This window comes from Stigmatopora argus, chromosome 16 (assembly GCF_051989625.1).
Source record: "Stigmatopora argus isolate UIUO_Sarg chromosome 16, RoL_Sarg_1.0, whole genome shotgun sequence".
NCBI classification, from domain to species: Eukaryota; Metazoa; Chordata; class Actinopteri; order Syngnathiformes; family Syngnathidae; genus Stigmatopora; species Stigmatopora argus.
In genome coordinates, this window is record NC_135402.1 from 10,536,408 (window position 1) to 10,597,765 (window position 61,358).

Genomic DNA, 61,358 nt, shown 5'->3' on the forward strand with positions numbered 1-61,358 from the left:
GAAAGCAACACCTGATCTGGAAAGGCCTCAGGCAGCTGGGATAGGCTCCAGCACCCCAATGAGGATAAAGCGGTTCAGAAAATGAATGACTTCTTGCACTTTAGATTCATTAGAAACAATCTGACTCCTGACTCAGAAAACTTTTACGCAATGATCACATTTCATGCCTTACTCCCTTACAAGTTGGTCATCGGCCTGCAAGACAACACTAAAACAAATTGAAACCATTCATAAGCAAGATCTGAAAGTATTGGACAAAAAAAACAAAAAGGCACCATCACTGCCCGACAATACAGTTAACTATTCCTGAGGCCATCTTGGTTTACAAAATCTTCCATTACAAAGCTCCTCCTCCACTTTAAGAATTTGTAAAAAAAAAAAAAAAAAAATCCAACATATCAACAAGAGCTGGTTCTAGAGGTGACTGTGTAGTTCCCTTTCATCCAAACCATCTTCTTTGTTCATGCCTCACATAACTGGAACTCAATACCAAATACCATACGTGAAATGGTATGGTTTTAAAAACTAAAACATAATGAATATAAAACACTTTTTTTGCCTTTTTTCCCCTGAAAATAAAAAAAAACCCTTGACGTTTCCCCAAATGCTGAATCGGGGCAACTGTGGCAGCATTAGCATCCTAACAGAAGCTCTTTTAAATGAGTTGTGAAATGTACAAACCAGATTAACGAAAAACCAATGACCATGCATTCACATATGAGTTATTAATATCCCTCTCTGCACAATTGTCATCACAGCACCACCTAGACCTTTGTTATTTGTGTCGGTCTTCTTGTTTCTATGCTGCTTCCTTGACGTTGGTCCTGTGTTTCCTTAATGATTTTATCTTGTGTTTTCACATCAACCTTCCCAAGGCACTAACGATGGAAATTAGCCTTTGGCTATAATCTTGCATTTTTACATCTTCATTAATATGATTTTTCCCTTTCTTAAATTAATCAAACTCCGCTTTTCACCATTCAACTGTGGACACCCTATATTGTTGCCAGCCAATCGCAGGGGAATGAGATGACCAATGATTTACACTCATAATCATTCAATTTAGCGTTCAATTAGCCCTGCATGCATGTTTTTAGGATGGAGGAAACTTGTGTACCTGAAGAAAACCCGCACAGGCATGAGGATATCATGCAAAGTCCACACAGGAAGGCGGTAATCCACGATCTCAGAACTGTGAGTCAGACTGTGCTAACCACCTGACCATCTTAATCAATAATTAATTTATTAAACTTTGAACTGGGGGTTTTCCACACACTGATTTGAGATGTCTCCAATCCAGGAAGTTAAGTCTTTCAAATAATAGCTTTTAAGTGGAAGAAAATAGGACAGTTTTGCAACACAGGGTGCATTTTTCTGTCACACTTCCCTTTCAGTTTTAGCACAATGGGTCGTATGCATCATGGATCTAGGTTTGGCAGCAGGCAAAGTTCAAAAGGGCTACACCTTCCAATAATTTTTTTTTAAAGAGGCATGCTCTCGGGACAGCCAGAAGGACGGTGACCATCTCTCGGCTCACTACAAGGTCAGTGTAATGAAAGAAATGATGTTTGTGCGTCCTAATTGAACTTGTGTAAAATGAGAGATGTGTAACTTCCTCACCGAAACGGCAAGAGACTTCAGTGGCACTGCCAACATAAATCTTGCACCACATCCTGTTGAATTTCTCAAACTAGACATCCTCTAGTTGTGACGGTGTTTTTTGTGATAATAATCAGGGTCCGGTCTAAGAGAACGGAAACCCTGTTGAAATGATAAAACGTCAACCCTGGGAAAAATTATTCATACTATTAATTCAAATTTATATTGGTTGCGGAGCTTTGCGCAGAATGCACACACACTCATGCCTACGGGAAAATAGTTTAAAAGTGTGCATGTCCAATCATGCTGAGAGAAAACTCAATATTTAGAGCTTACAGAGGGGCAGCAGAGGACCTGGCACTTTTCTCGCTTTTCAACGTCAAATGTGCTCTCTTGTGTCGTTTTTTTCATCTCCTCAATGATGTTGCTGCTGCTGCAAGTGTGTGTAGGCTCTCGTGATTCTATGCTGTAAGTTATATTTTCTTTTTTTCTTGTATTTGGCAGGGTTCTTTATTATTATTATTATTTTTTGCTCTGCTCACTATATTTTCTTATAGTTTAATGTTTGTTAAATGACAGCTTTGACTTTCTTCTACTATTCGTATTCCATTAAAAATGTTGTGTTAGAATTTGTTTAGCATTCAAACTGATTTTCAGGATTCAAGTGATATTTCTAATGGTATGACTACTTTTTTTACATTATGTCTTTTTTGACATAATAGCATTATTCATGTGACATTATAACTGAAATAAATATGAAATTATAGATTTTTTTCTCTTGGAATGTTGCAACTTTTCTTTGAAAAAAAAAATAAATAAATAAGGATTGCTTTAAACTTCTATAATTTAGTACAACATTGATTGACTTCTAATATACTGACTTACATTAGTGTTTGGCAAAAGTGTGCTTTTGTTGAAAAAAATATGACAGTGAGCGTCTTAAACTATTTTGCAATATCATGTTTTTTACGATCATGGGTGGATTTTCATGATTCGATTGATATTTCTAATGGTATGACTACATTTTTTTTTCCATTATGACTTTTTTTGTAATATGCCTTTTGTCATATTAGCTTTATTCATGTAACATTATGACTGAAATAAATATCAAATGATAGATTTTTTTTCTTGGAATGTTGCAACTTTTCTTTGAAAAAAATAATAAATAAATAAGGACTGCTATAAACTTCTATAAATTAGTACAACATTGACTACTGACTTACATTAGTGTTTTGCACTGCCGGTATGATTGTGAGTGCGGATGGTCGTTTGTCTCTCTGTGTAGCCTGCGACAGGGTCGCGACCAGTCTAGAGTGTAATCTGCCTTTCGCCCAAAGACATCTGTGTTAGGCTCTAGCAACCCCCGCAACCCTTTCGAGGACGGGCGGTATGGAAGATGAATGAATGTTCTAAAAAATAATTCCTAGCATTCAGAATGATCATGCCATGTTCCCCCATTTTGCATTGCGTAAACACAAGAACTTCTGGTTTCCAGAATACGGTCTCCATATCTATCTTGCCAGCTCGCACAGATAAGTCAAATTACATCAAAATATGTTAATCAGATAAAACATCCCCACAGGCCACCCAACAAAGTAAACACGGATTTAAAGAGGCCCAGCCCAGACTACAATCTCCAACTGTTCGTTGTCACGGAGTTCTGACGGTGTTTTTTTGTTGAGTTTTGGATAAAACAGCTGCTTCTGTTTTGATCGTTATGCATCCCAAAAATTACCAATGCGAATGAACAGAAGTGGTCAGTGAGGAGAACAATGAACAGTTGGTCGAGGGGCATAAAAACAAACTTTCTAGAGTTAATGGAACACTCGGCGACACAGGAGGAATATAGCGAGAAGGCGGACGAGCAGGAAGCAGTGAGAATTCCAACAGCAAAAAATAAAGAAAAGCTGGAGAAATTTCACAAACTTTCTGTGTACGTAGAAAAAAAACAAATCTAGAAAAAGTGTTTACGAGTCGTCGTTTGTCTGTTGCTTTATGGAAACATTATCAAAAGTCGCCAATGGCAATCGTCTTTGGATCGTTTTTTTTCTTTCAAAACGTCCATCAACCAGCACTGCTGAAGGGTAGGTTAAATCCAAACAGGTAAGTGCGAAATAACATGTTTACTGCAGTCAGGTAATAAATTTATTTCCTTCAAATTGGTTTCACTCTTTCTGTGCCTGCTCCTGAAGATATTGGTCAGCTGTTTTACAGACCCAACAGTAAGAACCAGTAGCGACTAATAAAACGGGTGAAAAATTAAATTCCCAAGAAATCATAAAACGTTAATGTTTGTTGTTGATTAATGTTGTTAATGATGTTGTTTGAATTCTTAATGTTGCGTTTATGAGATGTGTGTTCATGTGTTTGTGTGTTCGCTCTCTCTTTCTGTTGCCTACCGTTAGCTTCCTCTTGTATCCCATTTTAAGATGTTAATACATCATTTTCTGGTAATTTTCTCTCATGTTTGAGTGTTTCTCACAACTTTCATACAAAATTGGGACAGTTTGACCAAATTTAAAGGGTTTAAATGGTAGTTTTGTGAGAACCGTGGAACGAATTAGAGAATTTACCAAATTTTCTTGCATATTGACCGCCTCCGCGTATAAGCCGTACTCTTAAAATTGCCTTAAAATTGTTGAATTTCACGATTTCTCATATAATTAACAATTATGATTAACAATTTTCACCTCCATATTCATGGTTTTAATAGGGTGTTGCTTGCACATGGACAAATTCAAAAAGGAAGTCACATGAGCAGTACAACCAGGAAGTGTGTCTGAGTCTCTGGATGCAATAATAGCAGAGATGGACACGTATGTTGTTAGGGTAACAAAAAATGTAACTAAAAGCCAATTTAGGTGTTCCATTAAATACTTTTGTGTATTGTCTTCATACAATGTTTTGAGTTATTTGTGTAATTTGTTCCTTTTCTTTCTATATATTTCATAATGTAAACCGTGTAGTGCAATTTTGATCTTGAAAATTACATAAAGACATGAAAGAGTGGTCATGACAACTGGACATGAAAGAGACCAACACAGCGGGCTGTTTGGAAGAACGTGCATTGTTCAACTTGTAACAATTGAAAAAGGAAGCGTCCAACAATTTGATTAAGGCTTAGCAGTTCCTATTTCAAATCAGAAAGCACACGGTAAGAAAATTGCTGTCTATTTGTTTATGAGAGATTCCTTTGTTGTAAATAACAATACTGGGCTGTAATATTTATGACGTTTCTGTTTTTCACGGTGTTGTTGTGGTTTGATGCTTGGAGAAAATTAAAACATCACTCCCGTCATACATAAATCGATGCCTGGTTTAATTCTGACCAGGACAAGAGCGTTAGGGGCAGCTAAACTAATTATTAAATGAATTGGCGAGGTATCGGATATGTACTATCTGCAGAAGGTACCGACCTTGTGGACTCCTCTGGTGCAAATATATATGATCGGGACAACTCTAATTATAGTAGCTTTGTGATGATAAAACAGTAAAGTTTTTTCTTTTTTTCAGAAGGGTAACCAAACCAAAATGGGTCACTTAATGAAGAAGTGTGTCCTCCTCCTTATTCTTGGTCTTTTACCATTGACTTTTCTTCATGGTTGGCTCACCAGATTCATCTTTGAAAGCAAGCCGCTCAAGCCTGGAACAATTTTGATGTGGCACCGACCGTTTAGCTCATCTTATGACTTGAGTGGCGATCCGTGCCCGGGCCACCACAACCGAACGCCACTCTGCATCGTCACGGAAGACAAGTCTTTGTTACCTCAGGCGGATGTGGTGGTATTCCACAATCGCGAGATCGCCAATGGGGGTGTCAAACTCCCTCTATCCCTACCCAGACCACTGGGCCAGAGGTGGGCCTGGCTGTCTTTGGAGTCCCCTGCTAACAATGGAGATCTGAGGAAATTTGCCAATATTTTCAACTTGACCATAAACTACAGGAGAGATGCTGATATCCGGACAACCTACGGAGAACGGGTAGCGAAAGAGATAGAAGAACAAGGGCCGGTACAAAATGTCACCCATCAAAAAACTTTCTTGGCTTGTTGGGTAGTCAGCAACTACAATCCGTCCCACAGGAGAAGCCAAGTATACAAAGAACTCAAAGCCATCATTCCAGTGAACGTCTTCGGAAAATGGACAAAAAATCCCCTCAGCTCAGAAGCACTGTTGCCCACAATTTCTCGCTGCTACTTCTACTTGGCGTTCGAAAACTCTGAATTTAAAGATTACATCACAGAAAAGCTGTGGAAGAATGCTTACATGTCCGGGGCAGTTCCTGTCGTCCTTGGAGCGTCGATAAAGGATTACGAGGCCGTAGCACCGCCTCACTCTTTCATCCACGTTGACCAATTTGCATCTGTAAAAGAGCTGGCTGAGTATTTGGTGGAACTAGCAGGAGACCAAAAACGATATGATGAGTATTTTCAGTGGAAGGCGAAGTGGAATGTGAAACTGAGGAATAATTGGCTAGACGGTCTGTGTAAACTCTGCTCCCTCTACGACCATTTACCTACTAATAAGGTTTACGGTGATCTGGAGGCTTGGCAACGTGACACAGGGGCAGCGTAAGGCCCATCATCTGCCTATGTCGAGGTCTCTCTTATATTTAATCACTGTATTCTACAATTGTTTTTTTTTTCTTGTAATTGTTATGCCTTGTTGGATTTTTTCACATTTGTGCGTTAATCTAGCATTACATTATTTACACAGTTTTGCCTGTCACCCACACGCAAATGCAGATTTTGGACAATAAAAAAATAACTGGATATTTTTGTTTTCTTAATAGTTGAAACATCACTGCCCGCCACAAAATTTGTTTCTTTGTGACACGTGTTTACGTCCAATTGACCAATGAAGAGCTGTAACAACAAAATGGGAATCTAAAAAATCAAGGCTTTGTTGTCCTGGCCAAAAGTGCACCAGTAAGAAATCCTCTTTTTAGTATTTTCAGACAGCAAATTATTTTTTGGGTCACATGGCATCAACGTGAGTGACAATAGAGCAGACCTGGACAATTACTTCCACAAAGGTACGCAGTGGGTGCAGGTTTTCATTCCAACCCATAAGAGGAAACCTTTTCACCAATCCGGTATCCTAGAAGTGCAATCAGTGGATTGCAGTCAGGTGCTTCTTGTTTCAGCAGAAATCTCATTGGTCAAAATGTCTGCGCTGGATCGGTTGGAACAAAAACCTGCACCCACAGCGGCCCTCAAGAATCGGTTTGGGGACCCCTGCAATAGAGAGTGAGTGATCATGCTTCACTGCCAGCATATAAGCCGTACCCTTCGGTCAGTCATTTTTTTAGTTATAAATATGGCTTATATGCGAGAAAATATGGTAATTCGGGTGTCAAAACTCGTGATTGTGAGACATGAAATGACCAAAAAACAAAATCCAAAAAAAAAGGCAGGGGATCCAAAAACACAAAGGCAAACAAGAGGTGGGCGTAACAAACCAACTTACTGGGAACATGGGTATGACAGGGGCATGGCAACCCACGTATGACATCGACAACACAACAACAAATACAAAAACCTGGGGATCTTAAATATTACACAGACGTAGGTTAACAAGAGGATGTGTAACAGGTGGGTGACACAAGAGGGAGCCCATTGGTAGACACATAATAACGAGCCCAAAACAAGTGAGATGAATGGGCAATCAAACTGAAACGAAGTATAAGAGGGCCTTGCTTTTAATGAACGCTTTGCTCGCTTTTAATTATGTGCAAATTATTATAATTCTTGTACTATAAAGTTTTGTTTAGTCTAAATGAAAAGATGCCAGGGTGCCTCGGAGTACACGCGTCCAAGTCAAGACTGACTCAAGGACCTGCAGTGAGCACTCCAAATTGTGCCATGTGCTCCCCAACACGGGCACACCAACTGATGCTTCGGTCCTTATCTGTTTTGACTTATAGTAATGATTGTGAATATGTTTTGATTTATGAATGTAGATTTGCGACATGAACTAGGCTATTGATTCCTTTGAGACGTCGGGCAGTGGTCCTCAACGTTCGTCCTCCTTGAATGTAAAAATGCAGAAAGTTGTCTATTGTATTTATTTAAGCGTGTTGTTGTGAATGTCTAATTGGGGATATAAATGTATTATGTAAAACGTTAATCAGCCACATTTTTTGGAAAGTTAATTCCTACTGTTTATTGCAAGCAGGGGACTATGGGATGTTGCTAAAGCAATATAACACGAGGTAATTTAATGTCAATATCCTGGGTGGGTTATAGCAAGAATTTTTTATTAATCTCATTTTAGTAACTGTCATTGCAAAGGGTTTAATGTAATTTATTCAATATTAAAGATCATAAATCCTTTGTGTGTCAGTGTGGTGAAAACAAGTTCAGATGAGCAACGGTTAATAAAATTGTGAGATGAAAAAAATACATTTTTGTGTAATTTTTTTTTAGCTACACCCAGGCAATGCTATTGGTCATACAATAAAATAAGGCAACAAAAGGACAGTTTACCTTAATTTTACCTTGGTGTTTCCTCTCATCATGATGTCACCACATCTTTCCCCGTCTCCATATTTTTAATAGCTTATTTATATATATATATATATATATATATATATATATATATATATATATATATATATATATATATATATATACTGAAGCATACACTCTAAAAGATACTTTATATAGACTGTATAATTTATGTAAATAAAAAATAATACTTCATCAAATTTCCTTCTGTATGTAAATAATAGTTTGGCATAGATAGGGTCATTTGTGCAAATGCAGCAGTGTTTGCAGGCTGCAGATAAGATGTCTTGCATTTATGCAACATGAGCAAATTTTGATGAAATGTGATAAGACATTTGCAACATGACCAGTTACACTCAAAGACCAGGAGTGGAAGAAATTTGGGGCCAAGGGCATGGGTCCGTTAGAATAAGAGGACAACACACAAAGCATCATTCATATAATTAAATTGAATATATATATATATATATATATATATATATATATATATATATATATATATATATATATATATATATATATATATATATATATTCAATTTAATTATATGAATATATATATATATATATATATATATATATATATATATATATATATATATATATATATATATATATATATTATATATATATTATATAAATCAAACTGTGTATATGACGTTTTCAGAGTTCCTTTTACTTAAAAGAAAACATTATATGGTGATTGCTGAGGACAATAGATTTTTAATGTTTGTTTCTGGATATCCTAATCAGTAAAACATTTCCTATACAATCTTCTCCAAATTTAGAAATGCTTGATAAAATTAAAGAAAAAGTGAGAAAAGTTCAGGGTTGTTGTAGTATGGATTCTAGGCATTTAAGAGAACAGTCACCACAAGTTCTTCCTTTTTGCATTGCGTAAACCCAAGAACTTGTAGTTTCAAGAAAGTCGTCCTGTGCGTAATCAGTTATACGCCCCTTTCTTACTCAGTGAGTTTCATATTTTGCAAAGGGAATCAGATAAATATGGCATAGACTCGCACATGTGTCGAACCGATTCCGCCGAGGGCCGCAGTGGGTCCTGGTCTTTGTTCCAACCGATCCAGTGCCGACATTTTAACCAATCAGGTGTCTTCTAAAATAAGCAGCACCTGACTTTAATTAACTGATTACACTTGCAAAAGGTATCCTCTTGTTGACTTGGAATGAAAACTTGCACTCACTGAGGCCCTTTGAGGACCGGTTTGACACTCCTGGCACATAGAAAGCAACACATTACTGGAAAGGCTTCAGGCCGGGCATCAGCTGGGAAGGCTCCAGCACCCTAATGAGGATAAAGCGGTTCAGAAAATGAATCAATTGTCCAACTTTAGATTCATTAGAAACAATCTGACTCCTGACTCAACATCACATCACATGTCTTACTCCCTAACAAGTTGGTCATCGGCTTGTAAGAGAACACTAAAACCAATTGAAACCATTCATAAGCAAGATCTGAAAGTATTAGACAAAAGACAAAAAGGTACCATCACTGTCAGACAACACAAACACAAACACGCTGATTTGGATGGGAGTTAAATCCAGGAAGTTAAGTCTTTCAAATAATATTACTGCTAGCTTTTAAGCGAAAGAAAACAGACCAGTTTTATCATTGGTCGTAAGCATCATGGATCTGGGTTTGCCCTCAGGCATAAATTAAAGATGCCACACCTTCCAATACTTTTTTTTCCCAAGAGGCATGCCAGAATAGCTATAGCCAGAAGGACGGTAAACATCTCCCGGCTCACCACAAGGTCAGTGCAATGAAAGAAATTATGTTTGTGCGTCCTAATTGAACTTGTGTAAAATTGACTTTCTTCTACTATTCTTATTCCATTAAAAATGTTGTGTTAGAATTTTTTTAGCATTCAAACTGATTTTCAGGATTCGAGTGATATTTCTAATGGTATGACTACTTTTTTTTTCCATTATGTCTTTTTTGTCATAATAGCATTATTCATGTGACAATATGACGGAAATAAATATCAAATGATAGATTTTTTTTCTCTTGGAATGTTGCAACTTTTCTTTGAAAAAAAAAAAAGAATGAATAAGGATTGCTATAAACTTCTATAATTTAGTACAACATTGATTGACTTCTAATATATTGTTGGGAATTTTCTTTCTAAATTATATTAAAGTTAAGTTAGTAATCTGACTCCAATTTGTGACCTTACCCAACTGCCACTCAGCCAACAATTTGCGCGCTCGTTCTGCAATAGAAAGGTATCAGGAAGCCGACATTTTCACACACGAGTTGATTTATTCCTAACACACAAATCTAATACATACACCTGGGTCTCGGGTCCCTCTATCACAGCTCTATACGCCTCTGTTGTCACCAGCCAACGTACTCCTCATCCGAGTTTTCCAGCAATTAGTTATACTACACAATATGCAAATGGCAAAGCAAGTAGGGCATCCTGGCATTATTCTATTGGCTATGTGTACGCTGCAGTTAACTTTAGGGTTTGTTCTGAAAACATTCCATTCTTGCACATACGCTCAGCACTCATCAATCTCATACTCTCATACACAGAATGTAGCAATCATCTAATGAACTACTTTAAACTCTTATGTGCCTTTAATACTGACTTACATTAGTGTTTGGCAAAAGTGTGCTTTTGTTGAAAAAAATAGGACAGTGAGCGTCTTAAACTATTTTGCAATACGCATCATGTTTTGTAACGATCGCAGGTTAGGTGGGGGTGGCGTCGGTGCATGAACGACGTCCACGACAGCAAAACAAACAAACAAACAAAAAATCAACTCCTAAGCAGAAGTGTAATTATTTATTCTTATTATAATAACTTTTCTCATTTCAAGTAGGAGGGCGAGATTGAAAATGTTAATATTTATTCCTCTGACGGACCGGCACCAGGTGGCTCGTGGACCGTGGTTGGGGAATCCTAACCCTAATCACTGACCTACAGTTGTGGTCAAAAATTTACATCCACTTGTGAAGAACATAATGTCATAGCTCTCTTGAGTTTCCAGTTACAGTGGTACCTCGTCACACGACCGCTCGTCATACAAAATTCTCGTCTTACGACGGAAATTTCGATCGAATAATTCGCCCGTCATGCGATCGAAATTTCGTGATGCGACCAAGCTTTTTTGCATATCTTTCGTGTACGTATAACAATATCTACGAGCACTGAACGATTAATTCAGACGAGTTTTTCCTCCTACGCATCGACCAGGAAACGCACAACGCGCATGCGCGGGCAAAAAGAGGGCTTGTTTGAATTCTTAATGTTGCGTTTATGAGATTTGTGTTCATGTGTTTGTGTGTTCTGCTCTCTCTTTCTGTTGCCTACCGTTAGCTTCCTCTTATATCCCATTTTAAGACGTTAATACATCATTTTCTGGTAATTTTCTCTCATGTTTGAGTGTTTCTCACATCTTTCATACAAAATTGGGAAAGTTTGACCAAATTTAAAGGTTTTAATTGGTAGTTTTGTGAGAACCATGGAATGAATTAGAGAATTTACCGAATTTTCTCGCATATTGACCGCCTCCGCGTATAAGCCGTACTCTTAAAATTGCCTTAAAATTGTTGAATTTCACTTTCTCATATAAGACGCCCCCTGATTCACAATTTTCACCTCCATATTCATGGTTTTAATAGGGTGTTGCTTGCACGTGGACAAATTCAAAAAGGAAGTTTAATTCTGACCAGGAGAAGAGCGTTAGGGGCAGCTAAACTAATTATTAAATGAATTGGCGAGGTATCGGATATGTACTGTCTGCAGAAGGTACCCACCTTGTGGACTTCCTGTGTGTGGCTCCAGTTTTTTACCTAGGTCTACAATGTCTTGTGTGTCTTGTGTCTGTCTTGCTACTGCAACCAAGAATTTTCCCGAATACGGGATCAAATAAAATTCTAATCTAATCTAATCTAGTCCTCATCTCGAACTCGGGTGCAAATATATATGATCGGGACAACTCTAATTATAGTACCTTTGTGATGATAAAACAGTAAAGTTTTTTCTTTTTTTCAGAAGGGTAACCAAACCAAAATGGGTCACTTAATGAAGAAGTGCGTTCTCCTCCTTATGATTGGTCTTTTACCACTGACTTTTCTTCATGGTTGGCTCACCAGATTCATCTTTGAAAGCAAGTCACCCAAGCCTGTAACAATTTTGATGTGGCACCGACCGTTTAGCGTATCTTATGACTTGAGTGGCGATCCGTGCCCGGGCCACCACAACCGAACGCCACTCTGCATCGTCACGGAAGACAAGTCTTTGTTACCTCAGGCGGATGTGGTGGTATTCCACAATCGCGAGATCGCCAATGGGAAGGTCAAACTCCCTCTATCCCATCCCAGACCACTGGGCCAGAGGTGGGCCTGGCTGTCTTTGGAGTCCCCTGCTAACAATGGAGATCTGAGGAAATTTGCCAATATTTTCAACTTGACCATAAACTACAGGAGAGATGCTGATATCCGGACAACCTACGGAGAACGGGTAGCGAAAGAGATAGAAGAACAAGGGCTGGTACAAAATGTCACCCAGCAAAAAACTTTCTTGGCTTGTTGGGTAGTCAGCAACTACAATCCGTCCCAGAGGAGAAGCCAAGTATACAAAGAACTCAAAGCCATCATTCCAGTGAACGTCTTCGGAAAATGGACAAAAAAAACCCTCAACTCAGAAGCACTCTTGCCCACAATTTCTCGCTGCTACTTCTACTTGGCGTTCGAAAACTCCGAATTTAAAGATTACATCACAGAAAAGCTGTGGAACAATGCTTACATGTCCGGGGCAGTTCCTGTCGTCCTTGGAGCGTCGGTAAAGGATTACGAGGCCGTAGCACCGCCTCACTCTTTCATCCACGTTGACCAATTTGCATCTGTAAAAGAGCTGGCTGAGTATTTGGTGAAACTAGCAGGAGACCAAAAACGATATGATGAGTATTTTCAGTGGAAGGCGAAGTGGAATGTGAAACTCAGGCATAATTGGCTAGACGGTCTGTGTGAACTCTGCTCCCTCTACGACCATTTACCTACTAATAAGGTTTACGGTGATCTGGAGGCTTGGCAACGCCACACAGGGGCAGCGTAAGGCCCATCATCTGCCTATGTCGAGGTCTCTCTTATATTTAATCACTATTCTCCAATTGTTTTTTTACTTGTAATTGTTGTGCCTTGTTGGATTTTTTCACATTTGTGCCTTAATCTAGCATTACATTATTTTCACAGTTTTGCCTGTCACCCACACGCATCATCTGCATACCTGTCAACCTCTGCCGATAACTGCCCTTATAAATCATTGATTCCCCTTACAAACCCCCAAAAAACCTTACAAACACCGTACGAGTCGTACGGTGTTTGTAAGTTTTTTTGGGGGTTTGTAAGGGGAATCATAATCATTTATAAGGGCAGTTATCGGCAGAGGTTGACAGGTATGCATCTAGCAATGTCAAATGGTAGTGAATGGGTTAACAATGTATGAAAAGAAGGAACCACCAACACTATTACTGACACAAATTGAATCAAAATGAAACTGACGCAGACAAATGGCAATGTGAACCTTTACCTAGCAGCTGGTGGAAAACAATTCAAATTACAGTTTAAATTCATTAAAAAATTGAAATAAATTGACTTGTTACAATTGATGGTGAGTTCAAATGCTGTTAGATACATTCTGAATTAGTGACCCCTTTACAATGTGATAGAATGCTTTATATCAAGTAGTTGGGATTGGATAAGACATATTTCAAAAAGTAGCAATTTTAACTCAATGGCTGCCTTTGACGGTGGTGGATGTCCAATCCATTTGAACTGGAAGGGGAACTGGGCAGCTCGGGGTTCAATTGGATTGGACGGCAATGAGATTTGCACACCACATGTTGGACAACTTTTAAAAAATGATGCAGTTTTCATTTGTTCAATAGGCATCAAAACACAAACAGAATGAGAAATATAAATGTTGACACTTGGCTGTTGCTCGAAAAATAGTCAAGTATTGGATAGGAACAGACCTTCACCTGAGATGTTTGAAAATGTGCAATAAAAGCAGAGAAATTTAGCAGCAAAGATCATTTTGTGATCCATTATAATATTGCATTCAATATCCTGGGGAAAAAAACAGCAAGATGTTAAATAGCCATTAAAGATGGTGATGTGTAGAAACAATTATTTTTAAAAAACGCAAAAAGGCACTTTCTACAAAATGAAAATATTGCTTTCATCACGATGGCTTTCCCCAAGAGTCTTTCTTTTCCCTCCACCAAAACACCGGAATTAGATAATTACAACAACTCAACCACATTTCCCCTCATTTACTGTCAACTGACTTTTCTCAACCCCCCGTAAGAAAAATTTACTGTCAACTGACTTTTCTCAACCCCCCTAAAGAAAATATATAAAAACATTCATTCACAGGACAAATAATCTAACGCCCCCCCTTGCGTCAAATGCACTTTGATAATCCGGCCTACTGGATAACATAAAAAGTAATTAGGAAAAATACTTCCTGAGGTGATGGCACGGAGTAATCAGTTGCACAGACTAACACCTACGGGGGAAAACCTTCAACTGTCCCGCAATAGGTGGAGGTAGTTCCGGTTTGGACAAATCGTTTCGTCTGTGGGTTCTGCTGCCTCTATCCTGTCATGTGACCGACCAGTCCGGGGTGCAGCGCTTGCTTCAGGACGTCGGGGCGATGAAGCGGCGGCATGTAAAGCGGCGGTGGGGCTCCAGGGTAGGCGGCCTGTGGAGGGAAGACCTGGCCGGGTATGGGGGACGCGGCCATGTTGAGGGGCGAAGGGCTCTGCTCGTAGTACTGGCCGTCACACTCTTCGTCCATCGGCAGAGCCAGGCGCTTTCCCTTCTGTCTCCGGTTGCAGAACCACACACGGACAACCTGTGTAAGGCAGAGTTAGGTTAGCACAGAAAGCATGTTTCACGACTAATGTACGGTGGCTGAAAGGTATCAAGCAATTTACACACTATTTACTCGAATATAAGCAGCCCCCACGTATAAGCCATACCCTTAAAATTGTTGAATTTTACGATTTCTCACGTATAAGCCGCCCCCTGATTCACAATTTTCACCTCCATATTCATGGTTTTAGTATGGAGTACACGTGTTACTTTGAAGGGGAAAATCTTCAGAAAAATCATCACACGTGGTATTTCTGAGATACTGTATGAATCAAAAGCATATTAGGGTCAATTTCATAAGGAATTCATTCATTCACTAATGGTTGTTTTCTTACTGCACAACAGAAAATAACCAACAAATAGTAAATGTTACTTTGCCGGCATCTACTGGTGAAAAAGAGTATAGCAAGTCTTGTGCGCATAAGCTTGATTCAGTCATTTTTTTAGTTGCAAATACGGCTTATATGCGAGAAAATACAGTAGTCCAGATGTTTTGTAAACAGAAAAAAAGCATGAATGTCAAGGGAGTCACGACATGAACCCCTTTTACCCACAACACGGATGATTAGACTCCAGGGGTGACCAAGTCCGGTCCTTGAGAGCCCCTATCCAGTCTATTTTCTATATCTCCCTCCACTAGCAAACCTGAATCAAATGATCAACTCATCAGCAAGCTTGTCCAGAAGCTTCATACCGATCCCGATTATTTGATTCAGGCGTGTTGGTGGAGGGAGACATGGAAAACGGACTGGATAGGGACTCTCGAGGACTGGACTTGGCCACCCCTGGGCTAGACTATGTTAAATAGACGAATAGACTACATTCCACAGAAGTACACATTCGGACTACAACTACTGCACGAAGCAATGTAGTATATTAAAGTGTAAATAAGTGAGCAAATTACTGTAACTTAGCAGTTTGAAACGCTGCAGACATTTTAGTTTAATTGTTCTATTCAAGAACAAATAAAATACCTACAATTCAATGCAACATATAAACATTAAAACTCCTGCCCCCTATACGCTTTCCAGTAGGTGGCGGTATGTGCCTAATAGTTGCTTGCGGTCTGCCACTAATTAGAAGAAAAGACCCAACCAATGGCCTGACATTGTATGTTATGACGAATTGTTGGTATATTATTGGTTCTCGGATTTTAAAAAGCGTGCAGAGCTAGAATACATAAATTAAGGAAATTAGCACAAAATTTGACTATATTGCTTTGTTCGCCAGCATTCAGGACGGGAAGTCATAGGCCTAATGTCTACTTCTATGGAATTTAGTCCACGTCTGGGCCGTTCGTTTGCAATCAATCGTGCTATGGGCAGTTCCGGTTCGTATTGAGCGAATTAGCATTTGCGTTGTGGCAATTTGCATTCGTGCTTTTTTTGTTTTTGCAAAGCGTTTGGATTATGCACCTCACCTGGCAGTTCTCAGCCACCGTACTTACGGCGTCAGTGGAAGGAAAAACCATGCTGCATATAATGCAAAAAAAAAAAGAATAAAATAATCGTACGCTTGCAGAAGGTGTCAAATTTAACCTTTTGGTTCAGTTGAGCACATCTGAAAACATCACAAACAGCATCGGTCCCCCATTGTCATCCATAGACGGTCAGGTAATCCACAGAAAGCATTTGGGGTCGTCTGCTGAGTGATCGTTTTGCATAATGATGATTCATTTACCTCAGTGAGAACAAAAGGCTCAGAAATTCAACTCCACCAAGGGTGAACGGCCCATCAGTGTAGCCGCGTAATCCTAATAAAAACAGCCCCTGCATTTTGTCATCTCTACATTCTTAATTGGTTTGCCGGACTAAAGAGATAACAATAAATTAATCATAGAACCTCAGTTGGTTGCAGATATTTCTCTGTCGCTTAAAGACAGTAGCAACCCATTTCAACCACAAAATCCAAATTCTGTGAATTTACTCTGGTAAACTTAACTGTAAGGCATACCTGTCAACCTCTGCCGATAACTGCCCTTATAAATGATTATGATTCCCCTTACAAACCCCCCAAAAACCTTACAAACACCGTACGACTCGTACGGTGTTTGTAAGGTTTTTTGGGGGTTTGTAAGGGGAATCATAATCATTTATAAGGGCAGTTATCGGCAGAGGTTGACAGGTATGGTAAGGTCCAATAGAAAATTGACTTTTGAGACGTGCAAATGCAATTAAAATTTCTGTGAACCTGAAAGATTTAAAAACTGGGATAAATATAGACGTGTGGGGCAATAATGCAAATAATATTTGTACATACGCTTCCATTTGTTGTGACCTACATCATGAAAAGTCAAAATACCAGTGTGTAAAGTTTAGAAGGGAAAACCGCTAACTTACATCTCTCTCTAGGCCCAAATCGTCTGAAATGTGCGTGATCTCTTGAGTGTTGGGTTTAGGACACTTGACAAAGTAAGACTCCAAAGCCGAGCGAACCGCTCCTTCAAGGCTGGTCCTCCGCTTCCTCTTCCTGGTGTCCACGAATACTCGTTCGATCTTGTACATCTAAACGAGAGCACCAACACTTTATCTGCACTGTTACCTGTAAGGCCTTGAGTCAAGGTCAAGGTTCATAAGGCTTTACAGGCAGTCACAAAGGCAGCCAGGGGTTTCGGTCGAGGCTCTCAGCAGGACGTTGCCCCACTGTGAACCCCCCGCCGGAGATGTGTTCGTCTGTTGTCTTGTAAAGTAGACGACAGATGTCGAAAGAGGACTCACATCCTGGGGATTTTCCGACGTTTCGGCCTCATTCAGCCATCTTTGGAGGAGGGGCTTCAGTTTGCACATGTTCTTGAAGCTCAACTGGAGCGCCTCAAAGCGGCAAATGGTCGTCTGGCTAAACATCTTACCTGCAGGCATCACACCCCCCCCCAAAAAAAAACATGACATCACTTGAGCAGTGTACAGGAATAGCAAGAAATTGTGTTGAATGAAAGTGTTTTCCTTCCTTCAATACGAGAGTATATTACATGTCCTGTGGCGACATGCTGCCTCACACAGGTCAAACTTGATGGACATTTTGGGCTTGTGGGAGATTCAAAATTGGAAGTGGAGACCACCTTGGTCTGACAAGTGATTAAAAAAAGGGAAACTTTTTTTGTATGGCTCTGAAAACTGCAATTAGGCTAACACTTTAAATATTGTATGTTGTATTTAGTTCATTAGATGGAGGACAAGATGGTTTGAAGGCATTTTTGTTTTGTTTTTTACTTTTTTTAAAGTAATTTATAATTTCATAAATTCATCAATATTTTTATAAATTTACACATTTTGGGGAGAAAACACAAGAATTATTTTTTATGAACAATTTTTCTCGAATTCATTAGCTAACTGGTGTTAACATTTTTGGGTTTTAGAGTTTCGACTTACCATAAAGGTTACCTAATGCAAGGCCAACGTCAGCTTGAGTGAAACCCAGAGTGATGCGTTTGTGTTTAAGTTCTTTAGCGAACTGCTCCAATTCTTCAGTAGAAAGGTTTTCCTAAAGCAAAAATATTGAAATGAGGCTTTTAGTGGCGTGGAATATGCTATTTTCAACGGAAAGTTTACCTCTTCCGAGTCACTGCAGCCGCCGCTGGACGAGCCGCTGCTCCGCGTAGACGAGGCCGGATTCTGGCCTTGAGGCCCCGGGGCGGACTGGCCGGGATTGGCGCCGAAGAAGGCGTTCGCCGGAACGCCGTTGCTGGGCGGCGAGGGCGACATGGACGGCGACGAAGCGGAAGACGTCGACGGATTCTGGTTACTACTCCCCCCGCTGCCGGGCGGCGTCAGGTGGCTGATACCAGGCCAAAAGGACGGGTTCCAGGGGTTGGTGTAAAAGACGCCGGGCATGGCGGCCGAAGCCGGCGGGTACGGCTGTTGCTGCTTCCCCTCGCTCGGGTACTCGTCCCCGGTGTCTTTCTCCGTCTTGATACCGCTGAGTTTGATTTGCTCGCGGCTCTCGGCGATGGGGGGGCTGAGGTTGGACGGCTGCATGGCCGCGACCACGCCGGGTGCCTGCCCGATGTACTCGGGCGCCGCGAAGGCGTACCAGTGTTTGGGCTGGCCGAAATCCCCGGCCTGGAGCTCGGAACCTCGGTACTCACCGCCGCCCACCGGGAAGGGGAAAAAGCCCTGAGCGGCGGAGGAAGGCAGTGCCCCGTAAGGGGGCTGTTTGTAGAGCAAGCTGGCTTCTGGCAAGGGGAGTTGGTGGAAGCTAGGCGGACCTCCGAGGCCCTCTTGGCCCAACATCTGCGTGCAAGCCCGGCTGAAATCATACGGGCGGCTTTGATACTCCGAACCCGGACTTTGGGGTCGTTCGGACATCTTGGCACTGGAGACACACACACACACAAAAAAGAGACGACAGCCTCCTCCCGAAAAACTCTCAGTCAAAACTAAAGTCCAAGAGAGCCGCCGAACAGGTGACTCGGGTCAACATAACCACGCGAGGAAAGGCTGCAAATTAGTCCATGAAGGCCCGGTTGTCGGCGCACCGGTTGAGGGTTCCACTTGAACGATGGGAGTGTGCTTAGTGAGCTTCGGGGTGGGCTTCAAACGTTGCGCCAATGTCGGACATCATTAGCCTCCTCTCTCATTGGCTGACGCACACAATTATGCAGGGTTGAAGGTGAAGTTGTCAATGACCTTGGTAACTCCTCCGCAACCCTATCAACAACAAAAAAAGTGGGCGTGGTTTCACTTCATCCTCTACGGCAGGGATAGGGAACCAATGGCTCAGGAGCCACATGTGGCTCTTTCGATGGGTGGATCTGGCTCTTTGCCAACCTGTGAGCTAAAATATGGAAATCGCTGTTGACAGAACCGAGATATTACATTTAGAACTGCTTTAATCTTCTTCTTTTTTTGCAGTAGACTCTTCTGGAATGCATCCTCTCATTGATTCGCAACAGCATAAGAATCTTTTAAAAAATATTCATTTTTTTCCACTTTAAAAGTGGTGAAATTACAAAAAAAAATTGAAAAGGCACTCGTTTGCATGTATGTATTTTGGCTTTTAAATTCGTAGTGTAGCTCACAAGGAATAACATTGGAAAATATGAATTGTTTGTGGCTCTCTTCGTCAAAAAGGTTCCCGACCCCTGCTCTACGGGGCAAGTGAGTATTTTTGCTAATTAAAAAAAGAGACATCAATGACCCCTCTAAGACACATTGTGGACGTCACAATTTTCTGTCATCTAAGTATTTGCTATCCAAGTGTGGCCTTCAAAACCCAAAATGTACTCCACGCGTCTCAAGTATTATTCTCATCTCATTTTCTGAACCAATCTATCCTCATTAGGGTCGCAGGGGGTGCTGGAGCCTATCCCAGCTGACTCCGGGCCAGAGGCGGGGGACACCCTGAATTGGTGGCCAGCCGATCGCAGGGCACAAGGAGACGGACGACCAAGCACACTCACACCCACACCTAGGGGCAATTTAGATTGTCCAATTAGCCTACCATGCATGTTTTTGTAATGTGGGAGGAAACCCACGCAACCCCAAAGAGAACATGTATTTTAATGTTTTTATGGATGAATAATGTGATAAAATGTTAATACATAATAAAAACAGAAATAAACTCGTGAGGGTTTTATTCTGCTGGTATATTTCATCCATTGTCTGCCATTGACAAGAATAGACCTTCAATTCATTTAAACTCGGACGACTGGCTATGAATTCTAATGTGAGAATTGACGCAACTAGATGTCCATTCCATTTTGAAATGGATATTCAACAGCGACTCTCTCTTAAGCTCTCCGTCAATGGCAGACAGTTAGTTGAATGAGTGCCCTATCAAGGGTTAAGTAGCAGCGACTCCAAATACTCCACTTAAAAAAAAAAAATTAAAGCCACATCTAAACATCTAAATTCATTCACAAATGTATTGTAATGATTGTTAAGACAATTTGTCTTTGCACAAGACTGCTTTGATATTGGAATCTAGCCTTGCAGTTATCTATCTTAAGAAAATATATTGCTTTTATTGTAATTCTGAATCATTTAGTATATTAAAATAGCTATTTTTCAAAGGCATTTCAGTGTTTCTGTAACACTGTGTTCATTTTTTACGCGGTGTAAATGTGTGTATACAGAATATATATATATATATATATATATATATATATATATATATATATATATATATAATATTAATATTTATATATAATATATATATATATATATATATATATATATATATATATATGTATATATATATACAACATACAGATTTTGAATTATTAAACACTCATATTCTAATTTTAGTTACCCACCTCAGTGTTATTTATTAAAATACAAACATCAAAAAGAGTTGTTGATAAATACAACTCCAACATAAAACAATATAAGACAACATCAATTAGTTGCCAGTTTAAAAGTATTGAGAAATAAATGAATAAATACATAATTAATCAAAGGCGTGAATATGAGATTTGTCATGCAGCAAGGAATTAAAAGTACTGAATAACTGAAAAGTTATTCAACATGTTGATTTCTATTTCAGGTGCTTTTTAACCATCATTTATTTCCGATTTATTTGTTTGATTTGATTTTTTTACATGCCAATTTGCACCATGTTTCCTCACCTTATGTTGTCACCCTGGGTATCTTTTGCACACTCAAATTCGTGTTCTTGCAGCAGAAACATCCACGATTAGGTCGGGTCAGGCGGGCGCCCCCCACCGAGAGACCCTAGCGCGTCGTTGGCCGCAGATTGCGGCAGGAAGACGCGCCGCGGGGTGGGAGAGGGGGAAGGGGGGCGCCATTGTACCGGCCCGGCCCCGGGGGCACCCTGTGGATTGCAGATCCCGAGTTGCGATGGTCGGCCATTAGCTCCTTTTCACATTGAAACAATACGTCTCGGCCCTTTGATTTCAAACCTACCCCCACCCATCACCCCCCCACACCAATATGAAACAAACACCAGTCAGGCTGGAGTTTCACTCTGCAGGTCTGGAGAGATGCTCAGTCTACAAGTCTGCTGTGTGGCCCAAGTCAAACACACTCATGCACACCCACGCACACACTCACACAAACACACACACACAAACTCACACAAACACACACAAACACACACTCACTCACGCACCCACCCAAACACTCACTCACTCACTCACTCACTCACTCACTCACTCACGCACCCACACACACACACGCACAAACACACACGCACAAACACACACACAAACACACACACGCACAAACACACACACACACACACACACACTTACCTACTCACGCACCCCCCCCCCACACACACGCACAAACACACGCGAACCCACGCACACACACACGCACACTCAAACACTCACGCACCACCCACCCACACACACATGCCCACACAACCACACACACAACTACACACACACACACACACCACCCACACAAACACACCCGCACACACACAACCACCCACACACACAAACACCCACCCACACACACATCCACCCACACACACACACACACAACCACCCACACACACACGCCCACACAACCACCCACACAACTACACACACACACACCACCCACACACACACACAAACACCCACACACATGCCCACACAACTACACACACACACACAAACTTTCTCATACACGTCCATATATTTTGGAGATTCTGCCATCATATTTTGCTATATGACTTTTCTCACTCCGCTTCTTCAAACATTCAGAAATGATGAACCCATTCGGTAGTATTAAGGGTGATAAACAACCAAGCTCATTTAAATCCACAACAGAAAAATTAAAAGCACATGATTGGATTTCTACGGAAGCTTATTGCATTCGCCTTAAAAATAAAGCAAAAGGCGCTGGCCAGTTTTTTAAATTCATTTATTTTTGGGGGTGTTTTTTGAAAACTCCATTTCTCAAATAAATATATTTTCTGGGGTTGTTTTTTGAATTATAATTGTTTTTCCCTTCTTCGTTTTTCAAATTATTTATTTTCTCGGATTGTATCTCAAATTTATTTTTTTCTTCTTTTTTTCCAAATTATTATTATTATTATTTAAATTAATTAATTTAGAAAACACTTTTCAAATAAATATATTTTCTGGGGTTGTTTTTTGAATTATATTTTTTTCTTCTTTTTTTCCAAATTATTATTATTATTATTTAAATTAATTAATTTAGAAAACACTTTTCAAATAAATTTATTTTCTGGGGTTGTTTTTTGAATTATAATTTTTTTCCTTCGTTTTTCAAATGAATTTCTATTCCTCGGTTTGTTTTTTGAATTTATTTTGTTTTTCCAATTAATTAATTTATTTCTGAATTAATTATTTCAGAAAACACTGTTTTTCAAATTAATGTATTTTTGGGGTTGTTTTTTGAATTAATATTTTTTAAATTCATTTTTTTTCTCACCCTGGATACCAGCTGGAAAAAAAATATTTAAAAAATAAACAAGTTGCAGATATCAAGATGCCAAAACGGCCAGGGCTTTAAAAAAATGCATCTTCAATGCAACTGAAAAACTTAAAAAGGATTTGAAAACGAGAACAGAGAATTGTGCAACCAAATTGTAGTTGTTTGTACATTTCCTCCCAAAAAGGTTCCAAAAAAAATTCATAAGTCTCTTTAAAAATTTAGCTTGGCCAATAGTGATGAAACTTTTTAAAATCCACTATGCAGTAGAGTACTCCGTTAGTTATGAAGTATGCCGATAGTAAATACTGTATGTACAAGTAAAAGTAAAACATCTCTGGATTAAAAAAAAAAAGTCAACATGCAATGTTCAAGCCCTAAAATATGAACAATTTGTGTATTTTCCATACACATGAAACTCTCTAAAAATATTTCCATAGCATTCATTGGGAAACTTAAATTCAAGCTGAAAGTCGCCTTTTTTTCTCAGTTTAAAATGACACGTCGTATTATTTCTATTGACGGTGTGAAAAAGTGTAGGGGAAAAGGTTTGGTGGTGGGGAGAGAGGAGACGTGCTCAATAGCTTAAGACATCAAACCTGAGCACGGAGGCATTGTCCTGCAATGGTCCATGGACTTGGCTGGCTGATTGTTATGCAAAAGACTAGAGAGCCAGACCGGCCTTCCACAGAGCACACACACCACTGGGCCGCTCGCTCCGAAGGTGGCGGAGGTGCTGCTGGGGCTTTCGAATACACTTGATGTAAAAGCTACTTCTTCATGCCTGAGTTAAAAGAGAATTAATTTCATCTGGAATTCAGCCACATTTACAACAGCATGAAATGATGCATACAGTGAAATCTTGTTACTATGCCACTCTCGCTATTATGCCACTTTTGCTCGGTCCCGACAAAATTCAATACAAAATAAATTTACTATGCCACCCCCTAATCTCGCTACTACGCCATTATTGTGTTGTATTTTGGAATTCATGTATTTTTCAAATGTAGGCCACAAGGTCAGCTCAGAAACGCAAGAGAATTGAAGAAATGAGGCATTGAATTTAAGATTCTCAGCAATTCTTGTCACCTATTTATTCTAATAAGCCCAATTCAAAGATTTTGTGTTATAAACATCATACCTAATCTGCATAGGAGTCCAAAGGCAGCACTACTTTCTTAATTGTGTGGACTGACCTAGCATAACACGCAGAGGTGATCTGGTGTTAAGCATAGGTCAAATGAAAAACTATCTTTATAGATTAAATAGTGCTCACTTTCGGTCATACAGTACATTCCGTTCCTCTTTTTCCTTTTTGTGATCCCATTGTGGGTGATTGAAATCAATTTGGACTGAGCTGATGGATAATATGAGAAAATAAAGCCATTTTTCTTTGACAATAAGAGCGCTTTTAAAAACCTTTGTTACTATACCACTCTCGCTACTATGCCACTTTTGCTCGGTCCCGACGGGTGGCATAGTAATGAGATTTAACTGGACACGTAGAAAAGACACACATACAGACAAATGACTAGAATTAAATTGGATTGTATTTGTTAAATAACCTGGATTATGACAAACATGTCAAGATTACACTTTTCCTGATCACATGCACCCAAGTTCGAGTCACCTGATTTTGAGGATCAGCCAATACTCAGTAGCGAGCAATTCGATACCGTGGCATTTTTTTTAACTTATTACAAAAAATATTTTTTTTTCCGACAAACTTTTCCATCTTAGCTATATTGTTACTTTGTAGCCATTAAAAACATCCTAAAATGTGATTTGCACCCAATTCCAATCTTGAATTGTTGTCGTGAAAAAACGTTTTTTCTTCTTCTAATATCCTCATTTATCTTATTTTGTTGCTTTGTAGCTCTTGAATTCAAACAAACTAATATTAAAAACTCAATCTTTTTCCACTTGAGTATGATTTTCTCCAAATGATGTGCTCATTTCCAATTGGCAATGGCTTCCATTCACTGCCATTGACAGTAAGAGGCATTAGATTTAAATAAAATGGGAAAGAGGCCATGTTTACCAATGACCACCCATTTGAACTCAAATTGGATTGGAAGTCTGTCCCCGCCAATGACAGCCAATGAATCCTTACCTAGAAAAGAAATCAAGATATTTTAAAAACCCAATTCCGTGATTGGACAGATTTAAAATCCATTGATTGAATCAGGGATATTCATAACCAACATTGTTAATGTAATAAGAAGTATTTTTCATTTTTAAGGACTAACAAATACATAAAATTATGGGGTAATCTCAAAACAGAAATCAATAAGAAATTTTGCATATGAAAAAAAAATGAGAATCAACAAAGACCTAATGTTTCAGAGGGGAAAAAACTCCCTTTAGCAGTTTGTATATTATGTCTGGAAGCCACTAATGTCAGAAAAAGTATTACTAACTCCAAATAAAAGATTGTAAGTGTTTCGCAATAAGAAGAAAAAAAGGCAGGAACAAAAATCCACTTGACTTTTTTTTTAGCACAGGGTCACACTTGTGAGTCCCATTCATTGTTTATGTGGTGGCCGGATTAACGCCGTTGATTGAAATCCCTTTCAAGAGCTCGGAAGAAGTAACAGCTTATACTGCGCTTTCTTGTATGACATACCGTGAAAGTCGACAGCTAAAAGAGCACTTTTTCTCTCCAACTTTGCAACTAGTGGAGACTAAAACCTCTTTGTCCACCCGGAGGCTTAAATGTAAAGTGGCGGCCCTCCCGTTGAGTAGAAACAAACAAGTCTGATGACTTTTGATTTTCGTCCTCAACGGCCGTGCCTTTGACGCCCACCTTCCCGATGCTTCCACCCGGGCTTGCTTTTCACCCAGCCACCATTGACCAATGGCTTCCACTGTACAGTAATCCCTCGAATATCGTGCATATTATACACCAGACCCCTATTATATCTCCTTTTTTTCTCTTCAGTGCTGAGTTCGAGTAGCAAGAGTTGCTTCCGGTTACAAGTTTCAGCTTGGATTTGACCTTTTTTCATTTTGTTTTAAAATAATTAATAGCAGAAAAAAATCTAAGTGAATTCGCGATAATCCAGGGAAGACTGTAGATGCGCACAATGGACCCGTGTGCGGTCGATTGGTCGCCGGTCTTTTGGTTGCCGGTCTTTTGGTCGCCGGTCTTTTGATTGCCCCGACCGCGACAACGGGCGACCAAAAGACCGGCGACACAACAAGGTAAAACAACACAGTCTACGCATCAATAAAAGCCAACAATGGCCATGAGCAGTTTCACTGAGCCGACGTGTGAGTGTATAAGAGTTTGTATGTACATGAGTTGTCCCCTTAGGAAGGGACGTCAGACAGGGTCTTAACAAGTTCTCCAACAAAACACAATAAAAGTACGGGAAATTTGGAGCTTTTATTTAGCCTAATAATTAATAGGGCATTAAGTATGACAAAATAATAATTCGCAGTTTGTATTTAGGGAATTTGAGCAACGATTTAAATGGTAATTATCAATAACCTTCCGGGCGACCAAAAGACCGGCGACCAAACGACCGAGTACCAACCAACCCTACACCGATAATTTCTGTATCGCCATATTGTGAATAATTATTGTGAGCCTGCATCAAAAATCCTATCGCATCGTGAGCTATCCATAGGTTTCCACCTCTAGCGCATAAAATAAGAAGTCAAATGACTCCATAGCTTCAGTCCAATACAGCCATTTGATGGTACTTGCATTAAAAAACACACATTAAATGTGTCCAATAAAAGCATAGTTACCAATATTGACATGGTAAAAAGTTTTATTACCGATCCTTGTTCTGCATGTACAAATACCTATAAAAGGTGAACATTTTCACTCTTTCATGTACATTTTTGCAGCAGGAGGTTCACTTTGGGAGCGACAAGAGGACAGAGCGGGACAACACAAGATAGTGAAATTGACCACCGACACATCTATCAATATTGTCTGTCCCCATTCCCCCGCAAGTCCCCCTAACCCCTCCCCCAAAATGTCATTCAAATACCTCAGTGTCACTTGGACTGTACATTCTTGGTCCAGTGACGGGCTGCATACATTATGGGAGGCGGAAGGATTTGCATTGCCATGATTCAGACACATTACGCTCAAACCATGCAACAGACATCATAAAGTACTTCATGTATGTATATGTATATATACATATATGCATATAGTATATATAACTATATATTAAAATCATTATGTGCAGCATAAATGACCAGAAATCAAATCGGCGACAGCGATGGGAAAATTTCAGAGATGGGATGTTCAATATTTCCCGCTCAGAATGTAGTTTTGCCACTAGTTTCGTATCAAAGAAGGGCAATGTTTTTTCTGCTTAGGTGGGTTTGCGCCACGCTCCTGCTCGCGGATCTCTTCGTCTTTGGAAACGGTGGCGGAAAAAACGGAAAGAGAACTTGAAAAGAGTTTAAATGCAATTGAGGACATGACGCTCACAGCCACGACTCAAAGAGCCTTTGTGTTAAAAGACTTAAAATCCACAAAGAACCCAACATTACACGAGGGTCATAAAAGCGGGAGGAGGTGGCATGGGAAGGCGGGGAAGAATTAGTCAAGGGCCAATAGAGAGAGAAACTAAGTTGTCTTTTTTTGGTTTGTTTTTTAATCATCTCGTCTTCCGCCAGCTTCCTCCGTTTCTCTGCATGCAGTGTGAGTGTTTGCGGGTGTGTTGAACATTCACTTTTGATTCCCCTGATAATGTAAGGTGGTGTCGTCAAACAGAGGGTTTTTCACTTCCATCTCGCCGGTCTGTGGAAGAGAGAACAAGGACGATTGAGTTTGGAAACCATCAGGGTGAATTGATACCTTGTTTAGATCAGTCAGTAAACGTCAGCGAATGTCTTGAAAAGATTTTTGCACATTTAGAACAGTAGTGTCGAAAAAAAATTGTGAACCGGGCCACTTTCAGAAAAATCAAATGATGCAAGGGCCAACTTGAAAACCATCTACTTTCATTGGTTAAATAAATGAACTGAATTGTGTTAAAAATGTTTTTTCAAATGTATTTCGTTTGTACCTCGACATACGATCAATTTGAGATACGAGTAAAATTTTGGGCAAATATTTATCTTGAGATACAAGACAAATTTTGATATTTGAGCATACAGCAGACGCGAGAGGCTGCTCATAAGAACATCACTCTTGCTCGTTTTGTGTTTTTGCTGCTTTTCTGTCTTAATAATTTGATTTGGTGATTCTGAATGATCCTATTTACTTTGATTTGCTTTGTACTTTGTGCTTTTGCTTTGTTGTTCTGTCTAATCACCCTCTTGCTACTGCCACAATGAAATTTTCCGAATACGGGATGAATAAAGTTCTCCAATCCAATCCAACCATGGGCACTGTCTCTCTGGTCGCAACTCCCTCGTGTAATGTTTCTACGAGCACTGGGCAGAGAGTTACATTTTTTCTGTGTTTTTTTATTCTTCCCGCTGCTAATACGAGAGTAGTACTACTTCCCGGGCAAAAAGTGGTCGTGCGTTATCCTATTGTCAGGATATTTTTGTGCATCATTTTCGGAATATTTTGAAGGGAATACAAAAGCAACCAACCCTTGATATTGACTGAAAGTTAGGGTGGAGGGGGGGCAAATAGAACCCACCTGGGAGAAGAAAGGTATAAATATTTAAAACAAAATTATAATTAAGTTTAGTGTAAGGTTAGATTAAATTTATTTTTGAGTGTGTCTGCATCGTAATCCAAGTTCATTTAAATTTGTTTATGTTACGAGCGCATTGCATAGCAAAAAGTCACCCCCCCTCTCTGTCACAATTTCTCCCTCCCGCAAAATCTGTCTAATTTTAGTACTATTAAACACATTTTAGTACTATTAAACCACTAGTTATTTGTTACTTTGTTAATAAATGGCGAATTCGGACAAATAAAAATGTTTTTCCAATCCAATATCCTGTTTTTTGTGTTTTTCAGAAGGTTGGAACAAATTAATTTGTTTTTAGTTCATTTCTATGGGAAACGTTCATTTGAGTTACGAGTAAATCGACATACAAGCTCAGTCCCGGAACGAATTAAGCTCGTATCTCGAGGTACCACTGTATTTCAAGAGTTAACTCATTTGCCAGCTACACCAGAGAACTTCCACTTAAGTTAACCTAAAAATAGTAATTTAACAATTTTAATCCCATAATTTAAAGTTTTTTCTTCTGATTTCAAGTCAACCTCCCATTATGCCAAGAGTAGTCTTTCTTTCATACATCCCAGAAATCTCAGCCCGTAAAACCAAAGCCAAGTACCGGTTCACGTAACATAAAAATAAGCAGCAAAATGACTTGACATGAATGAGGAGGTGAAAATTGTGAATCAGGGGGTGGCTTATATGCGAGAAATTGTAAAATTCAACGACTTTAAGGCAATTTTAAGGGTGCGGCTTATATGTGAGTAAATACGGTAAGTTAAGCAGCTGCTGTGTGAGTTTGCACGTTTCCGAGTCTGCGCACCGGTGCAAGGCCAGGACACTCGTACACTGTGAAGTCACCCGCCTCTTCTTCGTCAGAGGTGACTTCGGCGTCAATGACTTTTTGTTCTGGTTTGTGACTGTAAAACAAAAATAAAATGAGAAAAAGCAGTTCCAGCATTCTGTTCAATATTTACAGAATTGAATCGGGCCAAACGTAGAACCAAAAACCTACTTTCCAATAGAAAGCATCTGCTGTTTTTGGTGTTGATAGTGGTACATTTGAGCACTTTGTGCCAGAGTTTTATCCCCAATCTGCAAGAAAGAGGAAGTGTTAGGTGACACCGGAATGCGCACTTCAGACAGTTCTGTATCTGAGGCCGTGTTTTAACAGAAGCAGGAAAAGAAAGTGAAACTTGGCCGACAAACGCACGTACCGATTTACTGGCCCCTGTGGAGGCGGTCACACCTGCTCCCCTGAAAGCGGGATAGTCCACCTTCTGAGCAAGGCGTGATTCTTTTTGCAACCTGCGGTGAGGCATTGAGATTGACTGAGATATCAAACGGGGGGATTGGAGAAGGTGCACTTAAGACTTCACTTACTTGACATAGCAAACTGTCGCCAGGATCAATGCTACCGTGCCAACCACCACAAAAAGGGAGATGACAACTGCAGGTCGAAAAAAAGAGAGGAGAATTAGATTAAATTAGATTAGAACTTTATTTCATCCCGTATTCGGGAAATTTCCTTGGTTGCATTAGCAAGACAGACACACAAGACACTGTAGACCTAGGTAAAAAACTGGAGCCACACACAGAAAGTTCACAAGGTGGGGACCTTCTCCAGACTGAGACTGAGGTTAAATATGCAGAATCACTCTTTCAAGATGATCAGCATAGTCCCTTAGTAGTCTGGAGGTTTTAAAGAATGAATTTTAAAGAATAAAAAAATGTTCAATCCAACAGTTTTACCTTTTATAGTATAATATATACATTGGAGCATTAGTTGCTTTTATCACATCACTCTTATCCCGCCTTAAATCCACTAATCTGGACTTTACCTGGGCTCAACTCATGTTTAACCTGGTGCACCACTGCCATTTCCTAGAAATGCTGCAACAGCCAAGCAGTTTCTGAGGGCGTTTTCACACCAGGAAAGTCCATAGTTTGCTTTCTTTGTTTCCTTTACACGTTTGAAATTTATTTGACTTTTTTTGCAAATCATATCTTGAAAAAGTTGGGTTGGATCAGAAGTGAAAAAGTCAGCATTGAGACATTCCGTAATCAGAGAGTATTGATGCAACGTTGATATTCTGCCCAATATTCTTGCCGTGTTGCTCCACGTCGAACCCCGACTCACGTTAGCCTGTGGCTACGGAAGTCTGTTATATGCACTCAGGTCTCTATGTAATCAGATTTGTGTCAAAACAATTCAAACAAAACTTTTGGCATCAACAAAACTTTGCAATTTGCAACTTAAAAAAAGACTGAGCAAAATAATAATACACAAGCAAACAAGAAAATTTGGCACCAAAAGGAAATGTCTAGGTAGCGAGAACGTTAAAAAGGGAATTGTAAATTGTAAGGGTGGAATTCTTCTACTTTTCAGATCACTGTTTGCCTGTATTTCATTATTTTGCAGTTGCAACTTGCAAAGCTTTCTTTAATTCCGAAAGTTTTGTTTGAATCAATGTGATTCAAACAATTTCAGCCCTTGGTTCAAACCACGGCGAGGTTGCTTTCACACATAAAGCAAACCGCAGCAGAGACCAGTCGCAGGTGAACAGAATCCCCCCTTCTCAGCAGCGAGGTATCGGATCAGCTGTTTGGTCCATAGTAGAGTTCTATGGTTTGTATTCACACTAGCCCAAAATGTGCGCAGGGTTGACTTTTGGTTTAGTTTAGTAACCCAAAGCAGGGCAGCTGTGAATACGCCTTAAGATAGATAGATATTTAGTATGAAGCAGCGTTAAGTTGAAAAGTAGAATTGATGGCAGTGATGAATGACTCAAACAGCCTCGGGATTTTTTTTTTGGCCTCATGTGACTCAATACTCACTGATGATAATCTTATCGTCCTTGTGTGCATTCTCGATAAGAGGACCCGCTCGTCCGTCCACTCCTGTAGGCCGGGGGTTGGACGTGTTGGTAAGACTCGTTCGGCCGGAGCCGGTGGCGGTGCCGTTACGAGCTCTGGCTGAAGAGCGATCTTGATCAGGCTGCCCCTCTTCGGAAGCAGCTACTTTACTTCCGGCGTTGTTATGGTACACCGCCCCTAGTGGTGGTAGAGGAACATGCAAAAGAGATATCATTACTTGAGAAGACCCCCCATGTTGTCAGACCACAACTACGTTTACGATTTTTTTTTAAACTTGATTTTTCAATTGTTTCTTCAACAAGTACGTATAATGAAAAGATACAAAACTAGATTACACTAGAACATTTTATTAACTTAGAAAATCAAAAGTTACATAGTAAAAATGTTTCATTTTCCGGTTAACTATATTGTATTGACAGTAACAAGGCTAGAAGAAGCTAAGCGATAGAGGTTGTTTTTGTCAGTTTACAAAGAGAATATTCCAGTGAGTCTTGTTATATTTCTTGTCTATGATTTTTTTTCTGAGGGGTTAATGTGTGAATATTCCTCGTTTTTAAATTTAATGCTTAAGCATGATCTTGATCATAAAACTGCCAAGGCCTACGGGAAACCTACACAAATAGGATCTGTTCGGTTGGACATAAAAAGTACTTACCAGGGGGTTTCAAATGTGGTTCGGGTCTTTCGATCGCAGACACCTCCTGTTTTTCAATATAGGAGTGTATGAAATCAATCTCTTCATCCAAGTCTGGATATAATTGGGCTTTATCTAAAAGATAAGAGCAAAATATATTATTCATCTACTGCATATAGAGTATAATGTCAGGTAGTCCTGCCTCAATTGTCCCAGAAGGGTTACAATGCTGCCACTCAGCTCTTAACTGGGACACATAAGATTGGGCTTGTGAATCCTGTTCTGCTGTCTTTTCCCTGGCTTCCTTTGCACTTTAGATTCCATTTAAAAATATGTTTTATTCAATCTGGGGTCAGCGGACAAGCTACCCCTGCATCAACCAGAGTCAAAGATGAATCGGAGTAAATCAGTAACGCACATCAGACAAGTAACTCAATGGTACATTTTTGATGCCCATTTAACCATATAAGACTTGAGCCAGATGCAATTTACATTCTTTGTTTTTGTTCATTATTTTATTACAGTCACACTTTGAAAATTGCATTGAATCAATTGCTTTACGTTTATGTTCATTTTTTTAAATTATAGACAGAACTTTTTTTTTAGCTCCAGTTATTATAGAAATACAGTGGTACCTCGACATACGATCTTAATCCGTTCCGGGACTGAGCTCGTATGACAAGTTTCTCGTAACTCGAGGTAAAGTTTCCCATTGAAATGAATGGGAAACAAATTAATTCGTTCCAACTCTCTGAAAAAAACACCAAAAACAGGATATTGGATTGAAAAAAATGTTTTATTTCTTATAATTCGCCATATATTGACAAAGTAATAAATAACGAGTGGTTTAATAGAAATAAAGTGTTTAATCTAACTAAAATTGGGCGGATTTCGCCGAGGGGAGAGAGAGACGCACAAAAGGGGCGGGGGGCTTCGGTTTGATTTCAACACGACGCACTCGTAAACAGAACAAACACTCCACCCTCACGTTCGCTATCCATGGGCTGTTTGCTGTCGTACTATTCCCTTCAAAATATTCCGAAAATGATGCACACAAATGTCCTCACAATCGGAGAACGCACGACCACTTGCCAACGAGCAGCAAGCAGTCTTATCAGCGATCGCCCCGCTGCTCATGCGAGCTACAGGGGCGCTGGCTAGCGGCTCCTTTTAGCTTGTAGCATCTGTGTTTGCATCCCCTCGAACGGCGACTATGATAGAGTTTCTACCGGGGATGCTGTTGCGAGCCAGTGCCCCCGATGTTCTTATGAGCAGCCAACGAGCAGAGTCTTTTATCAGCGATCGCCCCGCTGCTCATGGTAGCTTCGGGGGCGCTGGCTAGCGGCTCCTTTTAGCTTGTAGCATCTGTGATTGCATCCCCGGGGATGCTGTTGCGAGCACGAGTATACTTCATTACCCAGAAAGCCCTCTTTTCCCCGCGCATGGGCGTTGTGCGTTTCCTGGTCTGAATAGCTCATCCGGTGCTCGTAAATATTGTTATACGTACACGAAAGATATGCAAAAAAAAATGCCATGGCCACCTGGCTTGGTCGCATAACGAAATTTTGACCGCATCACGGGCGAATTATTCGATCGAAATTTCCCCCGTAAGACGAGCATTCCGTATGACGAACGGTCGTATGACGAGGTACCACTGTACTCATAAGTGTAATAATTTGCATTACAATGATATTTTCCTGAGACAGAGCATTACAGTCATAATTCAGTGGTGTCCAATCTGCAGCCTGCTGCTCAGTTTTTATTGGAATATCTTCATACAGTGGTACCTCGAGATATGAGCTTAATGCGTCTGAGCTCGTATGTCGATTTACTCGTATCTCAAATGAACGTTTCCCATTAAAATGAACTAAAAACTAATTAATTCGTTACAACCCTCTGAAAAAACACCATAAACAGGATGTTATATTGGAAAAACATTTTTATTTGTTCTAATTCGCCATCTATTAACAAAGTAACAAATAACTAGTGGTTTAATAGTACTAAAATGTGTTTAATATTATTTAAATTATACAAATTTCGTGGAGGGTAGGGGGGGACTATTTGCACGACAACACGCTCGTAACATAACATAAACAAATTTAAATGAACTCGGATTATGATGCAGAAACACGCAAAAATAAATTTAATCTAACTTTATACTAAACTTAATTCTAATTTAGTTTTATATTTTGATACCAGTCTTCTCCCGGGTTGGCTCGATTTGCCCCGCCTCCACCCTGACTTTCAGCTGCAGCTAAAAGAAACCTATTGAGGGTTGTTTGCTTTTGTCTTCTCTTCAAAATATTCCGAAAATGATGCACACAAATGTCCTCACAATAGGATAACGCACGACCACTTGCCAACGAGAAGTAGTATACTCCTCTAGTATAAGCTCCACCATTCTGCACTGACTAACGGGGAAAAAAAATACTGAAAAAATGCAACGCTCCGCCCAGTGCTCGTAGAGACATTACACGAGGGAGTTGCCGGGAGAGAGACGGTGCCCATGATGTTCTTATGAGCAGCCTCTCGCGTCCGCTGTATGCTCGCATATCAAAATTTGTCTCGTATCTCAAGATAAATATTTGCTCGAAATTTTACTCGTATCTCAAATTGCTCATGTCGGGGCACTCGTATGTTGAGGTATTACTGTACTTTGGAATATTTTGGAGCATGTAGTCCTTAATTCTAGCTTCCATTGACAGTTATAAATCAAATCCACTTCGACTTGGAGACCTGGTACTGACTCATCATGGCTAATTACCATTGATGAGTTTAAAGTTTGCCCTTGCTTTATTTGATTTATTTTTTTAAAGCGTCCCTCGAAGAAAAACGTTTGGACAACCCCTGTCATAGTCAATAACGCTCAAGAGTTATTTGGATTTATTATTCGTTTTAATGTAAAAAAAAATGTTCTTGGTATTCATTTGCCTAACCAACGCGTGTGCCAGTAGGTCTTGCCTTTATTTGTTTGTTGACTGGTCGGTAAAAGGAGACAATACGAAACTGACGTTTAACAGCCCTTTGGGCCAGACAGTTTGCCACATTCCTGCAGTACATCACGGGTCTCCAGAGCAACCCTGGCTACCAGGATATACATGCATGTGTGCGTGTGTGTGTGGCCGGGGGAGGAAGCACAGCAGGGGGTAGGAGCAATCAGTAAAAACTTGCCTCGTTGACTCCCAGTAAATGTGCTACCTTGACAATAGACTCAAAAGTGCAACTAATGGTGGCGATCAAAGCGTTCCTGCAATAAAGTCACCCTGCAATAGATCATAATCTCAATGTAGAAGGGTGAATCATTTAAAAAAAAAAAACGATTGCTTGGTCATTTGAAGTAGTGATGTTTTTTTAAATGTATTTGGTCAACCACTCTAAAGAATGATTACAGTATGCCTTTGTCTCCTAGTCAACCATCTGGCTGAGCCGGTGTGCAGGTGAGGAGAAACTAGCACTTTCCCCACCTCCTTTGTCAAGTCCCGACCCCCCCATTCTGCGCGCTGCCATTTAGTGCACATCGTGGCAGGTGTCTTTGGGGAAGGATGCACCATCTGTACCTAGCAGGTGGTTGTGAGCTCCAGCAGTGCTGCTGTGCTCACTTTATTAGGATTAGCCACATCAATCTGCTGTGTGTAGCCCCTGCCGCCTCATAGGATGGAATTCTGCATTACAACGACACAGCCGAAGCGTTCATATACATACTTGTCTACTCCACTCGTGGGGAAAACAACTGTAGTAATTCTATATTTGCAATTATTTACATTACATACGTATTGGTTCACTGCCGTTGATTTATCATTATGCAAGCTTATGCACAGAAGTGAATGTTATTTCGTAAAAAAAATGTCATTTTCTCTAGCAATAAGAGAGGAATTTATATATCCATCCATTGTGTGAGCTTTGCTGCAAAGAACTTGCTTGTAAGAACTACGTAAACGCTAGCAAGGCCAGTGTTTCCCAACCACTGTGCCGCGAGCAATGGTCAGGTGTGCCGCGGGAAATTGCAAGAAGTCAAACAATGTAATATTTAGAGAAAAAATAATATGAATATAAGGAGATTAAAATTGAACGATTACAACGTTAAAATAAAAATATGATGAACGTTAAATTTTAGAATATACTATTGCAAGATTCAAATTGTTGAACAGTCATTTTGATGCTTATTTTTCTTCTAACATGAACCAGAAGTTGTTTGGTTTTGAGGGCATCAACATTTGCCGACGTAAAGTCTGTGAGCACAACATTTTTTTTGTAATATTAGGAGATTTAAGTAATATTTGGATAAAAGTCATAAAATTATCCGATTAAAAACATTACATGACTTATTTTTGCATCACTCGAACTGGAAGTTGTTCGAGGTATGTAGACATCAACTTTTGGTGACATTAGGTCAGTGTGAAAAATTAGATTTTCGAATAATTTTGGAGGTACATGTGATTCCTGCTGATAACATTTTGATGAGAATGACTATTTTTGATATAGGTGACATAGTTTTAAATTAAAAGATTTTCAGATGGTGAGGTCCCTTGAGGTTTTTTCAATGCAAAAAGTGTGCCGCAGCTCAAAAAAGGTTGGGAAACACTGAGCTCGGGTGTCGTTTTGGGCTATCACCCAGAAAAGGAGCATTTTTTAAAAAAATAAATCTTATTCGTGGGTTGGTTTACAATTGCACTTCATAAACGACCCTTTCCTATCTTTTTGTTCTAATTTATTTAGATTGTATTCCATGTTTTACTCCTAAATCTTATCTTAATTTGTTAGGAATTGCGCCTCGTCATCTTCTGTTCATTGAAGACAATAAAAAAAACCTGTAAAAAGAGAAATCCGACTGCTTCTACCTTTGTATTTTTCATTTAAGGACGAATTCTTCATGACCACAGGGAAAACTAATAGTTCTGCTTTGAACTCTTGCACCAGGCCCACACTTTTATAGAGAAACTTTTCCTGTTTGAACGGAGACATTGAAAATAATGCTTTCTGGTTTAGTCAGGTTTTGTTTTTGTGTGTTAATGATTAAAAATAATGAGTTTTTTCTTCTTATAAGAAAATAAGAAATGACACCGAGTGAACTAGACATGCAGAGACCAATTCAAGGTGGTCATTTACATTACAAAGAAACTGTGATAAATGCTGTGTGGTTCCTCACTAGCTGCTTAAGTATGCACACCTTCAGTCACGTAAGAGAGTTTTGTCACTCGCTCGATAATAAGCCGTAACCCCTCGAGAGTGGCCTATAGGGGGTAGTTGGCTATTCCAAACAAATAGTAAAAGACTCAACAAGAGAGCCCCTGACACGCATGTGCGCTGTTATCTTTTCCCACTCCAAAACCAATCAAGCACCCCCAACCTTTAAACTATCCATGTTTATGGTTATTTCTTCCAGGGTTCATTCCAAATTCAAGAAAAAAGACATAACAAACAACGTTAAAATGCAATTTAAGTTCATCGTATGTTTTTAGCAAGGCAAGGTGTATATGTTTGTGAGCCATTACGTACACTAATCAAGGATACATGTTTTAAATTAACCTATTGGCTAATTTCCCCAATCACGACATTTTTTTCGAATGAATTCATTTTAATGACTTGTGAGACTAAAACAACAATTATAACCAAGAGAAAGTTTTTTTTTTTTTTACTCCTTTTTGTGGATTTTTTTAAATCCATTTTTTGGTCGTGCCATTTAAAACATGGTCATCCAACTTTTCACAAAGTTGTTTTTTTAATGAATATTTGAGAGAAAATATGCCATTATGCTGTAAAAAGTATCAAAAATGAGCAGCTCAATATTCTGTGGTTAAATCATTAAAAATACTTTGTCAATGAGGTCTATACAAAGAATGAAATAGAAAATAGTTCAATTTAAAATTACTTTTAATGACTTGTAAGACTAAAACAACAATTATAACCAAGAGAATTTTTTTTACTCATTTTGTGGATTTAAAAAAAATCAATTTTAAATATGCCTTGATTGTGACATTTAAAACATGGTCATCCAAATTTTCACAAACAAATCTGTTTTTTAAATGAATATTTGAGAGAAAATATGCCATTATGCTGTAAAAAGTATCAAAAAGGAGCAGCTCAAAACATTTGAATCTTTAGCGTTTCAATTATTTCTGTGGTTAAATCATTAAAAAATACTTTATGTCAATGAGGTCTATACAAAGAATGAAATAGAAAATAGTTCAATATAAAAATAGATTTATACGACAATAAAAATGCTTCGGGATGAAGAAATGTCTTCAGTAAAATGTGTATTTAATGGGCTTTAAATATGGGTGTCACAATGAAATCAGATGAACTTGAACCTGAATTACTGAGATACAGCAGTGCTAGTTGTTTGTGGCTCTTTTAGATCATTAAAGGAAATGCTGGTCTCTCACTGAGAGGTTCACGCATGAACTCTAGTGCCGTCTTGTGGGCATTCGGGAGAAAATTCATTCATTTTCAGCCGTGCTTGAAGAGGAAAAAAGAAAAACTGCATGCTGTGAGGATTGAAGATATTAATCCTCTAATTGCCGTGCTCTTTTCACTGTTTTCAGGTTGACAAATGGCCACGGAGAAAGATAAGGAAGGAAGAAAGGTCATGGATCTGTATTTCAGCCTCATTTCCATTTTAGAGAGAGTCACAACTGATAGGCGATAGGAAGAAAATCTACAATATATATGTTATGTGAAAAATGAATCCATTCTCTACAGCAGTGTTTCCCAACCTTTTTTAAGATGCGGTACACTTTTTGCATTGAAAAAATCTCAAGGCAAACCACTAGCTGAAACTGTCGCCTATATTAACATTATAAAGTCGTTCTCATCACAGTTTTATTGACACAAATTAAAATCCCCCTCCCCCAAAAAATCCCAAATCTATCTTTTTCACACCAAACTAACGTCATCAAAGTTGATGACCCCGAACAGCTTTTAGTACGACTGATGTCGTAATAATTAATCCAACGTTTTTTTAAACCTTATTTTAGTTTTTGACTTTTTCTCCCAATATTACGCAAAATTAATGTGCTCACAGAGACCTTACGTCACCAAAAGTTGATGCCCCTGAAACCAAACAACTTCCGGTTCATGTACCGTAAAAACAGGAAAATGACTTAAATCTCATTATATTCCGACTTTTTCCCTCCCAATATTACTTCAACCACCTAACATTACGAAAAGAGCCATTTTGTGCACACGCAGACTTAACGTCGACAAAAGTTGTAGCCTGGAAAACCAAAGATAACTAGATAATAAAAAAATATTATAATTAATTATTTTATATTTATTTATTTTGTTATAATTATAAATATATATTTATTTATTAAATAATTTAAAAAACTAAACAAAGATAATGACATAAAACTAAGCAACAAAATGACTTTAATCTAATAATATTACGATTTGAATCTTGTTATCGTACAATCTATGATTTCATATTTCAATATAAACCTTGTAATAGTTCGATTTTAATCTCTTAATATTGAAATTTCTTTCTTGGATTATTACGATGTATGACTTCTTGTAATTTCCCGCGGCACAGTGCTCTACAGCACTTTTTCTTATTGGTGTGGCGGGTCGAACTGACCCAAGGAAGGTTAAACGGACTTCTAGGAAGGTTAAACTGACTTTTTGCGTGTAGGGCACAAATAAACTATTCGTTCATCTTCTATACCACGTGTCCTTGTAAGGGTAGCAGGGGTTGCTGGAGCCTATCCCATCTGATTTCAGGTGAAAGGCAGACTACACCCTAGACTGGTCGCCAGCCAACCATAGGGCACACAGAGACAGACGACCATTCGCACTCACAATCATACCGCCACTAGCGGGAATCGAGCCCATGCCTATCTGGACCGGTTTATACAGATAAATTACTAATTTTTGGCAGGGTTTGGATGAACAACTGTTCTTAGAAGAAAAGAAAATATGTAACTTGTGCTGTATATCTCTTCAATATACAGAACATAGAAACACCTAATTGTTAAAGGAGGAAAAAAGTGAACAAAAAAAGTATATCTTTTAAAAGATAAGGTGGTAAAATATTTTCTAGAGTAAATAATTTATGAACTGCCAAAGCAAAATGGAGTTGGAAGTCTAAAACAGATTCTGAGAAAAAGGCAAAAATGTTCCATCAGATGATCTTTTTGAAAATTGACATTTCCTCTAGGAATATTAAAATCTCGCTTGTCATGAAATAAGCAAGATGACATGCATTGTTTGTAGATTATATAACATCATAGAGAATGATGCTTGACAAAAGAAAGGGCACTATGGTCATCTTTTGCGGATGCGATGTAGAGCAGCCCTGCCTTTGTCACATACGGTACATATTGACTGTAAACGAAGAATGAAACATGCTTGGGGATAATGGCATAAAGGCATGGAGACAGTGTTTGCACATGGAAGGCCACTCCTGAACGTCAAATATGAGCTGATTTACATTCTACAAAGCACTGTCTGTTCAACCCTGTGTTAACCTGCTATATCCTGCAACCTTCTCAGACTAGGAATGTGACATTTTGATTTCAGATTACAAACAGAATGCTAAAACGGAACAGCACAGCATAGGGAAGGGTCTTGGTGGATTTTCGTCTTATCATCTCAGGTGTCCGTAAAAGTAAAAAAATAAGTAAAACCATGAAAGTGTTGGGATTAAAAATTCTTCAAGAAGAGCGACCGTCGGATTGAGTGCCCCTTTTTAGTCATCCCGTCATAGTCTCAGGGTTCTGTTTAAAGTGCAGAGAGCATCATGATGATCAAGGAACACACCAGGCGGGCCTGAGATATTGTTGTGGAGAAGTTTAAAGTTGGATTTGGATACAAAAAGATTTCCCAAGCTTATTACATCACAAGGAGCACTGTGAAAGCATCGTTGATTTTTTTCTGGGGATTTTTTTTTTTTTTTAAACAAGACTTTGTTTTTTTAAGTTCATAAAAATGTGAAAATCCACGCTGAAACTCGTAAGCCACTCCCCTGCCCTCCGCTTGCTACTAGGACTCAGCACTGAAAAAAAGGTAGGTATAATAGGGGTAATCCTACTTTGCGTTTTTTGTTTATAGCGGCCATGTCTGGTCTACATTAACCGCGATATTCCAGGGATTACTTTATTGAAATCACTGCATCTACATGAATATTTACATAAATAAAATAGTACAGTGGTACCTCGACCTACGATCAGCTCGACCTACGACATGGGTACGATGAAAATTTCAATCGAATAATTCGCCCGCGATACGATCAAAATTTCGAGCCAGGTGGCCATGACATGAGAGGCTGTTTATCATTGTCTTTTTTTGCCGCATCTCTTTCGTGTATATCAGATATCTACGAGCACTGAACGGTTTCTTTCGCCTACACATGGACCAGAAAACGCACAACGCGCATGCAAAAAGAGGGCTTTCTGGGTAATGAAGTATACTCGTGCACACAACACCCATAGCCAATGGCACCCTTTCTCAGAATAAAACTTCATTACCCACAATCAATACGTGGGAAGCTCAGCTATTGCATTTCCTGTTATTCTTTCTAAGGAAAGAAGGTCCCGCGATCGTTCTTTAAAGACTATTTCTCGTTGGCAAGTGGTCGTGCGTTATCCTATTGTGAGGACGTTTGTGTGGATCATTTTCGGAATATTTTGAAGGCAATATACAACAGCGAACGTGAGGGTGGAGGCGTGGCAAACCGCTAACCCGGAAAATGAAGGTAACAAAAGACAAAACAAGAATTCAGTTTTGTGTAAAATTACATTAAACGTATGTTTGAGTGGGTCTGTATATATTTATCCAAGTTAATTTAAATTTGTTTGTTCCGTTTACGAGTGCGTTGTCGTGGAAAGTCCCTCCTGTTTTTTCAGAGGGTTGGAACGAATTAATTTGTTTTTAATTCATTTCAATGGGAAACGTTCGCTCGAGTTACGAAAAGCTCGACATACGATCTCAGTCCCGGAACGGATTAAGAGCGTATGTCAAGATACCACTGTATTTTATATTCACTTTTCTGTGGTGTTCGACCAATAATTTGAGCCAAGTTTCTACTGATGACTCTCCTGCTGTTCCTGCTGCAGAGCCATTTGAATTATTAATCCTGGAGCAGACAGAAACCCGTGCCTTCGAGACGAACACATGGTGACACATTTCAATTTCTGCAACGTAGAGTGAACGCGTGATAAAGATTTATTCTTGCAGCGTGGCTCCCCTGCAAAATGACATTATATTAATTGAAGAAAAGTGAGATCTATGGCAAGGGCGCTCGAGTGCGGGGGTGTCGCGCATATTTGTTGCGGCAGCGGTAGAGGTAGGGCGAAATTAAAAAATAAATCCCCGTGAGGATCACATCACACTGCGCCATCTTTGTCAGAAACATGGACGCCGTGAGGAAGAGGCCAATTGAGCGAGTGGCGTCACAGGGATGTGGAGGGCAGAGAAGAGAGAATGGGATGAGATAGTATATGAGACACAGTGACAGACAAGGGATATTAAAGACATTAGCCAAGATGGACAAGTCAGCAGAGGAAGAGACCAAATCAATAAGCTTGGCGCAATCACACAACGAAATGGCGGCAAGACACGCAAAGAATAAAACAATAAGCCCTCATCATTTACTCTAGCTAAAAAGGTGATCTGAACATTTTAACCTCTACAACTCTGTCCCTACTCACAGAATCAGCAATTTGCAGTTTAATGATGTTTTATGGGACACCTTAATTCATTGGTTTCCATTGACGACAATAGCCCTCCAGTCCTTTTTGACTGTGGAGGGTGGCAGCGATTGCCATTAAATGCAGTGAAACATCATCACTCAATGTTAGCCTTTACAATTGAAATTGATTTAATGTCTATAACAGTGAAATGCAGTTAAGGAGTGAAGTTGGGAGAAGATGCACGTGTTAATTTTACAGCTCGTGAAATGCTATGCCTAGTAAAGTCTTTACATCCAGTATTCACCCTTTTGCTTTTTATGACTGCTGTGGAAACGTTTTTGTAGTGCACAAAGTCGTTCATCGACTACGGGAGTCCTCGGGTTACGGTGTCTTCAACCTACGACATTTGGACTTCACAACACCTGTGCCTCTTCTGCCCCCTGCATCATAGTTTCTGCTTTATTTTAACATTGTCCAAGGAATTGCTCACATTGTACCATTGTGAAAATGGCGATTGTAAAGATGAAGCTATCAATTTAGTCTGATAAAAGTATATATCGTTCAATTGATTATAAAACACCATAAAATTAAGTGCGCATGAGGTTTGTGTGAGTTTTAGTCCAATCAAGGTGAAGTCCTTTGTGTTTTACACGACACTATCTGTCGAATTGAATCATTTCCGTTCACTTGAGCAGTGTTTCCCAAACATTTTCTAGCAGAGGCACACTTTTTGCAATGCAAGATGTAATCTAATTTCAATCTAGGTCTCCTATATTTACAATATGAAGTCAATAAGTTATAAGTAATAAATTATGAGTAATAAATTATGTACTGATTTTATTCTCGTACTTTTATGACTTATTCTAAAATGACTGTAATCTCTTAATATTACGCGAAACACAGTTTTGTGGTCACACAGACATCGCCAAAAGTTGATGGCTGTGAAACTAAACTTCCAGTCCATGTTACATTAAAAATAATCAACAAATTGACTTTAATCTTGAAATATTAAGATTTGAATCTTGTCATACTATAAAATAGATTTATTGTTCGTTAAATGTCAATTTTAATCTCGGAATATTACAATGTATGACTTATTAGCAGATAATTTCCCACGGCACAATGATTGGGAAACACTGTATTAGAGTGATGGGAATCAATTTATGGGTATAAGGCAGTGAAATTGTAACGTTGTACCATGATGACGATGTCTCTTCCTGGGCACACAGCGACCCATTTCGTTCTCCACCAGCAACGGGAGGCAAGGGCCACAGCTCGAGGAGCCGATCTGGCAAAGATGGCGTCCTTCTTTGGCACAGTCGATGTCGTGAGGGCACGCTCTGCCGGCTGCGAGTGAGAGACAAAACACACAGTTGAAAGGAATCCTTTAAAAGTGACCTTTGCAGTAAAGCTGGCTTACTATCCACATGCCTGCTTCCGTAATGCTGATTAATCTAAGACAATAATCAGGTTTAATTAAATATTTCCGATTCAAATCATTCTGATTGATGACACGTGACCTGATCTATCCGATCTGGTGTTTCCGTGTGCCGCAACATTTAATGTTAACTGCTGTTTTACGCGCAGATCTGTTGAAACACCAAAGAACTGATCAATGATGGCCGCGTTTCTCATCGCAAGCAAAGTAGTAGGAAATATTTTCACTCTTTTATTAGAGTAACACCCAAGACACACTCTTGTCCTCATCACATTAACACATTTTCGGCTCCATGACAACCTGCAAAATTCATTAGCCTATAATATCAAAAGCACTTTTCGGTCCCAGCCAGCATTCCTGACTTTCTCATGGACTTCTTGTAAAAAGTTCACCATTTCCTGTTTATTTGTCATCTAGGTGTGCGATACTGGTGTCATCTTTGAGCGTTTAGATGAAAACTTTTCAGCAACTTTCTCTGAATAACATGTTTTCACAAAAGTAAACATCAAGGAAGACAGAAAAAAATGCAGTTTGATACCTTTCCAGTTCACCGTCGACATGGTAGGATTTTATTTAAGGAGAAATGACTGATTTTTCACTGTGCAACAAATGTACCAAGTCGCACCAGCCAAAGAATACACACTGAAGAGAAAAATATACAGACGCTCCCCTACTTACGAACATTCAACTTACGAACAACGGTACATACGAACATGTCTGCAAATTGCGTTTAAGTCCAAAAATGTTCGCAAGTCCAATTTTGTATTTCGCGTCTTTTTCGGAGTAGTACTTCTTTCCGCCGCTAATACCGACGCCTGGCGCTGTGAGAGCTCAGCTCACCCAGCATCTACCTTCTTCGTTGCAATGCGGAAGTGCGTGAATGTATCTCCAGTGTGCAAAGAACCTTTTTCATTTGTATCATTAAATATCTCATGCATCCAATATTGAATATGGTTGGTAAAAAGCTAAAGGCTTCTATTGAGGGAGTTGCAAGGAAGAGGCAAGCCATTTCATTTGAAACGAGTGGCAATAATAACGAAGCTTGATGCGCGTCAGAAAGTGGTGAGCGTTGCACATTCAGTACCATTTATAAACAGAAAGATCGAGCAGCAGGACCCAAATATTGAACGTTGCACAAAGTTTGCAAATCAATTGAATGATGCCATACAGTGCTACTGCATCATTTATGATGAAAAAAAGAAGAAAACTGTGCAATCGTCATTAGGTCGCTTCTTTTGGCCAGTTTCTAATACATAAATCTATCTCTCTCTCTACAGTACTGTACATATTCTCTCCATTTTATTAAATGTTTTTTTTTTCAGTACAAACCAATGTGTGTTACTTATACAAGCCTTAAACATACAAATGCACTTATATAAACCTTCAATATACTTATATAGGCCTTAAACATAAATTATAATACAAAATATAGCACTAAATCAACTTACAAACAAATTCAACTTATGAACAATCGCTCGGAACCAATTGCGTTCGTAAGTTGAGGAGTGTCTGTATATACACTCCAGTGCAAAAAAGTAAAAATGCTAAAATGGAGAAAGAAATACAGGCTAAATAAGAATCTGTAAACATTTTTTTAGATAACTCTAGCCTAAAAAAACAACATAGTCTGTGGGTGGTCAGAAAAAACAAAAAACACCAAAATACATTGCACTTAGACCTGGGTGATAAAACAATGACAATTATGGACAAGCAATTTTTCTCAACAATAACAAAACCTTTTGAGAATAGTGGATAAATATAAACTGCAATTACACCACCCAGACACCACAAAGCTGATATAACATGAACGCTAGATTGCAAGGAACAGCTAATCATTTAGCATGATGAACAATGGTGGTTAACGCAGAGCATGAAAGCGAAAGGACTATATGGCACAACCAAAATGAGCTATTATGAGATGCAGGACAACACCGAGCCTACCCACTAAAAGATCCAAGTCTCCCTGTCGGTTTTTTCCATTTCTTTTTCTTTTTTTTAAATGCCTCCTAAATACACGTGAACAAACAGCAGCCTTATTGAAAATTTCCTTAACTCCTTTTTAACCCACTCTCCTCATTTGAGGACAGTCTGTAATTATTTTCTTTTTTGATAAAGGAGTTTCCTCATATGCAAATGTTATAAAAAATGTTGCAAACATCTAAAACTCGTTAACTTGGGCTAAATTCATCCAACTCCTTTAAATTCTTTTTTTTTAATGGCCAAATGTGAGGTAAATGTACATAGTTTCTTTTTGTCAGGCTAAAAATAGTCTGCTTGGCAATAGTGTTGATGTATTTTGGTTTGAAAGCAAATTTATAAAAAAGATGCCTGTCAAAATATCTGCATTTTATTATTCATCACGTTTCAGTGTAAAGAGGGAGTTGTTTTACCTTTATTGCACAACAGAACAACAAAAACACTTTTTAAAAACATCATATTTTATATTCTCCTTTCTTTTAAAGTAATGTAATGTATTTATTTTCATAATTGAATAACAAAAGTAATTTATTTACAAATTTGAAAGACAAAAGATGTGATAGTTAGTGATAATCATCGATGGACTGATTAGATTTGATTTTTATCTTGATAATTTTTATAACCCAGTTTAGTTGCACGAGTATTAGTCGTAGTCCCAGCCTAACTATGAAAAAAGTTTTAGTCAGGAAAGTATGTTAATTTAAGACTGGGGTATTCATTTTATTTCAGTTTGGGCTTCGAACAGAATTATAACTAGAAAATTAGCCTCACGCAAATCTCGGTAGTGGGAATACACAGTTGCGATGGACAAAATAAAAAGAGGTTAACGTCATGTGTGGCATCATGTGTGTAAGTCAGTTGATTTGCAGTACTATCTCAAAGCTACAAATGTGGAAATCTTCCTGGCGAGAGTGCACTGTGTATGCAGTAAATTAAGTCTTTTTTCAACAAAAAAAAAAATGTTTTTCTTTTGTTGAAACCGTTCCCCTCCTCTTGCTTTATATTTACGTAAGAGGAGAGTATTAGTCAGGGCGAGATGGCTGCATGAGAGATTCAAGTGACCTCCATGGCAACAAGGATTGTGATTTCAGGGAGGGACGTGAGATTTTGAAGGAGCGCATGTTCCGAAAGGGAGTGCTGGTGAGATGGAGAAGGCACAAGAGTGATGTCGTCTTTGCTTTATTGGCTTTTCCATCTATTCATTTCTATCCACTTGTAAGAAATTATTACCTTTCCCAAGGAGAGTATGTTTTCACAAGAACAGGTGAAATGTTGAAATATAGTGTTCTCGAAAATTGGTCATCTATGGCCTGATGAAAATGAAAAATAAATGGCTAACCAATGACTTAGCTGAAACAAGTAGACTGAGGGACTGTCTATTTCTGCCGCTCTTCGGTTTGAGCAAGCAGTCAGGAGTTAAGAGCTGATGACAAATATTTATTGATGACAAATAACGCCTGTCAGCCACATAATTTTTCCCTGATCAAATATTTTGTCTTTTATGCTGAATGAGGTCATGCCACTGTCATTTGGTGTGCAATGTTGGTCTGAAAGACGTATTTCTCGTAATAGCTTTGATGAGCATCTCAATTATTTTTACCCCTCTGCATCATCACGGAATCTATCTTGATCATTCACTGCCTTCAAAGTCATGACCTTTTAAAAAGGCTATTAATATAAACAGGGTTGAGTCGTTGAAAAAAAAGTGACAAATTAAGTTGACACAAGAATAGATGAAGTATAAATATTCTTGAATTTGTCACGCAAAAGACGGGAATGACTCATAATGCTATTTTAAGGCATGTTTGAATCATGGCTTGAAAAAAAAAAAGGGATGAAATATGAATTGGCTGGGCCTACAGACTGGAATTTAATCAAAAGGAAAACCCCAATGGAACTAAACGTCACAGAGCTTGTTAAGGAACTGGAAAAATGATCTGAATGCTGTCTGTCCTATCACCAGTTGAATACCTAACTTGTATACTCATAAAAGATTATCTATGGGTACCTAAAACTAATTTCCTAAGGGTTGGACTCATCCGGTTTGCTTTAGCGTGGCATGTTGCAAGGTGGGACATTGTAGCCAGGAGTCAAAATACTCAGTGTTTCTCTTTTACTGTGACATGTAGTGGTTTGTCACTGCTACGTGTGGCGCTTCAGAAACAAAAAGTGCTAAAAATAGACCCTCTTAAAAAATTCCAAAGGGTTGTAGGGAAGCAGAAAATCCATTCTTTCCATCAGGGGAGATATGTAAAGTTTTCAGTGAAACTAATATGCCAAGGAGATTTTTGACTCTTCTGAAGCATGTGATTAAAGAGTTAAGGTCATTTTTTAAAATCTTTTTTCTGATTAGGATCCTTTTCATCTAATCTCATTTTCTGAACCGCTTTATCCTCATTAGGGTGCGGGGGGATGATTGTATTTTTTTTTCAATTTCTATTGTTGTATTGTTCAGCACCGTGCTCATGTGCTGTAGATTGGGGTCTGTGGGGCCCCTGTTTGGATCAAGATTGGGTTGCCAGGGCTGGGTTCGTTGACTAGTTGTGGGTGTGGGCTCGGAATGGGATATTTATGTGCCCCCCTTTCGAAGGCTGGTTTGGGATGACTTGGACAGGCTGAGGTTACCATCATGGGCCCTGGAACAGGGGTCTATCGACTATGGCCACAGGCAGAGGAGCACGCACAGACAGGGCTGTTTGATGGCTCCCATGCAGCACTTTCATTTTCTGTATAACTAAAACGCACATTAGAGTGGGCTCACGCGTGACTAGGTGCGACTAGACACATAAATACATAAAACAGTTGATGCCGAGATTAGTTAAAAGTAGAATGGCGATTCATTTAGACTCACAGTTGACTTCTTTATACTGAGTTCTGCAATACACATTACTTACACCTTACCCCATCACACTCCTATCTGACCTATCTTGCCTTTTCCTCCTATCTTTCAGTATCAGTTCCCTACATGTTATCGCCCTTGTGAAGAGTAGTCATACTGATTAGCGATGCTATCTACATTAGGATGCATTTTCAATCATATTTTATATCACTATTCTCTTTCTCTCAACCACTAAGCATTTTCTGTCCATCTGCATTCTCTGATTAACAACATGATAAACAACCATAACCAAAGTACATCAAACTCCAATGTGGCACAGTAAAACTGTTGGAGGCATTACAGATATTTGTTAGCATATTAAGATTTTTTTTTTTTTTAAATGAAAGTCCATAAAACCAAATAATTTTGATTGTCTCGTATGTTTATACATCAGTGTTAGTTGGCTTTTTAAGCTTCTCAACTAGTCATTCCTGAGCAGTCTGATGAGTTCCGTGGTCTTCATAATGCTGTTGATTGCTGTTGTTCTCTTGGGTATATGTATATGGATTTTTTTTACCAACATATTTCCTGGATTTAGATGGGTCTGCGATTCGGGGAAGTTTGTGTTCAGTTGGCGGACATACAGACTGGACATTTTGAGTCGACACAAGCATTATAATAATAGGGTGGGAATTTCACAGGTGCCAATCAACAGTTACCATAAATAAATGAAGGGGAATGTATTCTGGGCATGTGCACAGGTAATAATCCTTCACAGACATACAAGCATAGAAAGCATAACTCACTCTTACCGGTCTTAGCAATGTGTTTGTCTTTTCAGTTCTTCTGTCTTTAGTTTATTCTTAACTTCTTGCTTTTCCATATTGCGGAGGGGAAGATTATTAAGAGGGCGGCGTTCATGTGACGTGCACAGACCATGTTCTGGCTCTGCGGCTCTGCCTCCAATTGCAATTACATTATAGTGCCTTCTCTGTATTATTCCAAATTATTTATTTTATAACAAGTGTTCCTTAGTTTAGTATCCACACATCGTTTTAGTATACATTTTTTTTCACCCGGCCCGACCCGACCCGAGATTGACATTTTAGGCCCGATACGACCCAAAATTTGGGTTCGGGCTGTGGGAAAAGATCTCACCTAGAAAACATCCAAACTCCACACAATGCTGTCCCACCTGGGATCAAACCCTCGACCAGAGGAACTGTGAATCCAACGCACTAACCACTTATTCACCACGCCACCACAGAGAGAACGACAAAATAGAAAAGAATGACTTTTCACAGCCTGGTGGCTGATTTCGAACAAATAACTACTTCTATATCTGCTTCAGCGGCCAGGCTTGAGCCCCAAAACGGAAAATGGATTGTGAGCGGATGTTTTTATATACCAGGGAGCCACATGTGGCTCTTTTGATGGGTGCATATGGCTCGGAATTAAAATATGGAAACCAGTGGTGAGAGAGCCGAGTCCCGAACGCACCAATAAGAGCGTCATGTCGGCACTGTAGCATTGATTTTTTAAATTAGAGTCTTTTACATCCATTCTCTCATTGATACTCATTGAACTCATTGATATTCATTGATTAGCAACAGCGTAACAACGTTGTCAAAAGAATTCAGAGACTTTTTGTACTTTAAAAGTGGTAAAATGACTAAAAAAAATTACATTTTCATGTATGTTAAATTGTGATTATGGCTCTCAAGCAATAATAATAATAATAATCGGACATAGGCTTTGTCATCATCATTGACTCGACAAAAGCCTAATTGTCATCACACCCAGAAACTGCGTATGACGATTTGCAAATAGGAATTGTTTATGGCTCTGTCTTTCAGAAAGGTTTCCGACCCCTGTTATATACTCTAGATCAGTGTTTCCCAACCAGTGTACTGTGAGCGATGCTCAGGTGTGCGGCGGGAAATTACAAGAAGTCATACATCGTAATAATCCAAGAGAGAAATCTCAATAATAAGAGATTAAAATCGAACTATTACGAGGTCAAAATTTAAATATGAAATCATAGATTGTACTATAACAAGATTCAAATCATGATATTATGATATTAAAGTGATTTTGTTGCTTATTTTTATGTAAAGTAAACCGGAGACTCTTTGATTTTCCAGGCTTCAACTTATGTCGACGTTAAGTCTGTGTGAGCACAAAACGGCTCTTCTTGTAATGTTAGGAGAAAAAAAAGTCGTAATATTATAAGATTTAAGTCATTTTTCTGTTTTTACAGTAGGTGAACCGGAAGTTGTTTGGTTTCAAGGGCATCAACTTTTGGCAACATAAAGTCTCTGTGAGTACATGACTTTTTGCATTATATTGGGAGAAAAAAACGTTGCATTAATTATTTTAACACCAGTCGAACTGAAAGCTGTTCGCGGTCTGCGGACATCAACTTTGATGACGTAAGATCGGTGTGAAAAAAAAATAGATTTTGGAATAATTTGGGGGGATTTTTTTAATTCCTGATAATAAAACTGATGAGAACGACTTTATAATGTTAATATACGACATGGTTTTAAATGAGAAGATTTTCAGATAGTGGTGTGCCTTGAGATTTTTTCAATGCAAAAAGTGTGCCACAGCTCAAAAAAGGTTGGGAAACACTGCTCTCGATATCTGAATATTTATGTCCCCCCACAAGTTGAAGAGCGACAGCATATAAAAAGCCTGGCACAACACAGGCTGGCAGGAAATAAGCGGTGGAGTGGACCGTTTACTCCTATTGTGTCGATTTCCTGACGCACTGATGGCATCCAGGAAGTGAGTATACCATTTCAAATCGAGTGGAAAATATTTCTCGTAGGCATTCCCCACTCAATCTGTGCATGTGCCGTTTATTTCCCGTGAGCGTACAAAACGAGAGCATGGTTCGCCAATCTCGTATGCCTTTAGCTGTCCCCGGGGAGCTCATTAATTCAAGTATTTAAAGACAGCGTATGATAACACTCCAATGTACATAGCAATATAGTATAACATTCAAGGTAAAAACAATACCTTGTATGGAGCCCATTAATAATTACAATTGCAAAAATAGAAACTAGTTTTGAGATGGGTGTTACAGTGAATTATTGATCCCGTCAGTGATCAATTTCCCTAATTTCACTAAATTTGATGATTTTACTACACAAAAGAAACTCAAAAGGGAAGTGAAAGTACGTTTATATATATATATATATATATATATATATATATATATATATACATATACATATAACATACGTTCAGCAACACGCACATTTATTTATGTATATATTTATTAATTAACTTATTTATTACCCATCTATTTATGTCCAAATGTATTTTCCTATATCTGCATTCTCATCCTCTTGCTACTGTGACAATGAAATTTCCCGAATACGGGATGAAGAAAGTTATCCAATCCAATCCAATTATCTGGAATGATTTTTACAGAAGCCACCCCAGTTTGTATCCGTTCCCCTAATTTTAGGTCACGCATAAGTTAAGACACTTTTTTTTTAAATTCAAAAGGCATTTTTTGTCAATGAACCTCTGTTGTGTACCTTTAACATGAGCTATTTTAAAGATCTTCAACTGCGTGGTGGAAAATGTTGCCTAATTGACCTATAAAGAAGCATCCTGTCTCATAAATGGCTTCAGTAAATGTGTTAACTTTCGTGGAAAGTGTGTTTCTTATCACGAATGAAACAGATAGCTCCTTTCCCATGCTAATCTGCGTCAAAGAATCTTACGCAATGCAGGTACGCTTCGTGGAAAATAGGCATCACTATTTAATTTACGACATATGCTAGACAGAAAATAAATGTTTCCATTAAAATGAAGAATGTCAAATAAACTCCCTATAATACATTTCAATTGACCCTAAACTTTTTACATTATTTTTCAAAAGCCTGGTCACAGTAGTATCAATGCATTTGATCACTTAATCATTTTGTAAAGCCTTTTTAGATGATCCTTTACGTTTTTGGAAAATCTTGTTTCTTATAAACTATTTTACTACCATTGACAGTTGTAGACACCAAATCAATTTCAATTGTAAAGGCTGGCATTCAGTAATTCTGTTTTAGTGAGTGTGATGACTTTGACACATGACGCAGAGGCACCCTCCAAAGTTCTTAGATAACAAGCTTCGCAATTACACCAAAATACAATATTCAACCACTTTATTTTCCCTCTTCAGCAGAGTGTGATCAGAAACGATAATTTCAGTCAGGAGGCAAGCTTTCACTATGACTTCCTGGTTCCAAAATCCTTTTACAGTAATCCCCGAATATCGCGGCTTCACTACATCGCAGATTTTTTTCTGGGGGAAAAAATGTGTTTACATTTTTTTAATTATTATTATTATTATTTTTTGAGTTCATAAAAATGTGAAAATCACGCAGAAACTCGCAAGCGGAAGTAACTCCCCTGTTTTCCGCTTTCTACTAGGAAAATGGTGGAAAACAGAGACTCAGCACTGAAGGGGAAAAAAGTATTTATTTTTATTTATTTTTAAGTTTAAAAAATTGTGAAAATCCATGCTGAAACTCAGAAGTGGAAGGCACTCCACTGTCTGCAGCTTCCTACTAGGGCTCAGCACTGAAGAAGAAAAAAGGTAGTTATAATAGGTGTGAGACTACTTTGCGTTTTTTGTTTATCGTGGCCATGTCTGGTCTACATTAACCGTGATATTCGAGGGATTACTGTACTTCGATAAAACATTCACTAACACATTTAAACTGTACATCGGAGATGTAGGCGATATTGCAGATGTCTGAAGATGACACACACAGTGGGTCCCGGTCTTTGTTCCAACCGATCCAGTGCCAACATTTTAATAAATAGCACCTGACTTTAATTAACTGATTACACTTGCATAAGGTATCCTCTTGTTGAGTTGGAATGAAAACCTGCACCCACTGCGGCCCTTTGAGGACCGGTTTGACACCCCTGGCCTAGACCAGTGTTTCCCAACCACTATGCCGTTAGCAATGGTCATACAATGTAATTATTCAGAGAGAAAAGTTAATATGATATAACGGGATTAAAATGTAACCATTACAAGGTTGAAATCAAAATATGATGAACATTAAATTATAGATTATACTAATGTGAAACAGTCATTTTTGTTGCTATTTTTCTCTAACATGAACCGGACGTTGTTTGGTTTCTAGGGCATCAACATTTGGCGACGTAAAGTCTGTGAGTACAACATTTTTTGCGTAACATTGGGAGATTTGGAGAAAAGTCATAAAAGTGTGCAATTAAAAACATTACATTACTTATTTTTGCATCACTTGGACCGGAGGTTGTTCAGGGTCCGCAGACATCAACTTTTGGTGACATTAGGTCACTGTGAAAAATTAGATCTTAGAATATTTTGGAGGTTTATGTGATTCCTACTGATAACACTTTGATGAGAATGACTATTGTTAATATAGGCAACATAGTTTTAAATTAAAAGATTTTCCAATGGCGGTGTCCCTTGAGATTTTTTCAATGCAAAAAGTGTGCTGCATCTCAAAAAACGTTGGGAAACACTGGCCTAGACAACGGTGGGAGGTGACAACGGCAAAAGCATTGTACTACATCGCAGGAAATGCAAATGTAAATATTTAAATACTGCTTTATTTATATATTGTATGCATATTGCACCTCAGTTAAAAACAAGGAAGTGGTCAAATGGAGTCCAGACCCCAGAGACGAACTCACCCCAATGTCCTTGGCATTCCCGATATTAGTGAGCATTCAGGAAGAATTAAGACAGGTACTTTTATATTAAGGCTTAGTGTGAAGCAATTTGAAAACTTACCATTTCCAGAATGATATAGATTGCCAACATGTTAGTGAACAAATAAAACACTACACAGAAACCTCCTTTTTCAACTCGTCTTATGCATGAAACGGTTCAAAACACTGGAAAAAAATGACCTCATTGCCTCTTTAAGTGAGTGATTTTCTGTTAGGTGTTGCAACACTCTTAAACCGCCTATTTTGTCACACACGTGTGATCATTATGGAGGGGAAAATGACTGTCATTACCATTAGCATAAAGCAAAGCGGCAGCAACAGGAGCTGGACCAATCAACTCGCGACCACAACCTTCCAACTCTCCAAACACCCCAGCAGACAGAACAAAAGGCTTTCACAATGACAGCATGTAGGTGGCCTTGATTCACTCGGTTCTATTTTCACAACTTGTTGAGCAGATGATGCAACAAGCTGATTAATTCGCTTGCTGCCCCTCATGAGCAGGCCGGGGCACCTCACAATTCAATATCATTGTGATATTTTTCGCCAAACGTACCAAGAGTCTCTCTATAACTAGCAATTGATGATAAATAAAATGAATAATAAGTAGAGTTGCCTCAAATACATGTTTTTGCACCCCGAGTCCGGGCGTCCTGATTTATAGAATCTGCCGATGCCGAATACCAATCAGAAATATCGCAATTTAATTTATTACAAGACATACATTTTAGTTTCTTTTGATAACAGCCTTCTTCATCCAGCTCATTTTGTTGCCTAGTAACTATTAAAAATAGATTTGTTTTTAAAAATGTGTTTTTCCACCCTATTCCAATGTTACATAATTCAAAAAATACATTTGATATCTTTTTACATCTTTTTCTGTTGTTTTGTAGCCCTTAAAGTAAAAAAATAAATAAATCCTGAAGCTTTTTCCATCTAATTCTGGTCTTTTAAAAATAATGTGCTTGGATTAGATTGGATTAGATAACTTTATTCATCCCATATTCGGGAAATTTCATTGTGACAGTAGCCAGAAAAGGCATAGTTATTAGTTAGACAGTACAGTTGCAAAGGCCGCAGAACAACAAAGCAAAAGCACTAAGTACAAAGCAAATCAAAGTAAATGGGATCATTAAGAATCACCAAATCAAATCATTAAGACAGAAAAGCAGCAAAAACACAAAACGAGCAAGAGTGGACGGAGCTACCGCCTGATTTCCGATCACGTGATCAGAATGGCAACACCCCTAATCATAAAACTTCTGGATTATTTTGTTGCTCATTGCCAGTGAAAGCGAGAGACGTTTTATTTATTAGAACTGGGAAGGCTGGCATTGAGTGATCATATTTAAATGCCATTGACGGCGATATTCGCCCAATCCATTGGGCGAATATCGCGAATATCCAATTGTTCCATCTGTTTATCGCTGTCAAAGGCAGCCAATGAGTGTCTGCTTAAAAACAAAAATAAATATTTTAAATTAAATTTTAAATGCAAATTTTTAAAATCCTAGCGATAGTTATAACTTGATATATGACTTTACTGCTAGTCAAATCTGTTCCACTGCCATCATCTCTAATTTTTAAATATAATCTGCAGGGCATGCATGAGGTTATTGTACAATTGTACAATTTACTTTACCTTACAAAGTAAGTATTGACAATTATATAAAGACAACAGCCACCACGCTAGGTTAGATGTAATCAAAGAAAAGTTGCATGACAAAATAATAAGGGGACGGGAATCGCAAAATGGCTAAAAGACTGCTTATCAATTGTCAGTTAAAAATTAAACCATGTCAAACTTGCTGCTTTCTTTGATACCAGTGACTTTCTCACGGCCAGCCCAGTTTGATGTGTAGAAAAAAAATCAAGTTGAAGGAGAAAAGTGGGAAGAAATTTGAAAGGAGGGATTAAGAGGAGATTTGGTTCGCTCGCCTATTTGGTCTGTTTTTATAGACAACAAAGAGCACAATGATGCAAATCAATCCTATTGATGAATGTTTCCTGATTGCTTTTTCAGTGTAAGAGTCTCCACCATTGGCTTTTTCCGATCCCTTATAAACAGTCAGGGTGAAAACATTAAGCCCAAAAAGCATTAGATCTAAAAAAAAAAAAAAAAAAAAAAAAAAAAAAGGTTTGTCTCCAGAGGGCAATACAGTAAGTAACAGCATGAAGATAAGGATTTTCCCAAACGCTAAATGGATTTCTGAGCATTGCTGGTCCACAGCTCGGTTTCTCATTCCAGCTCAAAATGCCATTTTGTGGTGCGTGACATAAGGGAATCTTCCATCTGTTCTCAGGCTAACACCTACACTATCGGTGAATTTCAATTGCAGATTTTCTGACCAGTCTCCACTAGTCAAAGCAGTTCAAACAAACAACTGAGTAACACAGTGTTTCTGAAGCATGATCTGCCAAGAAGTACTGTAATTTGTTGCGTATAAGCCATATTTCTAACAAAAAAAAATGATAACTGAATCAAGGGTACGGCTTAAATGCACACAACACTTGCTATACTTGTTTTTACCGGTAAATGTTGGCAAAGTAACATTTACTATTTGTTGGTTATTTTCTATTTTGCAGTAAGAAAACAACCATTACTGGATGAATTAATTCCATATAAGCCGCCTCCGCATATAAGGCGCACCCTTAAAATGGTTGAATTATACAATTTCTCGCGTATTAGCCGCCCCGTGATTCACAGTTTTCACCTCCATATTCATGGTTTTAATTGGGAGTACAAATGTGTTACTTTGAAGGGCAAATCTTAAGAAAAACATCAAATGTGGTATTTCAGAGATACTGTATAAATCAAAAGCACATTATGAGGGTCAATATCATAAAAAACGGTAGTAATTCATCCGATTATGGTTCTTTTCTTACTGCAAAACAGAAAATAACCAACAAATAGTAAATGTTAAATTGCTGACATCTACTGGTGAAAAAGAGTAGAGCAATGCTGTAAGTCTTGTGCGCATATAAGCCGTACCCCTGATTCAATCATAATTTTTTTTGTTACAAATACGGCTTATATGCGAGAAAATACGGTAGCTAAGACAGGGGTGTGCAGATTTTTGTTCCAACCGATCCAGCACAGACACTTTAACCAACAAGATTTCTGCAGAAAACAAGAAGCACCTGAATGCAATTCACTGATTGCACTTGTAGGAAACCCGACTGGTGAAAAGATGTTTTCTTTATGGGTTGAAATGAAAACCCACACCAACTGTGGCCCTTTTTGGAATAGCTAAGGGTATCAATAAATAGATTTTGACTCTTGATCCCGATCGTGTATTTTTGCATGCGAGTCAAAATCGAGTCATCAGATTTTGTGGCTCTTTAGGCACATTTAATGATAATGGCCTGCCATCATTTGCGACATTATCCTCCTGGGTGATAATTCAACTGCATTTCACATTTGCTTATTTCATATGAAATGGATACTCATCTCCCCAGTTGTATTTCTAAATCCTGTAAAATGACAAGAGCACCAACTAAAATATTTCATTTGCAACAAAAGATAAAACTGCATCGTGATCCTCAAGTAGGCAATGCAATGTTTGGATTATTACGCAAGTGCGTGCTCACATCGATGAAAACGTGTTCTTTCTGTGTGGGGAGGGAGCAGCTGGAGCGCTTAGGATGACGTTTGACTGTCCAGCTGTTGGTCTCACATGGCTATCGTGTTTAAAGAGTTAGGACGGATTATCGAGCCCTTGAACCATCAGTTACGGCCTACCAGAAGTATACTGCAGTGCGCAATACAAATTCAACAATCAGAAAGATTAACTCAGACTTTGTCATCTGATGTGGATGCTGCATCATGTCAAAAGCAAACTTAAAAAAAAAAAAAAAAAAAAAAAAAAGTATATATATATATATATATATATATATATATATATATATATATATATATATATATATATATATATATATATATATACACATACAGTCATACTTCTACTTACAAAATTGTTCTAGAACTTTTTCGTAAGTAGAGCAGTACTTTATATTTAAATTACGTAGTTCGTTCCACGGTCCTCAAAAAACTACCAACTCAATGCTTAAAAAATGAACAGTGTCCCAATTAAAATAACAGATACAGGAAATGCATTTACATTGAGAGGGATCTTGTAACTTAAAAATGTCGTACCTAGAGGCATTCGTAAGTAGAGGTACGACTGTATTTATATTTTTGTTATTCAGTAGGGTCCAAGGTATGCACAATTAAAAATCCCATCATGCGGAGTGTCAATTATTCACAGACTTAATTTTTTTAAAACATAACATAAGATTCATTTTTTTTACGTCTTTTTTCCCACTTAGCGATGATAGACTTCCAATCGTGTGGGTCTTTTCCTTCTTCTTCTGTGAATGTAAATGAGTTTGTCACTGGTAGACATCCAATCAATTTGAATTTGGAGGTTTGGCAAATATTCCTAGTTCAAATATATTGGACATCTATTGCTGTCAATGGCAGCCAATTTGTGCCAAATGTTGTACAATGCGTAGACTAGAACGGGATCTGATACAATTATTGAGATGCATATTGGCAGTTTGCTTGTGTTGAATTTCAACATCTGAATTAAGTTATTTATATTCTGTTTAATGTTTTTTTAAAATATACTATATATATGCTAAATGAATGCTCTTTTTAGAGCATGCATTTGCACCGAAAAAAACATTGTGTAATTTATATGGCTTCCTTTCTCATGTAAAACAATATAATTTGCTTCAATAAACGTTAAAAAAATAACACGTAATGACAACCCAGATTTTTAATGATATTTGTGTTGCGTTTGCTAAAGGAAAGAAAATAATAAATGTAAACAGAGGAAACGCCAACAAGGAAAGGAACGATGACGCGTCAATGACTTTTTCCTTGACTCAAACTGGTTAAACGAAAAAAATAGCAGGTGGTTATGTCGACAAAACATCCGGAAAAAAGCTTGTAAACAAGAAAATATGCCATAATATATATGTTTTACGTCTCCATTATGACGCAAAGCTGTCTGCCTGACAGGTGCCACGACCTCGTCCATTAAAAGATGCCTACAGATGACGCACGTCGACGCGACAAATTAGGTTAGAAAAAAAGAGAGAAAAATCAACACACCGTCGACGAATAAAGTGTTATTGTGATATTTCTATTTTTTTTAAAAGATGTTTTTGTGAGTGTCGGTTGTTGTTTTTTTACCTGGAAAGCTAGCAGCGGCTCGAACGATGCAGAACATGACCGAGGCCAGGAGCAGTGTCGAGGCCCGGCATCGGCGTTCGCTCCGCGGACTGGAGAGCGGCAGCATCGTTGGTGGTGGTGGAGGTGGTGTTGGTGGTAGTCTTGTCGGGAACGGAGAACCGCGGGCAGGGAATTTGATGTCATTCCCCCATCTTTTGGGGGTATTTATTTTATGTTGCAGTGTAGTAGTTGGTTTGAAAGAACGCTCTTCGGTTGCAGCTGGCGAGCAGGTTGTCTTCCAGTCTCGAAGCGAACGGGTAATCCGCGACAGTGCTAAAGATAGCGGAGCTTCGGGAAGGAGGGGGGGCTTTTGCGTATGCGTTTAGGAAGTGATGCCTTCAGGGCCTCCTCGGAATCCACAGAAGTGTTCATATAAAATGCCTATCGTATATTTCTTCGCAACGTTTACGAATCCCCACACATATTTTACAAAATGTCCAAGGTATGATAATTTTACGTGAGGAAATACACCGTATAAAAACATTTTTTAAAGCCAAATATGGTTTATTATCACACGGATTAATTTTGAAGCGGGTCATTTTCAAGAGAGGCAAAAATAACTCACAGTACTTATTTTTATGTTAGTAATTTCTACTGTTAAAGACAACACCTAAAGTGCTCGCTGACCAGGAAGCAAGCGCATTGAAGGTAACCTGGTGACGTCACGAACCAGTCAGAACAAAACAAAATCAATGGGTTTAAAATGATATGTGCAAATTGTCGTTTTATTCCATTCCATTTGTAGTCTTATATTCTTTATCCTCTGCAAAGAACAACTAATAATGTGGTTTATTAAGAGGCTGAGATTCAGACTTGCATTTCTATTCATTCCCCAAATGATTAGGACATGCATACCACAAGGAGCCATACAAAGTTTAGTGGCTTGAAATAAAAACATATATACCCCCAAATGTTGTTTTTGCATTATATATTTGTAATTACTGTTTTTTTATGCAATAAAATATTCCAGCATGCTATATTTGTTTCACTCGTATTAT

At 38.7% G+C, this 61,358-nt stretch overlaps 3 protein-coding genes and 1 pseudogene across 9 annotated transcripts in view; 2 read left to right on the plus strand and 2 right to left on the minus strand.

The window, feature by feature from the left end:
- Positions 1–6,371, plus strand: part of LOC144091192 (alpha-(1,3)-fucosyltransferase 7-like) — an 8,642-nt gene extending 2,271 nt beyond the window's left edge. The window contains exons 1-3 of one of the 6 annotated variants that reach the window (XM_077623313.1): positions 730–1,194; positions 1,488–1,543; positions 5,214–6,371. In XM_077623313.1, coding sequence (XP_077479439.1) covers positions 1,084–1,194; positions 1,488–1,543; positions 5,214–6,174 — 1,128 coding nt within the window. In that variant the 5' untranslated portion in view covers positions 730–1,083 and the 3' untranslated portion in view covers positions 6,175–6,371. The other 5 variants (XM_077623314.1, XM_077623319.1, XM_077623315.1 and 2 more) reach the window with 5 other exon arrangements.
- A 3,116-nt stretch (positions 6,372–9,487) lies between these two features.
- LOC144091193 (alpha-(1,3)-fucosyltransferase 7 pseudogene) lies at positions 9,488–13,382 on the plus strand (annotated as a pseudogene). Its single transcript, XR_013305646.1, has 2 exons — positions 9,488–9,879; positions 12,130–13,382. The product of XR_013305646.1 is annotated as an alpha-(1,3)-fucosyltransferase 7 pseudogene (transcript).
- A 264-nt stretch (positions 13,383–13,646) lies between these two features.
- Positions 13,647–19,615, minus strand: pou5f3 (POU domain, class 5, transcription factor 3). The gene is made up of 5 exons (XM_077623344.1): positions 18,563–19,615; positions 18,383–18,494; positions 17,732–17,862; positions 17,354–17,518; positions 13,647–14,994 (listed from the first exon to the last, which is right to left on the minus strand). The coding sequence occupies exons 1-5, from the start codon at positions 19,316–19,318 to the stop codon at positions 14,734–14,736; spliced, it is 1,425 nt and encodes a 474-aa protein (XP_077479470.1). The 5' UTR covers positions 19,319–19,615; the 3' UTR covers positions 13,647–14,733.
- Positions 19,616–27,120: 7,505 nt separating this feature from the next.
- npdc1a (neural proliferation, differentiation and control, 1a) lies at positions 27,121–60,685 on the minus strand. Its single transcript, XM_077622286.1, has 9 exons — positions 60,322–60,685; positions 44,344–44,493; positions 32,543–32,656; positions 31,849–32,064; positions 30,394–30,460; positions 30,228–30,318; positions 30,026–30,105; positions 29,834–29,930; positions 27,121–28,127 (listed from the first exon to the last, which is right to left on the minus strand). The coding sequence occupies exons 1-9, from the start codon at positions 60,425–60,427 to the stop codon at positions 28,056–28,058; spliced, it is 993 nt and encodes a 330-aa protein (XP_077478412.1). The 5' UTR covers positions 60,428–60,685; the 3' UTR covers positions 27,121–28,055.
- Positions 60,686–61,358: the final 673 nt, after the last annotated feature.

Excerpts from the sequence above, each read along its gene's own strand:
- pou5f3 (XM_077623344.1), bottom strand. The coding sequence starts at position 19,318 with ATGTCCGAACGACCCCAAAGTCCGGGTTCGGAGTATCAAAGCCGCCCG. Across the intron at positions 18,495-18,562 it reads GCTGCAGTGACTCGGAAGAG|GAAAACCTTTCTACTGAAGA; the intron begins GTAAACTTTCCG and ends TTTTTGCTTTAG. Across the intron at positions 17,863-18,382 it reads TGCATTAGGTAACCTTTATG|GTAAGATGTTTAGCCAGACG; the intron begins GTAAGTCGAAAC and ends TGATGCCTGCAG.
- npdc1a (XM_077622286.1), bottom strand. The coding sequence starts at position 60,427 with ATGCTGCCGCTCTCCAGTCCGCGGAGCGAACGCCGATGCCGGGCCTCG. Across the intron at positions 32,657-44,343 it reads GAAGAGACATCGTCATCATG|ATAAAGCCCAATTATATCCA; the intron begins GTACAACGTTAC and ends CTTATCTTTTAG. Across the intron at positions 30,461-31,848 it reads GGACGATAAGATTATCATCA|TTGTCATCTCCCTTTTTGTG; the intron begins GTGAGTATTGAG and ends TTCGACCTGCAG.